General features: G+C 43.7%; 1 protein-coding gene across 1 annotated transcript; it reads left to right on the top strand.

Annotated features, from left to right (window-relative positions):
* Positions 1 to 17,821: 17,821 nt before the first annotated feature.
* LOC306750986 (uncharacterized protein) lies at positions 17,822 to 18,852 on the top strand (the record flags this gene model as incomplete). The annotated part of the gene is made up of 3 exons (XM_079234482.1): positions 17,822 to 17,926; positions 18,041 to 18,250; positions 18,733 to 18,852. The coding sequence occupies 3 exons, from the start codon at positions 17,822 to 17,824 to the stop codon at positions 18,850 to 18,852; spliced, it is 435 nt and encodes a 144-aa protein (XP_079090608.1).
* Positions 18,853 to 72,089: the final 53,237 nt, after the last annotated feature.

The following is a 72,089-nucleotide window of genomic DNA, read 5'->3' on the forward strand; positions in this document are numbered from 1 at the left end:
AATATGGGTCGAGTTTAAGTTTTTTTAACAGTATGAACAACAGACAAGAATTTATTGAAAAATGGTGTTACAATAAGATACTATGTTGTGTGGCTGGAGAAGAACTAGTGTTGAACGCTCCTTTTAATTCAATGTGAGGAGCGACTGTTGTGTCCTCTTTCTTTTTGTGTGGCGTTATTTGTTTTGTTTGTTTGTTGATGTTTTAAGTGTCGTAACTACAATGTTTTTTACGTTCATGTTTTAAGTAAAATAAAGGTTTTCTAAAAATCAATCTCTCTCTCTCTCTCTCTCCCACAGCTGGGACATGATGAGATTTAGTTCTTGAAAAGAACAGTAAAGTTTCGCACCAGGAAACCAAAACCAGGAGCTGAAAGATCCCAAAAGGCTTAGTAGAGCAGGAGCAGTGAGATTACAGATGCTAGAAAGCAACTTTGATAAACTGGTAACTGATTGGGAAAAGGGGTTGATCCCTGCACTGGCCTCTTTAAATGGTAAAATGGGGAATGTACTTGCGCTTGTATAGCACCTCTCTAGTCTTGTGACCCCCATGTCATCATTCACAACCATTCATACACGGAGGACAAGGTGCCGCCTGCCCTGACTCTATCTAACCTTTCACACAACAACATGTGTCTCAAATGTTAAGGGCCAACAACTTTCCTCTAAAGAGCAGTTCCCTCTGTTTCTGCTCCCACTCAGCATCTCTCAGTCTCCCCGACACAAACACAAATCAAAGGGTAGTCGCTCCTCACACAAATCACAAAGCAGCAGACACTGCCCATTCACTTTGTCTTCTAGAATGTGTTAGTTAAAGAATAAGCCACCAGGGCCAACCCGTTGAAGTGAGCTCCTGGTGATGTTCAGCACAGCGGTTTTGGACAGAACGCTTGCTGTCATGTTCCGTGTCCCGTAGTCTGGGGGTTCGGGAGAGCGACATCACATATATCAAATGTGAGGGGGTGAAATGTGGTCGGTGGGGAATTACAAAGCAAGCGCTCTCCATCAGAGTTATTCATTGTTATTCTAAACTCAATGAGAGGAGGTGGTGCCTGCTAAGCCTTGGTTCCTTCTGGCTGCACCAACGCCAGCTGATGATATGCCGGTTCAAATTGGGAGAAGCTGGTCGCACAGCTGGTATAGTGCAGTGCACAAGGGCGATACAAGAATGGTCACAACTGTGGATGTAGGGCTGGGCGGTATGGCCAAAAATTCATATCACGGTATTTTGTAAGATTCTGGCGGTTTCACAGTATTTTTTTTCGAGTAAACAAATGCATTCATTGACGCCAAAAAGGGCCACCGGCCAACTGAACAACTGTTTGTAAAGTATTGTGAGCAGCTGTTTGTATGTTGGTACTTAGAAAGTGTTAGGAAGCTAAACATGGAGGGACGTAGGACCTAGGGGAATGTAGGTGAAAAAAAGACAGGAAGAGACCTAGCCTTCCGGTCTGTCTCTTCCTGTGACGGAGTTTCTTCTTATTGTGATAGTGGGCGAGCTTTACCCAGCATGCAGTTCGGCAGTGTAATTTTATAAATGTACAATTATTAGTGTTACAAATTGTTTATGTGTCACAAACTGTTGTGTTGTGTTGTTTTACCTGTTAAAGAGCGTTAGTTGTGGGTTATTAATTGTAAAAAAGTGATCAAAACATGAGGATTTATTGCTGAATATTCTGAGCAAATATTGAAGAAATTCAACAGCTACTTTTCTGATATTTTGTGTTGTGTAAAGGTCAGTCCTAGGGAGCTTTTCTGCCAGTTAGTGCTCTTGACCCACGCATTGGATGAACAGAATAACCCACCAACAGCATCTCTTCACGCCGGAAAAAAGGTTCCAAGATTCACCAGGAATTTATTTCTTCATTACAATTTAAAATAAATTTGTCACAGTTCTAAAGAAAATGTGTATGAAGTGGAAAGATACAAACCCGTTAGAATATATAATACAGTGTACAAGTATGGTTGTCAGGTGGCTTTTTGGAGGACAGGAGGAATGTATGGCTTTGTTTGGAGTAGATGTAATCAGCATGCTGAGGCTCAGCAGATAAAAGTCGCTCCTTTGGGAACACAAACACCAGGGAGTCTGGAGGACGAGCCTCATCCTGAGGAGATGTTCATTCAAACTTCCGACGCTGGTTTCTGCTCTGCTGCTTCACAATATACAGAATCTCCTGTCGCTACCTCCTTGGTCACTGCTGATGTGATTATTTTGTTAAAAAGGTCCAGTGTGTATAATTTCAGGGGCTCTATTAGCAGATATGGAGTATAATATCCATAAAAGGTAAATGGAGTTGTATTTATAAAGTGCCTTGCCAGTCTCCTGAACAGTCAAAGCACTTTACATTACATGCCAACATTTACCCAGTCACACATCCATCACACACTGATGGCTACCATACAAGGCCAAGCTGCTCATCGGAAGGTACCCAGAGTCAGTCAGACACACACACACACACACACACACACACACACACACACACACACACACACACACACACACACTGCAGGTGTCACTGGGAGTGTTTTATCTGTCCTCATTTTCATCTTTTTCCATTCAGCAAGAACACTTCCAACTCGCCCACAGAAATACTAATAAGTAATAATAATCATGTCAATCAAGACTTTAAAGATCCGCCGGCACATCCCAAACTAAAATTATGCATCAATACCTAGGACTTTTTTTTATTATGGAATCAACATATTTCTTTTATGATCTGAAGTCCCCTTTGGCGTACAATCTGCTGAACATATCATAGTGCAAATGTGGCTTTAAAAATGTAGACTTTCAACGGCTGGATTTGAAATTATTATGCAGTACACAGTATGGTTGGATTATTCTGTTGTAAGTGTAGTTTGTAGAGGTTGTACTCTTTAACATTACAGCACAAGCCTGATTCCTCCTTTCTGTGTTCTGGATGAAAACCTTGAAGACATCAAATATTGGGGAATCCGTGATTATCTGAGGATATCCATGTGCTTTCCTACGCAGTGTGTAGTTGAAGCATTGAGCTATTTACATTTTCTTATCTAGCTAGTTACCCTGCTAATGTTAGCTTGATAATTCTACCATGTTTCCATGGTAACGTTACACTGGTTACTAAACCTGTTGTCTGTGATTTACATATTCCATGCCAACTTGCTGTGGAAGACTTGCAATACTATTATTCCTGTACAAAGTGTTTCCCCTACCATTATATTAGGCCCCGCCTAATAAGCTCTTTAGTAGTAACTAAATATTAGGTTTTTTTTGCACAAATAGAACTTTACTTGCATTGTTCTAACAAAGGGACTGCACATTGTATTTGTTTTTGTCTCATGGAGCGATCTGGTTTACTTTAAAGTGATTGCAAATTTTCTTTATTCTATGATTTATGAAAGCAAAGATGGAGGAGTCAAACATTTTGTTATTGCAATCAAAATTCAGCATGGACCATTTTGTTACAGCTTAGTTGGGGTGGTGGGGCGTGAACATTGTTCTTCCTCCAAAGTGAGCCTGACAGAAAAGGTTTGAGAACCACTGGGTTAAGTGTTTGTGTGAGTTCCCCTACAGCTGTAAACCATGGGGAAACACCGCTGTACATATACACAATAATAAACCACTCAATAAATCAGTCGTAAAGCTTGAATGGGATGAAACTCCATGGATGAAGAGATTATGGTCCCACCTGTTCAGATGGTTTCTGTCTGTAGTGCAGCAGGGTCATGTTCAACGAGAAGAATACGGAGCATAAAAAATGCAGGAATGGAAACAAGAACCACGAAAAAGAAAATGTATACGTATATTAATTTTTTTTATACGGTGAAAGAGGAACTGCTCGGGCGAGTAGTAAAACTTTAGCAAAACAAACACAATGAAGTTCCACTAATAATTAAAAAGTATGCCAAAAAATGTGTTGATGGGCAGTGTTGGCGGTAACGAGTTACAAAGTAACGGATTACAGTAACAATATTACTATTCTAGGTAACAAAGTAAAGTAACGCATTACACTCAAAATATTGGTAACTACACTACTTTACTAGACCTCAGTAACGCACTTTCCTGCGTTACCCAAGCCATTTTTACCAGTCCGGAAAGTTCTCTTTTATTGGCGCGTGAGTCACACGACACTTCCTGCATGAACAATAGCAACAAGCTGCTAGCTAGCGCTGCTGCTGCTACTGCCCGCGACCCCTCTGCCCAAGTCGGGTGTCGAGCCTGGTCCCGCTATCTTCGGTGGTTTTCGGGGAGCTAGCGGAAGTTAACAGAGAGCTAGCGGAAGTTAGCGGGGAAGTGACGGAGCGCTAGCAGGAGCCCCAGCCGGCTACAGCGGGGAGCTAACGGGGACTCTGACCGAAGGTAGTAACGGCTCGTAACCCGACGTTTACGGTAGATTGTTCATGCAGGAAGTGTCGTGTGACTCGCGCGATTATTATTATTGGAAATTATATTAATTAATAATAATAAATTATTATTGAAAATAAAGTGATGAAAGGGCCATGATGTTTGTCGATGTATCTTTGCAGTTAATTTGGACATTTGCTTAAAAAAATGGAAAGTAAAGTAACTAGTAGTGAAGTTACTTTTCAAATGCAGTAACTAGTAAAGTAATCTAGTTACAATTTTCAGAGGTAACTAGTAACGTGTATCTAGTTACTTTTTCTGAGTAACTACCCCAACACTGTTGATGGGGCCTCTCCCAAGGTTTAACTCTTGGAACACTGAGGTCATTTTCAGTCGTTTTTTGCGATTTGACATAATTTCCTAAATTCACCTTTTAAGGCACTTGCATATAAGATACATACCCATGTTTTACATCATAAATTGCAGAACAATCTCAGCTCTCTATATAATGAAGCACCATTGTCATAAGGCAAAAGTGTAAAGAGAAAATATAACTCTAAAGCTGAAAAATGGAATCTCGATTTTTGGAAATTCTTCATATCTTGTGAAAACATAACTTTACTCAGGTGGTATATAGGTTTAGGTGATGGAAATTGGTTTACCAAAGGCTTTAGGTTCACAAAAGCAGTGAAATACATTAATAAAATGGTAGATACATGTAAATAAATGTCTAAAACTAAAAAAGATATTATCGTTTTTTTAGTAGAAATGTGGTCTTTCACACCTTTCACCAAAATGATAAAATGTTACTGAGAAATTATTTCATACTGCAGATAAAGCTTCATGGGGTGTGTGCAAATCAAAAATGACCATCACAACATTTTTTTTCTTTAAATAAAAATATGTATTATAAATTAAAAATATATTTACACAATATACATGTTCAGAAATAGAAAACAGACCCGGGCTGGTGGGGATGCCTGTGCTAGAGGGGCTGGTGGTGGTGAATCCTCTCTGTAAAGTAAATGACTACTAGTCAGTACTAACTACACACAGTTTGAACAGTTCACAGGTGTACATGTGCAGCTGAGCTGTGCACCTACGTTACCTGGTGAACAGTGAGCTGTGTATCTACGTTACCTGGTAAACAGTGAGCTGTGTACCTACGTTACCTGGTGAACAGTGAGCTGTGTATCTACGTTACCTGGTAAACAGTGAGCTGTGTACCTACGTTACCTGGTAAACAGTGAGCTGAGTACCTACGTTACCTGGTAAACAGTGAGCTGTGTACCTACGTTACCTGGTAAACAGTGAGCTGTGTATCTACGTTACCTGGTAAACAGTGAGCTGTGTACCTACGTTACCTGGTAAACAGTGAGCTGAGTACCTACGTTACCTGGTAAACAGTGAGCTGTGTACCTACGTTACCTGGTAAACAGTGAGCTGTGTACCTACGTTACCTGGTAAACATTGAGCTGTGTACCTACGTTACCTGGTAAACAGTGAGCTGTGTACCTACGTTACCTGGTAAACAGTGAGCTGTGTACCTATGTTACCTGGTAAACAGTGAGCTGAGTACCTACGTTACCTGGTAAACAGTGTCCGGGTCGTCGTCTGTCTTCTACAACAGCGTAGTGCTGGTGGCTGGCCTCTGTGGTCATGAAGTCCTTTGGTCCTGTCCCACCTCAAAACCCTGACTGACCCACTCCTGGACCCTCTGCAGTTCGCCTACAGGGCCAACAGGTCTGTAGACGATGCTGTCAACATGGCCCTCCACCACATCCTCCAGCATCTGGACTCCCCAGGAACCTACGCCAGGATCCTGTTCGTGGACTTCAGCTCTGCCTTCAACACCATCATCCCGTCTCTGCTGCAGGACAAGCTCTCCCAGCTGCATGTGCCCGACTCCACCTGCAGGTGGATCACAGACTTCCTGACTGACAGGAAGCAGCACGTGAAGCTGGGGAAACACGTCTCAGGCTCTCGGACCATCAGCACCGGTTCCCCCCAAGGCTGCGTTCTTTCCCCGCTGCTCTTCTCCCTTTACACCAACAACTGCACCTCCAGTCACCAGTCCGTCAAGCTCCTGAAGTTCGCGGATGACACCACCCTCATCGGACTCATCGCTGGTGGGGACGAGTCTGCCTACAGATGGGAGACTGACCACCTGGAGACCTGGTGCAGCCAGAACAACCTGGAGTTCAACGCTCTGAAGACAGTGGAGATGGTTGTGGACTTCAGAAAGAATGCAGCCCCACACACCCCTCTCATCCTGTGTGACTCCCCCGTCGACGCTGTGGAGTCCTTCCGCTTCCTGGGCTCCATCATTTCCCAGGACCTCAAGTGGGAGCTGAACATCAGCTCCATCACAAAGAAGGCCCAGCAGAGGATGTTCTTCCTGAGGCAGCTGAGGAAATTCAACCTGCCAAAGAAAATGATGGTGCAATTCTACACTGCCATCGTTGAGTCCATCCTCTGCTCCTCCATCACCGTCTGGCATGCCGCAGTCACTGCCAAGGACAAGGCCAGGCTGCAGCACATCATCCGCTCTGCGGAGAGGGTGATTGGCTGCAATTTGCCATCCCTCCAGGTCCTGTCCACTTCCATGTCACTGAAGCGGGCAAGAAAGATCGCAGCTGACCCCTCTCACCCTGGACACAACCTGTTCGTGTCCCTCCCCTCTGGCAGGAGGTTGACCTCACGCCACACTAATGGTGTGTTCACACCAGACGAATTGACGATTTATTCGCGCCACGGCGAGATAGACGCGTTTGAGGCGGCGCGAACAGAACGTTTGACCTGGGCGAACAAAGCGAAGGACGCGGCGCGAATTCGCGTGAGTTGAATTCTTCCAACTCTGGCGGAGAAATCGTGTGACGCAAAGTTGTGGCAGCCAATCAGCGTTGAGATGTTCCACTCGTTTAAATTTATAAAGTCATTTACGAAGCAAAGAATTTGGAACATTTGAAATAGAGCTCTGGGGGACAATCTCTCCATGGAAGGAACCAGTGTTTATATATTTTTGTACTTAATACTTTGTAAATAGTTATATATTTTTTTATTATTATATTATATATTTACTACTGTATATATTATTATTATATATACTACTGTATACATTATATACTACTGTATATATTATTATATTTATTATATTATTATTATTATATACTACTGTATATATTATATTATTATTATATATAGTATATTAATATTATTATATATATATATATATATTATATATATATATATCTCCTCCAATGAATCGCCACCTTAACGTGGTGGAGGAGTTTGAGTGGCTCAGTGATCCTGGGAGCTATGTTGTCCGGGGCGTCAGCCCCTGGTAGGGTCTCCCAAGGCAAACAGGTCTCGGGGGAGAGCCCAGACTAAGAGCGGTTCAAAAAACCCTGATGAATAGCAGCCCACGGTCTGAAGTAACCTCGCCCGGACAAGGGAAAGGGACCTGGGCGAGCCGATCGCCGGCAGCATAGACTAGCTCTAGGGACGTGGAACGTCACCTCGCTAGCGGGGAAAGAGCCGGAGCTGGTGCAGGAGGTGGAGCGGTACCAGCTAGATTTAGTTGGGCTCACCTCCACGCACAGTATGGGCTCTGGAACCAAGCTCCTGGAGAAGGGTTGGACTTTGTCCTTTTCTGGAGTTGCCCAGGGTGAGAGGCGCCGGGCGGGAGTGGGGATACTCACGAGCCCCCGGCTGAGCGCTGCTATGTTGGAGTTTTCCCCGGAGAACGAGAGGGTCGCCTCCCTGCGCCTACGGGTTGCAGGGAGTAAAGCTCTGACTGTTGTTTGTGCTTATGCACCGAACAGCAGTTCAGAGTATCCGGCCTTCTTGGAGTCGGTGGGAGGGGTCCTGGAAAGGGCGCCGCCTGCCGACTCCATAGTTCTCCTGGGAGACTTCAACGCTCACGTGGGCAATGACAGAGAAACCTGGCGGGGCGTGATTGGGAGGAACGGCTTGCCCGATCTGAACCCGAATGGTGTTTTGTTGTTGGACTTCTGTGCTAGCCACAGTTTGTCCATAACGAACACCATGTTCGAGCATAAGGTGGCTCATAAGTGTACCTGGTACCAGAACACCTTAGGCCGGAGATCAATGATCGACTTTGTAGTCGTATCATCTAATTTGCGGCCGTATGTCTTGGACACTCGGGTGAAGAGAGGAGCAGAGCTGTCAACTGATCACCACCTGGTGGTGAGTTGGATCAGATGGCGGGGGAGTCAGCTAGAAAGACCTGGCAAGCCCAAACGTGTAGTGAGGGTGAACTGGGAACGTCTGGCGGAGGATCCTGTCCGGGAGGTCTTCAACTCCCACCTCCGGAAGAACTTCTCACAAATCCCGAGGGAGGCTGGGGACATGGAATACGAGTGGACCATGTTCAAAGCCTCTATTGTGGACGCGGCTGCTCGGAGCTGTGGCCGGAAGGTCATCGGTGCCTGTCGTGGCGGCAACCCGAGAACCCGGTGGTGGACACCGGGGATGAGGGAAGCCGTCAAACTGAAGAAGGAGGCCTTTCGGGCCTGGCTGGTCCAGGGGTCTCCTGAAGCAGCTGACGGGTACCGGAAGGCCAGAAGGGCTGCAGCTGCGATGGTCGCGGATGCTAAAACTCGGGCATGGGAGGAGTTCGGGGAGGCCATGGAGAAGGACTTTCGGTTGGCCTCAGGAACATGTCCCCCGGAGAGGGGGCAGCGCCGGAAGACTTTGGGGTGGTTTCTCCCATATCCCTGGCAGAGGTCGCTAAGGTAGTCAAAAAGCTCCTTGGTGGCAAGGCGCCAGGGGTGGACGAGATCCGCCCTGAGATGCTGAAAGCGCTGGACATTGTTGGGCTGTCTTGGTTGACACGCCTTTTCAGTGTCGCATGGGGGTCGGGAACAGTGCCCATGGACTGGCAGACCGGGGTGGTGGTTCCCATCTTCAAGAAGGGGGACCGGAGAGTGTGCTCAAACTATCGTGGCATCACACTGCTCAGCCTCCCGGGAAAAGCTTATGCCAGGGTGCTGGATTCAAGACGAGCAGTGCGGATTCCGTCCCGGTCGTGGAACAGTGGACCAGCTCTTTACCCTTGCAAGACTACTGGAGGGGTCCTGGGAGTTTGCCCAACCAGTCTACATGTGCTTTGTGGACTTGGAGAAGACTTTCGACTGGGTCCCTCGGGGGTTTTTGTGGGGGGTGCTGCGGGAGTATAGGGTGCCGGACCCGTTGGCACGGGCTATCCGGTCTCTGTACGCCTGCAGTAGGAGCTGTGTCCGTATCCTCGGTAGTAAGTCAGACACGTTCCCGGTGGGTGTTGGCCTCCGCCAGGGCTGCCCTTTATCACCGGTCCTGTTCGTGACCTTCATGGACAGGATATCTAGGCGCAGCCAGGGGGCGGAGAGGATCCGGTTCGGGAGTCTTGGGATCGCCTCTCTGCTGTTCGCGGATGATGTGGTCCTGTTTGCCTCCTCGGACTGTGACCTCCAGCATTCACTGGGGTGTTTTTCAGCCGAGTGTGAAGCGGCAGGGATGAGAGTTAGCGCCTCCAAATCTGAGGCCATGGTGCTCTGCCGGAAACCGGTGGATTGCTCCCTCAAGGTGGGGACAAACTGCCTACCCCAAGCGAAGGAGTTCAAGTATCTCGGGGTCTTGTTCACGAGTGAGGGTAAGGTGGAGCGGGAGATCGACAGACGGATCGGTGCGGCTGCAGCAATAAAACAGGCGCTGTACCGGTCCGTCCTGGTGAAGAGGAGCTGAGCCGGAAGGCGAAGCTCTCCATTTACTGGTCGGTCTATGTTCCAACCCTCACCTATGGTCACGAACTCTGGGTCGTGACCGAAAGAACGAGATCTCGGATACAAGCGGCCGAAATGAGCTTCCTTCGCAGGGTGGCCGGGCTCATCCTTAGAGATAGGGTAAGGAGCTCGGACATCAGGGGGGAGCTTGGAGTCGAGTCGCTGCTCCTTCGTGTCGAAAGGAGTCAGCTGAGGTGGTTCGGGCATCTAGTCAGGATGCCTCCTGGACGCCTCCCATTAGAGGTTTTCCAGGCACGCCCAACTGGTAGGAGACCCCGGGGAAGACCGAGGACACGCTGGAGGGATTATATCTCCCGGCTGGCCTTGGAACGCCTCGGGATCCCCCAGAATGAGCTGGAAAGTGTTGCGGGTGAGAGGGAAGCCTGGGTCGGCCTTCTGAACCTGCTGCCACCGCGAGTCGACCCCGGATAAGCGGCTGATAATGGATGGATGGATGGATATATATTATTGTATATATTATTATATATATATGAATATTGTTATTATGTGTTCAAATAAATGTATACATTTATTCAATGTTACCTCTTCCATGTTCCTTATTTAATTTACAAAGAAAACTCTCAAAGGAACGTTTCTTTAGTAATGTGTGGTTGGCTCTTAAAAGAGCCGTTTAGGGTGTGCTTGGGCACGGTGTTACACGGAGTCTTGCAATGGGACGGTTCCTTCAGCAGAGAAAAAGGACGTGAAGGCCTCCCTCACCCTGATGGCCTCTCTTGCTGAGTTATTGGCAGCAATTCTTTCCAGATCTGGCAGTGGCGCCAACCGGTACGCTTGCTGCAGTTCGGGCTGTCCTCTGCAGGAAGTTATGCAGGACACATGTAGCCTTCACACACTTCTCCGCAACTTGTGGTTGGAGCTCAATGGCACGCCGGCACATCCTCCACTGAGAGGAAAGCATCCAAAAGGCATTCTCCACAACCAGCCGAGCACGGGAGAGACTGTAGTTGAAGATCCAGGGCTCCCTCAGAAGGTTGCGGCCGGTGTAGGGCCTCATGAGGTTCTTCCTCAGCGGAAATGCTTCATCAGCAACCAAGACGTGTGGCTGAAGTCCTCGGTGATCAGCTCCTGGTAGGGCCATGTCAGCAGGCAGGTGGAGGGTGCCAGATTGCAGTGCTCGGCCAAAAGCTGAGTTGGCAAGAATCCCACCATCACTGGTTCTGCCGTAGCCCCCAACATCGATCAGCCGGAAACAATATTTCGCATCAACAACTGCCAGGAGGACCATGGAGAAGGCTCCCTCGTAAATGAAGAACTGGGATCCTGAATTGGCAGGGGCTTTGAGGACCACGTGCTTTTCATCCAATGCTCCACAGCAGAGAGGAAAATTCCATCGCTCCTCAAACCCCACAGTGATTGACCTCCAGTCCTCCGTGGTGGGCACAGCCATGAACTCCTCCACAAGGCAGTCCCAAATAGCTGTGGCAACATCTGGGACAATGCTAGAGACCGTGGAGACCCCAACATGGAAGCTGTAGGCGATGGTCCTAAATGAGTCCCCAGTAGCAAGATATCTGCAGCACAGAAAACATTACATTTAATGTTATTCATCATTCTGTTAATGTTATTAATTATTATGTTATAATGTTATTAATGATATTAATGATACTACAGGTGCTAATAGTAGTAGTTTTTGATTGATATGGCTTCAGATGCTATCATGAATGATAAACATAAATGCTGGTGAGTTTACATAAGTTATATAGTATGTAGATACATATGTACATAAACAAACACATGGCTGCCGTATCTGTGTATAATATGGATTACGTTAATTTGAGTATTGTTGGAGACCAGATTGATGGATCCAAACTTCATTAAGAAATCACAAAATGTAAAAGTGCTTTCTTGACGTCTTGTGGACGGACCAGACAAAGCATGAATACATTTTATGAAACTGCCATTCACCGGAGACAGATGGACAGGCGCTCCACAGCCAAGATTGAGAAAAGATGGCTCCTTTTCTCGGAGAGAAGGAACGATGACGGAGATAACCCACGCCCCTTTGGTCGCGCCGCGAATTTGCGTTTGGTGTGAACACCCTCTTTCTACTCGCACGAGTAAACTTCCGCGGTGAACACACCATAACAGTTTCTTCCCGTCGGCAGTCGGGCTCATCAATAGAGCCCGGGTTCCCCACTGACTGACTATCACAGGACTATTCTCGGACCATTCTTTCGGAGCATATATTTTAATTTTTATTCCTTTCTCTCCTCCTACTGGTCACTCCACTGCACAATTTATATTTAAACACTCATGCCACATACACTTAACTTTAACTTAAACACACACGTCACTTTAACATGCAACATACACTTAACTTTAATACACTTAATACATACACTTAACTTTAACTTTAACTTAAACACACGTCACTTTAACATACATGTTAACATGTTTGTGCTCAGACATGTTTAACATGTCTGAGCACTTTATCCTTATCTGATTTAGACATCATTGCACTGTTGCTGTTGTTGATTGTTGTTTGTCTCGTCTAATGTCTAATGTATGCACTTTCCGCCTAACTAAATACCTCGTTTGTGCAAACATTCCTGGCAATAAACGGTTTCTGATTCTGATTCTGAATATTTATAAATCGTTCAAGTGCCTTCATAATGAAAAACTACCTTCTCAATAGTAATAAAAAAATGCCTCTTTAATAATAACACAATGCTGCTCTTTCTTAATTAGGAGCCAGTCCCCGCTCCCCACACAGCAGGTGGTCTAAATAACCCTGCAATCCACTCACGGGAAATGTGCCATTCAGCTGAAATTAATTGGAAAGTAGCAAAGAATAAGGGTACGCTGAATGTGGATTTACTTATTCTCTTTTTCTAGTCTGCAGTGACTACGCACCAGGATTTGTTTGAATGGGTTCATGTACTTATTTTAAGCCCAACCCTCGTTTTGCGGCTTCACTACGGCTGCAGTAAACGCATAGTTAATGGTGGCCTCCTCGTATAGACCTTACAGTCTGAGATGTATAGCAGGAGGCCAGGGAGCAGGTGTGGAAGTGGAGCAAGTGGAAGATGGAATGGAGAAGTGAAAGGATAACAATGCAGCAGCATATGCTCCAACAGATGGAGGTCCCAAGGTTACTTTGACTCCAAGATATTCCCACTTGCCTCTGGCTTTCTTAGCATTTTGGATTACCTGTTGCGCAGCAGAGATTTTTAAATGTGTCGACGGATGAAGTGAGTTCCAGATCCAGCTCTGCCTCTCCGCTTCCAGGGAGAGGTGGCGGCTTGCCCTGAGCGCTTTTCTGCAAAATACCAGACATTCTGCAGCGGTAAATTAAACAGGAGCCATTTAAAATGCATGCTGCTGTGGAGGGAGAAGTGAAAGGATGCATCCATTAAGACATGAAGACATGTGTTGCAGTGTGCCACAGGGGGTGAGAGGAGAGAAAGAACCGTGTGGCTGTTAAACAAGAGGATGCCAAGCGCTCTGTGAGATTGAGGTAACCGTTTAAGAATGACAGATGAATGATGTCTGCAGGATGCGTCTGCTCGGCTGCTGGAGGAATCTAACTGAAAGAGTTCCTGGACGAGGGAAAGCATTGTTGAAGAGCTCTGCTGTTAAACGACAAGCGCGCAGTGCTTTTGTTTTAACTTTCACGATAGACGGGTCACAGGAAAGCTTAAAGTGGAATGTCATTAAGAAATCCCTGAGAAGCTGGAGTGGAAAGAGAGTGAAGCATGAGGTGAGATGAAAGGTGCACACACACACTTTCTTCTCTCTGACAGGAAATCCTTTGCCTGGCTCACCGTGTGGTTCCTGAGTGCCGGCTGTGAGCAGCGTGCAGACAGCACTGTACGTCTCCGCCTGATCGGCCAGAGCAACGTAGTGCACTGTTCCCTGAGTTAGGGGTTTTCCGCCAGAGCCAATTATTTTACAAAGTGGGCCGGGGCCTGCAGTCCGCCTCGGCCGACCTGCGTCAGGAGCGGCTGCCGCCATACAATCTGGTGCTGGAGCGCTGTGTGTATACTGTGCGTTTATGAATATGTCAGTCCTGTAGTCAGAAAGCATTAAAAGCATGAAGGGAGAGAGAGAAAAGAACAGGTCGAGATATGAGTTGAGAAACACAGATGCAGAAAGTTTGTTCAAGGGTTTTGTGTTTCTCAGGTAAAATTACAATCTTTCCTAAATGCGTTCAAGTAAAACATAGCCTGCCTTCTTATGTGTATTATACATAGTGAAATATGTGGCAACAAAACCACTTTGTTAGGTTTATGAATGAATCATTATTTGGGTCAAAATGAGTGTTGTGACAGAAGTATGCAAGTTACTGCCGTCTGAAAGAAGGCTGTGAGTTCTATTTTTCAGTTTTTTGAGTCTTACTAAAGTGACACAGATGGACAAGAGTTAATAATATGAGCACCATAATTCACCCCTTGGACATTATGAGCCGTAGTTATGTGTTTTGTACGTTTCTGCAAACCACAAGTCCCAAAAAAGGTTTCATTAGGATTCATATGTGCCTCGTTTACACTTACCAAAATATGTAATGCCACGTGGTTAACACTCTTGGGTCATTTTCTTGATTTTACATAATTTTTAAATTTCCCTTTTTAAAGTCACTTGCATATGATACATAGATGTGTTGTATATCAAAAATTTCAGAAGAATCTCAGCTATCTATATAATGAGGTACCATTGTCTCAAGGCACAAGTGTAAAGAGAAAATATGACTAAAGCTGAAAAATGTAATCTTGATTTTGGAAATGTTTCATATTTGTTGTGAAAACATAACTTTACTCATGTGGTATATCGGTTTTGTTGATGGAAATTGGTTTACCAAAGGTCTTAGGTTCACAAAAGCAGTGGCATATATGAATACAATGGTAGACACATGTAAATAAATGTCAAAAACCAAATGTATTATTATTATATGGTGGGGAATATGAGCTGTGGCTGGCTTTGAGGCCTGCTATGGTGATGTGTTGGCAGGCAGACGGACTGGAGGCTGCTGCAGCTGCATGTTGTCCTCTGGACCAGTGGCGGTGCGTCAATAGAGGGCGCTAGGGCGCCGCCCCTCTCAAAATGTTGTGATGAAAAAAAAATATATATATATATAATATATACTGTCAAAAAACATTATATACCAAATAATTTAAATAAGAAATATACCGTGTTGGGAGACCGTAAGCCCCTGTCAACAACCACTTAAGTTAAATGTGACCAAATATAATATATCGCCGTTCATCATCACTGAGAAAAGCCCCTCCCCTCTCGGGGCGCCGGCCAAATGGAAGTCTATGGAAGCGAGCAAACGTTTCACGGTCGTTACGGCAAGAACAGCTTCTCATTGGCAAATGAAACAAGAATCTTCGGGCGCACAAAAGTGCGCCATAGCCAATGACATCGTTTCTTATTGCAACGTGGTTGGACTATTCGTCGAATCAGAGACCTTTATCATTCCCTCACAGCCCATACAGCTCCCACGCAGCTACAAGCAACACTAGCAGAGGCTTTGATTGTGTCAGCATGGCGACTGAAAACTCTGTGGCATCTCTACGCGAAACACTTTTCAACCGACGGTCAGGTGTTGACAAGAAGAGGCTGAAAGAGTTGGGACCCGAACGTCCGGATTTAAACATCCAACAGCAAAGCACTGACTGAGGACGTACACCTGAGCTTCTCCTCAAGCTATATGCTAACCGGAGCTGGTTAGCTGGATGCTAAGTGTGGAGCAAAGCAGTGGCTCTGAGCAGCGAGGAAGCGCCGGGCTATGAAGGAAGATGAGCTTGAAGGATCGCTGCAGAGGTGAGTGTCAACATCAGCAGATGCCTGTGTTAGAGTTTAATGTTGTATCTTTCCCACAGCAGAACGCATGCTGGACATTGTTAGATTTGGGTAGATATCATATCAGACTATAACTTCATCTAAAATACCAATTCAACTGTGTGTGTGTGTGTGTGTGTGTGTGTGTGTGTGTGTGTGTGTGTGTGTGTTAGCTCCAGGCTAGAGCATCGAGGTGGCTCCTGGCCTTTTGTCTATGTTGATGAGCCATCAAGACACACAAAACATAGTTTTTTGTCGTAGATATTTCCCCACAACGTATCTCTGTGTCTCTCTCTATATATTTATCTGTAGGTTGGTGACATCATACTTGGACACACCAGGGAACGCTTTGCCTTCAAAGACCACCTCACCAGTGCCACCTGACTGCAGGGCCCCCAGTTTAAATGTCTTTACAAGTAGTGGGGCCTACTCTGTCAAACACCCAATGTAAAATGTGATGTCTCTCTTTTTAAATCTATAAACCTCTTTCATGTGAGGGTGTGGGCACCTCTTTTATTCTGTAAACCTCTGAAACCCAACCCAATGTTTCTTAAACCTGCTCTGAACCTCTCATGCCCAAAGTTACAGTTTGTTGATAGTAGTTATTGGACAGTGTTGAGCACTGTGTTTTCTTGAAATAAAGCTTTGTTTTTTAGAATATTCTACTCAAAACCTCTTTTCTTCTCATTGTGGAGTGCTATTTAAACCACGCCGCCCAACTGTGCCCCCCCCCCAAAAAAAGAATCACCAGCCGCCACTGCTCTGGACCCTCGCAGCTCTGAATCCACTCTGTAAAATACATTAATACAAGTCAGTATGAGTTCACTGAAATAAAGTTAACGGTGATAGACAACAGTTGATTACCCACCGTTCATAGCTGTAGTCAACTATCTCCGTTAGCTCTCGTTAGCACGCGCCGTGTTAGCAGCACCTAACGTGACATAAACACTACTGTAGTAACGATTAACGGAGGTCCAACACTACTAGGCTTACTAAGTTCACTGTGAGAAAGTTAACGGTGATAGAGACAACAGTTGAGTATGCACCGTTCAGTCGTAGACACGGAAGAGACATCCAACACGGCACTATGTAGTGACGTGCTAACGCTACGAAGCTATCGTCAACAAACACACGTTAGTTACGGTCTTACAAACACATAATGGAGGTCCAACACTACTGGTCGTACTAAGTTCACTGTAAGAAAGTTAACGGTGATAAGGTCAACTATAAAGTATGCACCGTTCAGTCTCATAGAAACGCTGTAGCCAGCTATCTGGCCCGTTAGCTCCGGCTAGCTCCTTGGTCTGTGTACTTTGCGGCCAATGGATTTTCGTTTTGAAATGAGAAAACCAAAAACGGAAAATGACCCATTTTCCGTTTTTTGTTTTGATAATAGAAAACAGAAAACGAAAAACGACCCATTATCTGATTTTCTTTGATGTCCTTAAACATGGACATCGAGAATTAAAAAACTGCGTGGAAATCTTCTTTCTCAATTTTGCGTAGGTTTTTGTGTTGTGACCCGGAAGCTATCAGTAGTTGGCGGTGTTGGAGTCAGACATCCATGAGACGCACCTCAACAGGATGGCATTGCACGAATATGCAGGTTTTATTTCAGAACACAGAAAGAATGGCACGTGTGGTGATATCGCCACTGCGTTATGTATCCAGTTTGGGACGAGACGGGGTTTTTCAGAGAGGAATGTGCGGAGGTGGTGTGCTGAGCAGGGGCTTGTCAGGGACTTGTCAGGGACTTCTGCCCTGATAGTGAACTTGAAGTTGAAATCACTGAAGGTATTCTCGAGGTAGTTGTATATGTGTATATATATATATATATGTATATATATATATATATATATTATTTATGCCAAACATCATTATTCCCCCCCAGACTGGATCGTCTTTTGCTCAAAAAATGATGACTGGATATCTATGCGCAAAAGGGGTTAAAGCTACTGAAGGCAGAGTGGGCAATGTGTTGAGAACTATTCATCAACCCTACCACATTGCAAGACAGCAGGTAAAGTCAAATAGCATTGTGTTTTCTGCATTTCAATAGAACATAGGTGTTGATTCTAATCATACGAATTAAAGATTATTGAGTTTTTATAATAATGTAATTCTTATATTTTAGGGTGCCCGGAATCTGAACCCCATACCCTACAATGCAGAATACATGGGTCACAAGCTGCATGTAGATCAAAATGAGAAGCTTGTGATGTTTGGAGTGACCCATGTAATGGCTATCGATGGTTTCAGCAAGAAGGTTGTCGGTCACTCAGAGGTGAATGTCAACTACCCTTTGAAGACAGCTTTGATACAGCTGGTGGACCAGGAGGAACTGGTATTGTGTGTCAAACCTGACATGCCAGATGGCTAGGATTGGCATCACAAATGTCGTAAAGGCATGGAATGCACACAGGATCCCAGGTATGATTAATTACTGGCTGTTACGAGCATGACTTGCTAATAAAGCAGTGTAAATTCAATTAGTAAAACATGTTATTAGTTAGACCCAAGTCTTTTGGGCGTTGACCACGTTCTTGCTATTTTAGGCGACTACTACAGGATTGGAGTTGAATGTAAATAATGAATATATGCTCAAAGCGCAGACATTCATCTTTAATTCGAGGGTATTTACATTTAGATCGGGTGCATTTCGTAGGAATGACCCCCATCTGAATGAAGCTCATAGTCATTATTGTCAACTTCAATATGCTGTGATAGACAACTAAAATAACAAGTCAAAACATCATTGGCAAAGTTATTGTTATCACCCAACTGTAACCCCTTTAATCTCACTACTCACTCACTACTGTCTTGCAGGAAGGGGAATACCAAATGAACTGGCTAAAGAAGGGTGTTCTGCAAAACTTCCTGAGGACCTTCTGCCTGTTGGTGCTGTTGCAGCTGACCTCTATCAGCAGGAAATGGGATCAGCCTTGAAAAGGGAATCCATTTTTGGATGTGGTCCTTTCCCCTCTGAAGAAGCCCAACAATTGACTGAAACGAAGTTTGGTTCTCTCTTTGACTTGCTATTACTATACCAAAATGTGGTTAACCATAACTATGGCCCTTTTAAAAATGCAGTTAGGTCTCTGATTGATATCACCAAAAGACATGTGTGACCTGTTACACAGTGACCTGCAATGGTCAATAAAGAAGCAGTATACCAAAAATAACATTTATTACAACAATTTGGATAAAGTGCACTTGCAATCTTGTAACTCGAGTCGTCTTTTTTTTTCTTAAACTGTCATGTAAACATTATAACATCCTGAGGTCATTCCAACCTAACACTAGCCAAATGTGCAGCCTCTGTAGCTTCCTGGAACATGTTTGCCCATCCTTACTGAAACAATGATTGAGTTACTCCGTTTTTGTCTCTGCTTTAAAAAAGACAAGTCAGCAGAGAGACCTTAACCTGGTGTACTTTGCTGTTGAAGTCTTCTCCTCTGCATTTCAGCCACTGCTCCACACATGTTCGGCATCCAACGAGAGACTCGCAGCATGTGGAAAACATGGGCTCTGCCATTACAGCTGCAAGGTTTAAAAAAAGAAAAGAAAAGAACATTTAACAGTTAGTTTCAATATAGAAGGAAATTAACTATAGGCTATCAGAATCAGAATTGTGTTTATTTGCCAAGTGAGTGTTGAAGATGGCGGTGAACACCGTTGACAGCTGGTCAGCGCGGTGCTTGAGGGTGGCAGGTGGCTATTTTGTACTCTAGAATTACCTACCGTTACATATCTTACACGTACCTCTACAAACGAGACAGGCGAACGCGTCCTTTATAGGGAGCAGACCGGCATCTGCCATTACTGCTGTGCCTTTTGTCTTTGCCAGCTCAGACAGCTGGTTTATGGTTGAGGTGATGTCTTGGAGGCTCCCGGTGGTCAATTTTACCAATGACCTCTTGTAGGCTCGAACTGTCTTCGTCCCTTCGACTTAAATGTATGAACAGAAAAGAAAGTATTCAATATTTTTTCAAATGGTGCATATGAACAAATGTCTAAATATCTTTCTGAATATTTTAGAAATGTTTATTTTACTCTGTAAGCGTCAACCTATGAGACATTATTTATTTTTCTATTTTTACAATTCTGTTGGGTAAGTTGTCATAATTAAATCATTATGGCTTCAATTATGATCATCACTCAAAAAAGCAAACCAAATTAAGTTCAAATAATAATTATTCTTCCACTCTTCTTTTTTTTCTTCTTCCTTTCTTAACTTTTGCATTTCATGCACTGGTATTTCCTTCAGGAACTGCATTTTCTAGTTCATATGAGTTTGCCTACACATCAAATGTTGTATTACCTTGCTTTATTTCTTCTTCCATTTTGGAACTCCACAAAGTCACATTCAGGGATGGCATAGATTTTTCTGGAGTTCTGTTTCCAGAATTGGGAACCTAAGAAGTCAGAAAACATTAACTTCACTTCTCTTTTTAAAAGTGGTCATTGACTGGGTTTTGGGGGTATTTCCCACTGTTCCTTACGTTCTCCGAATAGGGTATGTAACATTGGTTGGGCTGAAAACAAACACGGGTTATTTATTTGAATGAAACAGTCAGGAACATGACATAACGTTAGCAACATTGGCTATAAACTAAATAATCACACATTCTAACGATGCTAGATACAGGCAGGATACGTTAGCATTGCTAATAACTGTTAGCGACAACATCATACTACAGCTTGCGGTTGTAATGAACATACGGTCGAACAGCACTTCTTTTCAGCAACAGCTTCTTAGCAAATCCTGCTTTACATTGTCCCAGGTTTTCAAAACTGTCCTCGAAAACTATCCTTGAAAAACATTCTTCTTTGTAATTTGGTGAAAGTACACAGAACAGCGCGCAGCAGACCAGAGCGTCAATGGACTTTGAGGTTCACTGTATGTCCATTTTACCCACTGAACTGTCGTTATTCAACTGTGACAAGGTAAATTCAGTTTTGCAATCAATGACCCCTTTAAAATCAACATTAATGTTTATTAGAAACCACAAATTAGAAGCAAGTTTCTGATCATACAACTTACTTCTTGTGCCCTCCGAGTCCACCATTTCATTTCCTTGGCTGTCCGTCAGGGTAAGTGGCTCATCACAGCTTAAGGCATCTTTCACCGTTGCTGTTATTCCTTCAACAGATGCATCAGCTTCCAAAAAGCGAATGACCACTGTCCTGGAAGGACTGAGCTTGTCATTTACTATTTCGGCAATATGGATTGATCTGGGGATACATCTTAAAGTCTTAAAATCACACCTATGGGCCTAACATGATATTTATATATTATAGGATGAGATTTGAGCAGCAGAGATCAGTTACATATTTAACAAGTAACCTTTGGAACGATCTTGCTTGGAACAGGCCGCTAGCTCGTGGAGTTCCAGCTCGTGGTGTTGTTTCGGTGGAAGCAAAAGCAAAAGCAGAGGGTCGGCGCGTGAAGGCAAAACGAACACCAGCAGTGGGTGGGAGCTGATCTGGATCTCCGTGGACCTCGTAATGACCGCGATGAAAAACATTCATTGTGGAAAAACGTCCGGTTGGCTCAGGAAATATTGCGGTGTTTGCGTCATCTGTGATGTACAGACTACTGCAATTGACCTGTTTTATTGGATTGAATGAAAAATACCATAGAAGATTAAAAAACAGTGTAATTAAATAGTAAAAAGACTAATGCTAGGGGGTTTCCATAAAAATATATATCATAGGTCAACATATAATTAACTAGCACACATAATGTGCATGCATTAGCAGGGCAGCGTATATGGGTGCCAGTTCTGGTGGGCTGATCTGTATCAGAGTCCAGGGCTTATTTTTACTCCCAGTCCGTACCTGCCGCCCCGCAACATTAAACCCCCCAGACCCAAACCCCCCTGATGAAATATGTTCCCGCGGCTATGGTTGTAGAATGCTGTGAACGCGCTGTGAACTATGTGAGTTTTTTTTTTGCAATGCATAAAAGTGTCAATTATAAGTTGAACAATGACAGCACCTGAAAAATCCTGTCTGCTGACATGTCCTCTTCTTTCATTGTCACCCGTTTGGGTCCTCGAAACAACACAAAACCTTCCATTGGGGACAAATAGCAGCGCACCCTCTGCTGACATGAATGTGACTGTCAAGCTCGTGGGAGCAACTTTCGAGTCACAACACAAAAACCTACGCAAAATTGAGAAAGAAGATTTCCACGCAGTATTTTAATTCTCGATGTCCATGTTTAAGCACATCAAAGAAAATCAGATAACGGGTCGTTTTTTGTTTTCCGTTTTCTATTATCAAAACAAAAAACGGAAAATGGGTCATTTTGCGTTTTTTGTTTTCCTATTTCTAAACGGAAATCCGTTGGCCGCAAAGTACACGGACCCTCCTTGTTAGCGAATCCTTCAGGCACTGAAGCTGTGCCGTCTGTCCCCTCCAATATAGTTTTGCTCAGGACTCTTTGCTTGGCATCTTCTGACTCACACTGAAGCTTTGCACGCGTCGTAAGACACGTCCATGTTTAGATGCTCAGACGCGGAAGTGGAAACCATATCCGCCAGATTTGAAACCATATCTCTGACGTATTATTGCTAAGATATAATTTTATTAAAAACTTAAACACCTAGTTTAACGCATCGACGCATGCCTCGGCCCCAAAGGGTTAAAGTTGTGGAACAATTGCTTAGGCATCAAAACTACTTAGTTAGGATTATAAAAACATCATGGCTGGAGTTAGAATAATAACGTAACAAAACAACCATAAAACCATAACTTACAAGAACAGGCCTTAGACTAAATGTTGGGTAACAAGCCTAACAATCCTCTGCAAGAAGGCCTTAAACCAAAGTCTGCTTTAGGTTTCACACAGGACACTAACCGCGGTCTCCTGGGTGAAAGTCCAGTATGTCTGGTTTAAAATAATAATAGAGAAATGTAACTTAACAATGTAACTAGTGTAACAAGCTAAACGTTGCAGACCTTGTTGTTACAACGTAACGTAACAAGCGTAGTCCACATGGGTGGAATTCTACGTTGGGTTGACACGTTCACCAGAATTGGACTTTATTGCTATTCTTGTTCATATAACTTTCTCACCACGTTTCCTTCAACAAAGGTCGCTCCTTAAGCTTCGTAACTTTATCCAATTGGTTTCCATAACAATTACGGTGACATAAGAAGGAAGTATAATGTTGTCATGGGGTTAAGATATATGGTGTCGGGTACAACTTGAGTTATTTTATTGAATCTGTATTTTTTTATAAAGGGGCTCCATATTTGACTCATTCACCTCACACAGCATATTTTCCTCCCGTCTCACCCGAGCCGTCTTGGGAAGGATTTCTTTTCCTTTCTTTGTCTTTCTCTGACGGAATGTTTATTTCTCGTACAGATCAGTCATTTTCACGACGGTTAAAATGTTGTTAGGAATGAAGAGATAAATTATAGAGGACTTCCTCCCTGTGTAAAGCTAATCCCGTCAAAATGGGTTTAACATGTGTCCTTTGGCAGAAACTGAAAAATCACCATTGTCTAAAATGCATTGATTTGTTATTTAAAGGAGCTGCATACAAAACAGGTATATACTGGGTTATCTTAATTGTGTCTCTTTTTAAACAAAGGCTTAACTTGTCTTATTTAATTGGACGCTTCAGGAATCTGTGAGTTTCACATTTAACAAATTAATACGTTTTTAAAATAAAACTTTTTAACTAACTATCTGGTTTTGTATATAAACCATCAGAAAATGCTTTCACCTTCCATTTTCAATGCTCTATAGAAGACTGCGGCGCATGTGACGTGTGTGGTGGAATGGGTCAATGGTGAAAGGAGCCAGTCTCAGATACTCTTCACCCTGCTGGCCTAACTCGTCGATAGGATTGTACAAGTCCTTTCACCTCCTGGGAATCCCTAACCCCTTTTTACGAGTCTCACAAGTAACCAAAAAGAACACAATTCTATGAACCTCAATAACAAAAATACTTTGATTAATGAACTTTCCTTATGTTCAACAAAGAAATACCAGTTTTTCATTTATTGTAAATTATTTATTTTAAGGGGGAATTCCACTAATTCTACATGTCATCGTGTTTCCGGGTTTTGGGGCGTAGAATGCATTCGTGAAAAGTTGTGTAAAGCCTTTTGTCTCTTGAAGCGTCGCCTCCTCCGTATGTTCAACGCTCACGGTTTGGTTTCAGCCGTCCAGTCACACAATGCAACCTTGCTATTCCAGAGCACAGATGTATACAACTTCTGTGTAATGCAAAGGTACAAACATGACCCGTCCAGTATCACATAGCTGAGGGGGATGAGTGGTCGTCACTTGTCTCATGTCCCTGAACCCCTAGCTGCTCCCCGGCGCCCCTCAGGGCAGCCCACTGCTCCCTAACCAAGGATGGTCAAATGCAGAGAAGAATTTCCCCAAGGGGATTAATAAAGGATCATTTTTTCTTGTAATTGTCAAAAAAGGACAGGAAGTCCTGTTAATATTTAAGTGAGGCGTGTCCACACGTTTGTGTAACAGGAGAAGATCTATAGTGTATCTGTTCATGGCAAACTGAGTGGGAACAAAGCCACGTGGAAGTGTCCCTGAGCAAGACACTGAATCCTACATTGCTCCCCGGGCGCTTCACTAGGGGCTGCCCACTGCTCCTTGAAATACTAAGGATACTAAGGATGGGTCAAATGCAGAGAATCCATTTCCCCACTGTGGGACTAATAAGGGATTATTCTATGCTATGTTTGCAGTCTGAAAATGAACACACACACACAAACACGCACAGCTTTACAGAGCTTTACAAAGAGGTTGTGCGCTCTCTCCGTCTTTGTGCTTCCCACTTCTACATAAACTTGTACGGTGTAAAATGTGTTTCCTTCCTGCCTGACTGGCCAAAGCTCACATTTTATAAAACAGGCCCTGCATGACTCAGGGTTTAAAGTGACAGTGAAATTTATATTCTTTGATTACCAACTAATTATAAGCATTAAAAGTATTATTAAACTGTATCTTTACATTACAGTTAGTTGTGTATTGCTATAGTTGTGGTCTACATCCTGTATACAGAACATTTAAGGATGTGCCATCCATCGTAGCTTTGGAAGTTGTGGCACCTCTTTTCCTTTTTAGGAGACAGAGTTCTCAAATGGACATAATTATGTTTTTCCTTGAATAAACTGAGTGGTTATTAAATATGTGTAGTGTTACCCTCATTATAGCAAAGGAGGTCACACTGAGGGCCCGGATGGGGAAGAACCACCCGACCTATTCTGAGTGGTTCACAGTCCTGGAATGAAGTGCCTCTTACAAACAAGTGATATTCAGAATAAAGTGTAAAGGAAAGCCTCTGCAGACATAGAGGAACCATTTCTAAACACAGAGACATTACCTAAACATAAATAGGTTGGGGATCTATATATATATATATATATATATATATATATATATATATATATATATATATATATATATATATATGTATACGTCCCCATCCTAGTCCAGCATGGTGCCTGTAGGATTGGTTTTAACTCATGAATACATCCCATTTATTGGATAAATGTATGCATATATACACTACCGTTCAAAAGTTTGGGGTCACTTAGAAATGTCCTTAATTTTCAAAGAAAAGTTTTTTTCAATGAAGATAACATTAAATGAATCAGAAATACACTCTACATTGTTAATGTGGTAAATGACTATTCTCGGTGGAAACGTCTGGTTTTTAATGAAATATCTACATAGGTGTATAGAGGCCCATTTCTAGCAACAATCACTGCAGTGTTCTAATGGTACATTGTGTTTGCTCATCACATAGAAGACTAATGGATGATTAGAAAACCCTTGTGCAATTATGTTAGCACAGCTGAAAACAGTGATGCTGGTGAAAGAAGCTATACAACTGGCCTTCCTTTGAGCTAGTTGAGTGTCTGATGCATCACATTTGTGAGTTCATTATACTCTCAAAATGGCCAGAAAAAGAGAACTTTCATGTGAAACTCGCCAGTCTGTTCTTGTTCTTAGAAATGAAGGCTATTCCATGCAGGAAATTAAGAATAAACTGAAAATGTCCTACAACGGTGTGTACTACTCCCTTCAGAGAACAAACGGGCAGAAAGAGAAGTGGGAGACTCCGGAGCACAACTCAGCAAGAAGACAAGTAGATTAGAGTCTCTAGTTTGAGAAATAGACGCCTCACAGGTCTTCAACTGGCAGCTTCTTTAAATGGTACCCGCAAAGCGCCAGTGTCAACATCTACAGTTAAGAGGCGAGTCCGGAATGCTGGCCTTCTAGGCAGAGTGGCAAAGAAAAAGCCATATCCGAGACTTGCCAATACAAAGAAAAGATTGATATGGGCAAAAGAACACAGACATTGGACAGAGGAAGATTGGAGAAAAGTGTTATGGACAGACGAATCAAAGTTTGAGGTGTTTGGATCACACAGAAGAACATTTGCGAGACGCAGAACAGGTGAAAAGATGCTGGAATAGTGCCTGACGCCATCTGTCAAGCATGGTGAAGGTAATGTGATGGTCTAGGGCTGCTTTGGTGCTGGTAAAGTGGGAGATTTGTACAAGGTACAAGGGATTTTAAATAAGGAAGGCTATCACTCCATTTTGCAACACCGTGCCATACCCTGTGGACAGCGCTTGATTGGAGCCAGTTTCCTCCTACAACAGGACAATGGCCCAAAGCACACCTCCAAATGATGCAAGAACTCTTTAGGGAAGAAGCAGGCAGCTGGTATGCTGTCTGTAATGGAGTGGCCAGCAGTCACCAGATCTCAACCCCATTGAGCTGTGTGGGAGCAGCTTGACCGTATGGTACGCAAGAAGTGCCCATCAAGCCCATCCAACTTGTGGGAGGAGCTTCAGGAAGCGTGGGGTGAAGTTTCTACAGATCACCTCAACAAATTAACAGCTAGAATGCCAAAGGTCTGCAATGCTGGAATTGCTGCAAAAGGAGCATTCTTTGACGAAAGCAAAGTTTGAAGAACAAAATTAATATTTCAAATAAAAATAATTATTTCTAACCTTGCAGTGTCTTGACTATATTTTCTATATATGATATATATATATATATATGACGGGCAGATGGCTCCTCCCATCAGTTTGTGAATGGGTGAACGAAGTAGTGTTAAAGTGCTTTGAGTGGTCGGAAGACTAGAAAAGAGATATAGTACGGTCCATTTGCCATTTAACATTTGACCGTGAGGCGAGGAAGCCTCAACAACAGCTGTCCTGTCTCTCGAGTCTGCACACCCGGCTGAGTTGTGTTATCGACCTTGGGTGAGTGGAGCCTCGACCACACACTGTCGTCTAAATTATTCCTCATGTGGCCGAGCATCCGCACACAGGGTTTCATTCTTTTCATTTAGCACCTACTCTGCATGGCATTCTGGTATAGCAGCCTAAAAAAAAAAAAAAAGATTTCCATCTTTCTCAACAATAGCTCTGATTGTCTCACAGGGAGGAAGCATAAACATGGCGGAGTGAGCATGCATTCATTCACTAGGTGATTTTGGATTTGCTGGAGTGAAGATAATCAGCGTTTATTCCTCCCATTTCCTCTTCCACAGTTTGAGGATGGGAAATTGTGAGGCAACAGGTAGGCACTCTTATTATTTGCCTCACTGTCAAACACATCAACCATGGCTGAGAAAACAATGCCGCTCAGAATAGGAAGCAGTGATTTAGTCACACACTCATTTGCAGTTCAAATCGTCAGCATTACTCCGCAGCTCCACTGAGCTGATTAGAGGAATGAGTCAGGAGCGACTGCTGCGATGACGCTAAAGCCCCATTCAGCTTGACTTTGTAGTTAGTACCTGTACACTGGAAGGAAACAGATATTTGCATTATTTAATATTTTTGTCAAATATGGATCAATCCATACTTCCCATGTACTACCATGTAGAAAGTAAAAAGGGGCCAGTCGGGACAAACCTTCAGTCAACTTGTCAGATTGCTTTAAAATTATGAGGTTCATTTATTGTAATTGTACAAAAATGCAGTTTTTAGTTCCATTTTGCCACAAAAACTAAATTATTATTAAAACATTACAGTCCTACAGTCTTATAAGGGACTTATATTAACGGTATTTTTTTTCCTTAATGCCATAACCTTCAGCCTTTCCTTCCGCTCGACTGCAAATAAATCGAATGAGGTGCTTCATAATTCATTCATTTATGAGAATAATAAGAAAGATACTTTCAAAATCGATTATGTAATCTGGCTTCCTGTCAGGTTATGGTCTAACGGTAAATAGACTGTACCTTTCTAGTCTCCTCAAAGCTCTTTCACACTACAGTGTTACACTCTTCTGGGTAGTTCTGTGTTCACTGTCTGTTTCTCATACCTGCAAACTCATAAGGGGTGAAAAAGGTGATATATATATATATATATATATATATATATATATATATATATATATATATATATATATAAAGTATTTTTGGAGACTTAATACTACAATATGCAATACTGCTGTACTATACTATACGGAATATTGTTTTGCTACTAGTACATTTCATGTACCAGCCTTTTTATTTTATTTTGACCATATTATGTCATATTGTTATCCATTGTCTTTCCACCAGGTGAACATGAACACCTCTCTCTGTGTGACAGTGATTATAACCGCATAACTATATAGATTATAATTAACTGGAGGATACACTCTTTTCTACACGTAGATCTTAAACCCTTAAATATAAACAGGAGCCGGCCACCCTACGGAGGAAACTCATTTCGAACAAATGTTTTTTAATTAAAATACAAGTTGGATAAAATCTCCACTTGTCCTCTCCTTATATGTAGTCAGGTGTCGGTAGGTAGAACTGCAGAGCCGCTGACTCGCCGCTGACTCGCCGCTCTCCTGCACCTTGACGCCTCCCACACGCTGCCACGGACTCGCCACTGCCAGTAATCTCACTCGCTGTTTCTCCAACAACGTTAACTAACGTGTTAGCAAGCTGACTAGCTTGCTATTAAAAAACAAGTTTGAGGGAAATGAAGCCGCTGTAGACATCTTAACGCTGATTGGCCAAGAATCGACACATCAAAGATCTTCTATCTGCGAAGATCACAACATCAGTGTTTCTTCATGTCTCACTCCAATCTCAGAAACACCGGTCAGTTGACCCCCCTCCCTAAAACAAAAACTCTTCGGATTTACATGATTCACGTGGATGACATATTTTCATTTAAAAACGTCGATTTTCGCCGAAAGATGACAAGTTTGCAGGTTTGGTTTCTGTTGTGTTGTCTGTCACTCACCTTGTCCCTCGTTCCAGACTCCTCCCTCCTCGTGTGTCGCCCTCCTGTGTGATTGCAAGCCCCGCCCTCATTGTTTCAGAGCTACCAACTCTCACGGTTTCGCCGTGTGACACACGCATTTGCATGTTTTCACACGCACTCACGCCACACAACCAATTTCTCATGGCAAAAAAAATAATCAGATTTTGGGCCGAGGCGCGTTCATTCCTTTTCAAACTCCTCGACGATAGATGGCGCTGAGGAGCACATCTGTAAACCTATTCGCTGCATAGACATCCTATTTGCCCCAAGGTGGGGGCGGACTGGCCACGGGGGACACCGGGGAAATCCCCGGTAGGCCGACGGCGTTGGGCCGGCCCACCTCCGTCATCAAGCGGCCTCTGAGATCGCCGGCCACGACTATATTCTATGGCTCAGAGAAAATGTTACATTTCCTCTAATACATGATGATCACTGACTGACATTTATAGTAGTCCTCCCGTCCCTACTTGCACTCATGGTTTGAACATCTAGCAGCATGCAACACTACTGATCGCGATCTGTATTCACATTCATGGTTTGGATGTTGCTTGCAGGTTTTCAGGATATTCTGCCATTAATTTAATCCAGAATACCGGCACTTGAAACGTACATTTAAGTTTCATTTTGGGGGTAATGTTATCACGTAGCCTCTTGACATGTGTCAAGACTAGACGCTCAGACGCACAGACGGATGTATCCGGTCATTCTTCAAAATAAAACATCTTTTTTTTTTTTCTGTGCGGCCTGGTACTCAGACGAAGCCGCTTTTGAGTGTGATTCGACAGCAAGGCACCAACACGTAATCCTTTAAAAGGACTATACTGATATTGTTTTTATTACCATGTGACTGCACCTGGGCCGGCAGAGTTAGTTTAGGTTCTGTTACTTAACTTATTGTTTTGTTATGCACCTTCAACATCCCTACACACACACACACACACACACACACACACACAAACACACACACTCTTTTTGATTTTGGATAATTTCTCCCCAACGGAGCAGTGCCAGACCGAACTTCCAGACCTCAAATGTTGTGGGCGGGGCTAGGTTTGGCTGGTACCAGGCTACATCTTTAGCATACCACCCAAAAATCCACTAGAATGCATGAAATAACATCTACTTAAACCAAAATGTCCTGGGGTGGACCATCAGCTACGTATTTGCTTCACAGAATGTAACCAATGTTGTCCATCTCCAGTAGGCCGCCCCTATCAACGACTTTGGGCCCCACAAACCACCAGAATGCAGGGTACAACATGGGTTGGAAAAATGTTGGTCAACCAACGGAAAAATGTTGGTCACCCCCGACAAAATCTCACTGCAAGGTTTTTTGAAAAGTTGGCAGCTCTGTTGTTTCCACCTGTGCCTCGTTCCCCTGGGTATTTAGTCTGTGTCAACCCCTTGTTCGGTGCCAGTTTGTCTCTAAATGTTTTGTGAGCTTACCAGCGGTTTTCCCCGTGTTTGATCCTTTTCTGTTCTCGTGAGTTTTCCCGACGATTTCGATACCTCTGCCTCCCTGGATGGATTATCTGTGTACCGAACCTTGACAACATGTCATCATTCACACCCATTCATACACTGATGGGAGGAGCTACCATGCAAGGTGCCACCTACTCACCACGAGTAACTTCCTACATATTCATAAACTGAAGGCACAGCGTACAGGAGTGCTTTGGGGGTAAGTATCTTGCCCAAGACACATCGACATGACTGGAGCCCGAGATCGAACCCTCTCCGATTGAAGGATCACATGTTCTATCACTATTACTCCAGTGATCGGCAACACAGGGTCCCACAATACCAGAAATTCAGTGGGAGGAATTCCAACAAGTCTATCTGGTCTCTAGACTACGTGTAGTCAACAAAACACATGCTAGAGGTGATCAGGACTCAATGCAGTCAGGAGTTCTTTCCTCCAGAAATAGATGTCCAGCAGCTAGCACTCAACTGGTTTGGAGCAGAATCAATACTAATGTTGCTCCATCTGCATTGCTTTATTAAGTTAGCAACAGATCATTCCTATAAGGTGATATGTCAAATCACAAAGTTCTTCTCAGGAGTTGGAGACCCAACCAGAGTTAAAAGGACAGTGAATATTTGACTGGCATGAAGTAAGTTAGCAGATCCAAACTCCATTTGGTTTGCATCATTCCCCTCATGCTTGTGGGTGATGCAATACACATTCCAGACTGGTCAGCTGATCAACAGCTTTGTTAGTGGCGCTAACATGCAAACGAGCACTGCACCAACTAAAGTGAGGAAAACTGCTCACTAGCAAACATGGATGTAAACTCTGCAGACTAAAGAATCTTTTAATTTTTTGGGAGGATTGAAATGCACTCATCATTGTTAGACCTGAAAGAGAGACACACATTGAGTTTTGGTTAGTGATAATTAAAGTAAATACAACTTTTGAAAGAAAACTTCACAGGGCACCTTTGACCATGAGATGGGAGATTCATTTGTCATTTAGTTTGGAGGACTCGTAACAAACCACTGCCTACTTACACGGAGCAGAAATGGGTTTAGAGCTACGACTGGTCAACATGCTACCTTTAATGTTTGGCTATGGTAATGCCTGGCGCAACACATAGTAAAGTGCCTGAGAAGTAAGGTTAAAGAATGATTGCGTACAGCACTTCAATGAAATTATTCTTTATGCATGGATGTTTCGTTCAACATCTTTCCTTAGTGCAAACTGGGGGGGTATAATCAAATTAATCATAATCACAATCATAGGAATACTGTCCAGGTCTAGACTTTCTCTTCTCTTTTTTTAGCACATTTGTTTCATAAGAATTATTAAGAAAAATCTTTACTGTTTTCACAACAACGACAGCATGCAGACAACATGCTTAAAGCACTGCTTTGCCCTTCAATGCCACTCCTCCCTTAGTGCTTATTTATGGATGTCGTGTTGATGGCAAAAAAAATGAATTGGGGTAATTACAAATAATACCAATTAAAGTGTGTGTTGCTATTACTATATTGCTATATAGACAGTTACATAAGTTGTATTTAAACAGTAGTAACTTTACAAATTGACTGTAAACAACATAATCACTGCTGCTCAAGATAATCTAACGTCTGAGTTGTGTCTGTAGCTACGCTGACCAACTTCCAATGGGCGGACTGATGCAGATGGTGAGGATTTAACAGTCCAGGGCAGACCCTCTAACGCAGGGATCCTTTAAAAGATGTAACATAATGCAAATTCAGCTAATTCACAAGTTTTGCCTAATTAGACATATAGTGCATATTTTACATGTTTAATGCTGTTGAGAAGCTGAGCAGGTCTGACTGGTGTCAGGTTGCTAATTTTATGAAGACTTATGACTTAAATGCTTCAAGCATTTAAGTATTTGCTTTCAGAATTACAACAACAACACTCAGTATTCGTGTTACAACAGTAAATGAAACTATTCTCCACACAGCTTTTAAAACTATTATGGCTGTTAAGCTACAAGCTCAACGACTGAAATCAACTCCTCGGCCATTCTGAACCAGACAAACAGTTATTCATTTGTGGAAAATGAATGATTGAAAGCCAAATCACTTAATGCAATCAAATTTGCACAACCTCTCTGTGGCAGCAGCGACAGTTAAGGACAGTGTTGATTGGGTGCCCATTTATGGGAGTCGTATCTGTAGAGCCAAAGAGAAAAACTATATCCTGCTTCTCCCACATGGTAGCTGCGCACATTATGTACACGTTCACATTTCCAAGGTCAATTATTGTGATGGATTCTTTGTGTTTCCTGTAGTGTGCATGCAAAGTTAATGAGGCCATATCTGATAGCCTGATGGCTAAGATGACACAGGAGGGAGTGGCATTGAAGGGCAAAGCAGTGCTTTAAGCTAACTGCTAATGTCATCAAGTTAACATACTCACAGTAGCAAAGCTAACATTCTGATGTTTATTGGGTATAATGTTTACACATTTCTTCAACTAAATTGTGCATGTTAGTATGCTAACATTCAATAATAAGCACTTGAACTCATTATGTGTAAGTATTGGGTGCAGCAGGGATGATGCATTTTTGGAAAAGCCAATGGGACTTTGATTGGAATTTGGATGATCCCAGAAAATATGCTCTATGGCAACCAAACATGTATGGTACTTACATATTTTGTTCAGCAAAATCATTTTCACTTTTTTTCAGCATAAACGTTGAAGGACATTACGTCAAAACCGCTTTGCTAAAGGTTAAGTGTTGATAATTTAGAAACTTTTTAGCAACTGCATTCTTTATGAATATGAATATATTAAGGGATGGAATATTTACAAATACATTTTATGTTGTAGAAAAAAACATTAAAATCTTAGCTTATGTTAACCACAGACTTGATTTCAGACATCTAATCAAATAGTCCTTGAAAAAAAGCATTGCCTTTGAGACAAGGAAACTGTAATTGCAAAAATATTCACTAATTTCCTGTTTTCAGGACTCATTCCTGCAGCACTCTATTGCAATGTTGAACTGCTGATGGTGTCAGGGGTGTCAGAACAAAAGGTTGGACCTAAATGCAGATGGGAAGCAGGCAGGTACAATTAAACAAAAAGCCAGTTTTAATAACAAAAGCTGGAACCAAAAACCCGACAGGAATAACAACTATGGGAGCTGGCAGCAACAACAGAAAAATAATTGAACTAATGACGGACCAGTTTGAGCATGGAGCACGATGTGTAGATGTCATAGATCCAAGGGAGACGACCCTGACACTGAGACGAGGAGAAAACACAAAACACTCTGGAAGGAAACAGGTGAAAACCAGGGACGGGTGAAACTGATCAGGGAAGGCACACAATCAAAAAGACAGGGAAACACACAAAGACAGGAAATACAACCAAAACATGTATCAAGAGGAGAGGACTTTTGAAATAAACCAGTAAACAGACTATAAACAGCAAGATCATGACAGATGGTGCAAGAGGAAAGGTCAGGTGATCACCAAAAGTATAGTAATTGGTCCTTACTGTGTATACATCCAGTAGTTGGAAAGCCACATCCGACGAGACCTAGTCTAGTATAATTGTGTTTATCCACCTTCATCAATCTGACAAAGCAGTAGAGTATCCTAAGCACCTCTCGCCCTCGAGAAATAACAAAAGGATGGTGCGGGGGTTTTCAACATGCTGTGGAGAATATCCCTCTCGGGAGCGGGGGCCGTGACTCAAGATGCAACTTGGCTCAGGGTCACCAGTCTCAGAGAAGAAATCATAGACTTATACAAGAAGTAGACTTAGTCGCCATGACATTACCCATCGCTTTGTGGCTGCCATTTTGAAGCCTTGAGTTTGATGATTTGCCTCCTATCATCTTGGATTAGCGTAGTCGCCATCTTGCCTTCTTGCAACCAGTGAACGGACTGCGGATGAGTGATGTCGAGAGACCTTATACGTTTCTGGTAGCAGTAGAAAGCTTTCAATCACAAGGTAGCGCGCCAACAAAATTGCCCTGCTTCATCGTCTATTTTACTATATATATAGGACGATGAAAATGTACTAAATGAACATCATGCTGTATTGAAGAAGACTTGAAACTAGAGATTGAGACATAAACTCATGTTTACAATGTTTACTGAAGGAATAAATCAAGAGAAGTAGAGTCATTTATATAGATTTCTATACAACCAGAGGAGTCGCCCCCTGGTGGTCAGGAGAGAGAATGAAGGTTTAAGACACTTCCGCATTGGCTTCACTCTACAGAGCCGTAGGTTGCCGCGTGGAAGAAATTCACACATTTGAACACTGGTGTTTGGCTGATACTAGCACCAGCTCCAATTCTGTCACATGTGCACCATCACCATCTGTAGTATTGTTCATGCTTAAAAAAAAAAACTTATTGTTTCATCTTTTGGATCCAAAATCACTTGATATGTTGTAATAAATGCATTCGGTAAGACCATCATGTGCTGTTGGCATTCAGTCTCAACAAAGTGTGCAAAAGTCTGGTGGAGGTGTGTTGCTATACATCCTTTACATTATATTTGAGGAATTAAGTCATTAAAACCTTCAAACACCTAGTTGCCTGAAGCATTGTTCTGTCTCGAACAACTGAGTGAATGAAGAACACTGTATTTTGTTCCTCCTAGTCTAGGGTCTGGATTGTGTTAGAGGCCCAGGAGGTAGATATTTAGTCAGTATGCTCAAATTCTGTCCAAAGACACTTTCTTTCTTTTTGTTATATAGAAAGATGCCTGTAAACCTCCACCTGTCTTCATCTACATTTGGCTCTGTAGTTTTTCTGCAGACACAACAGAATGTCAAAGCCATCAGCCACTGAGGAAGTGGAAAGAAGCAAATGCTTAAGGTAACAAAAATATATCCAACTTTCTATCTGTGTACTGCCTGAGTCTTTCTCCGAGTCTAGAATAAATAATGAATAAAACCACAGTATATTGCTGTTGGCTGTTCATCTGTCCTCATACCTCCGCCTGTTAAGGGATGTTCAGCCCAGCTAGTGCAATGGGATTGCAAAGCTATAGTTGACCCATTGAGTGGTTCACCATTTTGAAACTGAAGCATTCTAACAATATTGTCAATTGCTTGGATTGACATATTTTGAAGAGATAGCCAATTTACATCGAGTGCAGATATCACATTTTCAGTGAAATATCTCAATAACTATTGGATGAAACCACATAAAATGTGATACACACAAGATGAATTGCAATAACTTTAAACCAATTATTTGGTTTATGAAAAAATACATTACTAATACAATTCCCAGCAGCCTGAGCTGGACCTTGTGCTGGTAATGAGCAACTTTCAACATGCAAAGATGGTAAACATCGTCATTGTAAGCATGTTAGCAGATGTTAGCATGTAGCTTACACCACTACCTAAAAAAACGTCCATAGCATGTACATGTGCCGCCGTTGGAAATAAAAAAGAGCAACAAGCACTTTATTATTATTATCTGCATTCTCTATTTTCATGCTAACGTGGCAAGCCAAGGTCAGAAGACCAGAGCAGACCAGTGTGGAGGTGGTCTACCACCACAGCGAGTCTGCTAAAGTGGTTTAGATCAGTCCCTGAGCAACAGCAATCAAGTGTGTGGCAAGTTCCTCACTCCAGTGTGAATTGTTGCTCTTGATTTAGGTGTAGTGTCGCAGGCAGAGAGAAGAGAGCTGAAGAGAAGTGACCATTATCCAGTCTTATTTACTCCAGAGTTCAGGGCCCAATCACATTCACACAATCAAGTATCAGCTTCCCTCCATCTGGGGCCCAAACAAAGGAGCCGCTGCAGTTCTTCATCAGAATAAGTGCGGATACCATTTCCCTAAGAGAAAACAACACAATGAAGAGTCAAGAGGGTTAATGGTACTTTTGAATAACTCTCCATGTGGGCCATTTGGGGTTGACTTTTCAGAAAGAGTGAGAATAAAAGAGACGGAGAAAGAGAGATGAGCGTGCTCTGTGGCAGGGATCCATTTAGAATATAATCAGGCACTGCTGCTTTAGCTTTTAAAAATGAATTAAGCTCAAGCACAATTAGAAGACATTGTCATGCAAATGCTATGTGATGTTTTATTCTGTCAGAACACATGTAAAATCTAATTAAAGTGAACTCAAGGTTGTCTGCTCAGGTTGTTTGTCAGAGCAACACAGGAGGTATACACTTGATGTACAAACTAAAGAAAAGCCTCTTATCCCTGCTTTCAGTAAATATGATTAATGTTCTCATATGAGACCAATAATCATGAAAAAGACAGATTATGAGAGTCAGAATCCAAAACTGCTTGTGCTTCTCGACCTCTTGTGATAGAAAATAAGCATGGCTGTGAATAAGGATGTCTCCAAATATCTAAAATGCAAACCCCCATCCAATGGTGGAAAGGAACAATACTTAAAGTTACGACTGAACTTTTGGTGGTCCTTCAGGACAAAGGTTGTGTTGCCCAGCAACAGATTCCCTTCAGAAAATCTCTCATTTAGGAGAAGGGATAATCCTGGTCTTGGTTCTGGTTCCCTGTGGATCCTTTCCCTCCATGTGGTCCCATTAATATGCCCTGGGCCTCCAGCAGACTGGTGTTGGTGCTGGACCCCGGCGGGACCGACAGAGAGGCTCTGCTCTGCTCCTGGCCGGAGGACAAGAGGAGGAAACTTTCCTAATAAATGAAGAAAGTTGTTTCTGGTTATTTTAAGTATTTCTACATTCAGTTAACATTTTTTAATATTATCATTAGCATGTCCACGTGTCTCGTATAGGAAGTCATCCTCGTGCTGACACAGTGCTTTCACCCTGTTGGAGGGGCTCTGGGGAGTATTTACGTAACTTGCTCAAGCAGGATGGTTCTCTTGGGTAACCGGGAGAAGAAGGCATGAAATCCCTTTAAGTCCGAAAAAAGAGTCCACATCCTGGGGATTCAATGGAGGTTAGGAGCATTTTTGTAGATATCCATTATCTTACACTGCACTCCACTGATGGCTCCCCCATTACAGAAGCCCTGTTGTAAACATGGGGGATAAGTTTGGTATTTAGGAATGTGGTGCTTTGCTGTGTTTGACAAAGGCAACAACATGGCCAAGCATGGCCAGCTCGCCCTGAAGTGCTCAATCACACTTTGACGTAGTAAGCAGTTAAATAGCAGTGAAACTGGCAAACAGCATCATTGAGCAGTGAAGAAAGTCCAGTTCAACTTTGATTTGTAGCGCGTGTCGCCGGGTCAGTGTCGGGTGTCACATTGTTGATTCATGTCAGCGTTGAAAATGACTTTAAGCCCGTTCCTGTCTCGCTCTTAGTGTGAACGCCTCTCCAGAAGTGCTATCGCGATGGTGTCGGCGGAAGAGTTCTGGATAGTAATTACCAGGAAAACTATCCAGGATGCCACTGTTGGCATTGATGTAGCGTAGCACCAGAACCAGCTGCAGTGGGTGGAAATGTCCGTTGTCTCAAATGACTCGAAGGGCAACTTTTTCCTTAGTGTAATCCCTCTGCAATGACAGCATGCAGCCCAACAGCTGCTTTTGTCTTTGACGTGGCTTTTCAAATAACAGGTCTTAAGGTGATTCTGCAGCACATTGTCTTGGAGGCAACAAAATCCAATGATCTCATGAAAATGCCATATTTGAGGAAGGAATCACTCTGTTCATGCCCATGCAATGCCACCCAGAAGCCCTAAAAAACGTTACACAATCGATTATTGAGAATCAAATCATCCCACTGGCCGTTGTGTTTTTTTTTCTCACAACGAGCCTTCCACCTGCTTCCCTTTTTCATGATCCTGCTGTTTGATTTCAAGGCCAGGTTGATCTGGGCCCTGCTCGTTCAGCTGTAGTTTCTACAGCTCCTTCAAGGTTACTTCATTGTCTATTGGAGAACATTGTGTTGGAGAAGGGGTACTTACGACATCACAATAAAACACTTCATGAGAACACATCAGCAAACATGGCGATGGTGACACTCAGTTTGTCTGTCTGATATGAGAATATGAATGCATTCTTTGTTTTATTACTTACTTACATATACCTAACTGTCTATTTACTTTAAATGGCCTTACATGAAATTGCTATGTCTAATGTACTTCTACATCGGCCATCAAACAGCAGCAGGTCTGGTCAAGAGGGAAAAGACCATCTCACTGTTGACGTGTTTGATAGGTGGTCAAATAATTGTGTTTGTGCTGACACACTTTATTTAATCTTTCTAGTTGTTGTCATTGATGTAATTGTGAGTCTTAGGACAGCATATGCATATTAGGCACAGACATTGGCTGTGAGAGGAATTAGTCAATTGACCTTTTGCTGAGGCCTGACCCCCGCTGCTACTCAGTCAAGCTGTCAGATCAACCATAGAGCCCACACTGGGTAAATGCAATGTTTACAGAAGGATCTACATCAGTGGTGTCCAATACGTCGATTGCAGAGGTAGTGCGGGTAGATCGCGTGCTATTAAAAATGTTTTTTAAAAAAACGTTATCGACAAAACCCACCTCCCAGTGTGCAAATTAATGTCAATCACCACGGAGGTGCAGGGAGGACGATGTTTTCCCCGACTTCCTTAATTACCACTGCATAATACACCAACAAGCATGTGCTAAATGCTAAACATGAAAGAGATCATGGATGTGGCAACAAATATCGTTTATTCGAATGAGAGCTCTTCAAAGACGGATGTTCTGTGCGCATCTGGACAAGCACTGCGGCCACTCTGACTTCTACACACTGATGTGAGATTATTGTGTCATAAGGGTTCATGCAGTTATGCAAGGTACGCCAATATTGTAAATATAAAGTATACTCAGTATATTTATACATTAATAATGCTAAATATATATATATAGTGTGTGAGCTCTGACCAAGAACTGAGGTGTTGATGCTCAATGTGCAGTTCGTTGCATTATTCTCCGACACGCCAGAGGCCGTACGAACCACATGAACCGTGAGGAATTAAAAAAGATGAGTGCAACCGTCACAAAGCCATGAACTACGATGAGGGATTGTAATTCTCTGTAAACTCATATCTCATATTCATGGACTACTTTATTGCATTTATTTTTTGCCGTTTTCTTCCCATCTACAATTGGGTCCATCAATAAAGCGCAGGACCCCCACGGACCCACACACGTACATCCCCAGGACAATTTGTTATAGTTACACACCTTTGTACATCTTTTCTCTTTTAATATACACAGGACACTTTTTAACATTATACGTGTTTTAACATACTCTTTGTTTACCGGATTGTAAATGTTCATATTTCCTATTGTTTTATTATGTCTCATACTATTGCACTGTGTTTATTGTTATAAACCATTCGCCTAGACATTCCTTGTATGTGTAGCGTACTTGGCAATAAACAGTTCTGATTGTGATTGTTTTATTCAAATTAAGATTTTTAAGACCTCCTGTTTCTAAGGCATTTCACCTTAGTAAAATCCCTAGACATGTATATAAGGCTTTTATCAATGAACTGTCAGTCATGTCATCGCGCATGGCAAGTTACAAAAGTGAGGTGGAAGACAAAGCTCTTGTGCCCAACGTACAGGCTGATATTGCGTAATTTTGCGTAAACTGTCAACAAGTATTAACAAAGCGTGATTCAGCCGTGAAAACTGGTTATAAAGATAAAGACAGAAGCTGAAGGGAAACATCACATGATCAGCGAGACAGAAGACAACTTTCCAGGTAGCGAGTATCACTATTACACAATGTTTAACCATGACGAGTTCCAAATCCATCAAACTAGACTGATAATCAAATAAATAAATCCGGCTTGGCCGAAGAGTTGTCAACAAGCTGGTAACCACGATATGATTGGTCAGTCTGTGTGCAAGAGTGGGATGAATGGTCAATTAGTTACGGATGTATACGTCACCTCTGACCCCTGAGAGTTTCCAGTTGACTAAACGTAAAGCAGAAACTCTTTTACATATGTGGTGGATTACAACAACCTTCTGCAGTCGGCACAGGAGCAACTATCAGGGAACAGTACGGTAGCATAACCTTTGTGTGTGTCTTCTTTACTGTCACTGCAAAGACAGATGCTAAAAGCAAATCATTCAAAGTGAGAATCCCATCAGAACGAGGCTTTGCACACAAGCAGCATCACATCAAAGAGGTCTCAGCTTAAGTGATACTTTTCAGACATCCCCGTGTTGATGACAGTATTTCTCACAGTGAAGACTCGCCAGCGGCGTGGTCTTGGTAACTGATACAATGTGTTTGCTTGGCTAATTGGATCCTGAAGTAACCATTGTTTATTCGAGAGCCCTTAATAAATTCACCGTCAGCGTGATTACAAAATAATCACCTCACTTGAAAATGAGGTGCAAAAGAGAGGGCAAGGACAGACATGTCTACACATCATACACAGAAACACAATGAAGGAAAAATCCTGCTTTCAAAAAATATCTCCGACTAAGGATTTCCATAGTTGAATAATAGTCGACAATAATTAAGTCTTGCTTATAGAGTATATTGCTTATAGAGTTACGTCGTTTTCTTTTTGCCCATTGAACCTCCTACACCTATATCTCTAGAAAAGTAGTAAAAACTAAATTATTGTCTGAGATAAATATTGTTTCAGAATAATGTTGTGTGTGTGTGTGTGTGTGTGTGTGTGTGTGTTGGATGGACACGGAGCAGAGATTGTTAGACATAGAGCCACAATTGTATTTTTCCTCTTCATGGTTTTAAAATAAACATAAAAACATTCAGCATGTGCCATCAAATGCATTGAGACTCGAGGCCCTGAGAGGTGTAAACACACACGGCTATAAACTCAATGCTGTCAGTGGAAGCTTTGTCTATATGGGAGTATCAGGCGGTGTCATCAAGCTCTGCTCTGATTAGTTCAGTCTGAAAATAGATCGACTCTCAATCATGCAGATCACAGGCGCTGAGTGATGAACGTGATTGTGTATCTTTTACTTGTCCTGCTTTGTGATGATCACTTGGCTGGAAGATCTCTGTTGTATCAGACTGTCGAACAAAATCCAGTATGTTGAAGTTTATGTGCAAAATAAAGGAGTCCTACCGGTATCACATATCTACTTGTTCCTGGTAGCCACCGGTATGGTTAGCTGGGTGGTAACATGTTGAAGGCAACGTCTCCCTCTAGCCTCATATAACGAACACATTCAGGGTCAGAAACCTTGATAATTTGTAGTCCTTTGACAACTATGAAAGAGCAATTGATTTTAGGAGCAGGCTGTTGCTGAAATAGAAAATAAAGGAAAGGCCCAGACTACATGAAGCACCACGGCATCACTGTCGTAGAAGTAACAGTGATTCTCTGACACCATTTTTACCTGAATGCAGTTCTCAAGCTCTTGCATTAATGCCAACATAAACAAAGGCTTTTGTCAGTGAACATTCCCTATTTCATAAGAGACATGACAATAAAAAGCATTGATTCTGGGCCAACATGCTCAAACCACCTCAAGTGAAAGCTTGGAAATGTGTCCTGTGGCACGTTCTAATACAACATCATTGTATGGTGTTGGATGGGTCCAGTATTCCTAGAGGGCAAATCCCTTCATGATGCATTCATTTCAAAAGCACGGGAAGTATCATTTTGGCATTTTAGAAAATATGGGGAAACATAAGGTAATCTTTAATGTCGAAATTTATCTTTCCGTCCGCTCAGCAGAAGGACAAAAAAAACACAAAACTAATGTAGGACTGCAACGTTCATCTTTCTTTTTCAGCCAATTTATTCAGAGTATTTACCTTTCATGCACTGAACTGATTGATGAGCAATGCTTCCTTTAGGTGATCTTTACAGTTGCATGTTAAGAGCACATGGACTAACCTGTGTATGGAGGTTTGTCCAGTGAAGATTAAACAAGACATGTCATTATATTCAATAACGATGCATAAATCCTCCCTGCAGCTGCATCAAGCAGAAGGATGTTTACCCCTTACGTCCAATACTCACACCCCAGCACGACGACACTGCTCAAACCCAGTTGCACGCCATCAATAGGAGACCAACGTATCAACAAAGGGACACACAGGAGCGTCCCACAGATGTGTTTCAACGAAGGAATTATGATCAGCGCAGTTCTCCCCTCAAAGTCATCACAACACTGCATTAGCTGATCTTGCCAGGTTTCTCTAAAACCAGCTGGTGTGCTCAGGATTGACAGAGTTTGATGACCTACCCGAACACTACCAAGCTTGGAGAGAGACCTTCATCAACACAATTGAAAACCTTGAGCTGTCGACAAGTGAAGAGATGGATTTGCTGATCAGATGGCTGGGTAAGGATTCAAGTGAGCAGGCACTTATGATTAGGTCTGTACATGGCAGAGAACCCTCCCTCGGTCTAAAAACATTCTGGGAGAAATTAAGGGCCCATAAGGTTCGTTATGGGCAGATGCTTCTTAGAGGAGATGCATAGAGGGAGGGGAGGAGCCACCTGGACTAGGGGGGGACCGCAGATGTGTTTAAAGGTGGCAACACCTCTTTGATCAGAACCAAAATCACACATTTGCCTCAGAAGGCTTCATAATCTGCACAAATACGACATCCTCTGTCTCAGGACCTCACATTGGTACAGGGGGAACATATATAACGAGATATATCTACACAGTATATATTTAAAAAAAATTGAGAATAGTTAATAATAATGCATGCTAGCTGGTGAACAAAGTGGAGTTAGAGAGAATTGTTTTTCTCAGGAGGCCAAAAAGCGAGCTAATGGAGAATCATTCCCTCACATCTCATCCCACTCGTGTTGCCTTTATTGCAAAGTCGGATCACACTGGTTTTCCATGTAGCTTCATTTAAGATGCACATCCGTTGTATAACGACAATCAAAGAACCAAGCTAGCTGGATCAGGGTTCATTAAAACATGTTAGAAGTTTATACGTTTTGTGACTTCAGATCTTGTGCGGTGTTTAATTTATCTGTTTTTAGTTCCCCTCATTACTTCCACACAAACTGGATCAAACTCACGTTCTCCGACCAGCCGGTAGCTTTACTGTAATGTCTATAGTGCTAATATGCACGGTCTAATATCTAATATCTATACTACTAATGTCTGTAGTACTAATATCTATACTACTAATATCTATAGTACTGATTATTAATGCAGTAGACAGACGAGCTGGTGTAACCGGACTGACAGCACCAGGTGGCTCAATGGTCATTCATGTCTTAAAATAAACACATATTACATAGAAGCTAAATTAATAAAACACTTTTGCAACATGGTTTATTTTCTTTCACAACATAAAGGCTTGTATTCATTTTTCCTCTTTTTTCTGTTCCAAAATACATAGCTATAGAGTTGCATATTATTATCACTAAAAAAGAACATTAGACTGACTTCACCTGTGGATCCCCACACACTAGTGATTCTCAGCTTATACGCTATACAGAGTTTTCATGTCTTCCCGCTGATAAAGCACATCCTAAAGCAACGGCCACAGTAACCAGTGAGTGATTGCTTAATACATCACTGCCAGGACATGACCACACCACCTGCAGACAAGTGAGCATGCTGTGTGAAGGTCAGTCAGGATGCTGACATGAAACATTTTGAAAGTGAGAAGAGAATTCTTCACTTACAACAGATGTGTTAAAAAAAGATCCGTTTTGGTTCAATGTGCACCAAACACCTCCACCTTAAAATTAACACAAAAAAATGAACAATATCGATAATTGTGTTGACGCAGCAAATGAGCTCTAGTGGGGCCGCAGACACTGAGCGGTCCAGATAGCAGAGGGATGGAGGACAGGAGACAGGAAATGTACTTGATTCTGTTCCCAAAAATTATAATTAACGTATATATGTAACACTGTTGTCCCTGTAAATATATTCAAGGAATGTGCAATAATGTCTATTAGTAGAAACCTCAGTTGAATCATTACATGCTGGAACCTGCTTCGTGTGTGTGTGTGTGTGTGTGTGTGTGTGTGTGTGTGTGTGTGTGTGTGTGTGTGTGTGTGTGTGTGTGTGTGTTAGTTATAATTCACATCTAAAGACTCCCCCCTCCCCGACTTTGGCCATGGCCTTTTATTTCTAACGTCCTCTTACCGGTTTTTAATTGTACGTTGTATTTTTATTTCATTGTTTTAAGACTGCGTTATGAATTACTGTACTTTTTGTATACCTGTATTGAAGCAGATCTGATTGTTGTTTATTGTACTTGAAGTGTTCACTGGAAGGCTTTTTGGGTCAATTGTTGTTTTTTAAATGTGCTAAGTGAACTGACTTGACGAGCATGGCAGGAAGCACCAGAAGGGAAGGAGCAGGACGGTGGTACCAATATGCAGTTATTAAAACCAGACCAGTGGATTTCGGGTCCTCATTCTTGCCCTTTTTGAAAAGGTGAGTCATGTTTTTTGTTTAGTGAAAAATTCTGCATTAGTCAGATTCACAAAAGATTCTGAGGCTAAAATGAACTCCTACCTTAACTGGTCAAATTTAGAAAAAGCAGAAATAATCTGCGACTCAGTTCTTACTTTAGGCCTCCAAGGAGTTTGGTCTAAGAGTAATTCACAAAGCAGAACCACCGGGCCAAATAAGTGAGAAAAAACTATGTGAAAAGAAAGCAGTAAAAATAAACTGGGCTGTAAATATATCCTGCGTGCCCTCAGTGAGGCGCAGGGAGAGGGGCAGTGTGTGAAGGAGCTGCCCCGGGCCGGATGAGCTGCTCTGTGAAGGCGTTCTGGCTACGAGCTACACGAGCAGCAACCGTTAAGCTAGCTATTGACTGAGTTGTTAATGTTGTGATTGCTTTCTGTCGTGACTGAGGGAAATGTTATTTTGGCTTCTGCACACATCCCGGGTGCTTTGTCTTTCAGTGCTTCTGGAGCTTCTGTGGTTTGAGCGTCTCACTGGACAGGTTTTTACAACATTCAACACCATGTGCTTTCAGCCCGGCATCACTGCCTCCATTAGGAACCTGAATGTAATGGATTCTCAGTCACATTTCTTCACCACATGGTTTTAAAGCTTCTACTGGAGAAAGCTTCTCTCCCACATATAATATAATGATAGCTTCAATTGATACATGTTGTCCTCAGATCTAGGAAAGCAATGATCATTGATGTGTTGTAGCGTGCGCTTGGGCCACTGCCTGCACGGCTCTGAACCCGTCTGACCTCAGAGAGCTGACGGTGCTGGCGCTAACAAAGGCAACCGTTCTAACCATGGGGCAAACCAAAAGGGTCCACTTTGTGCCTCAGCCCTGGGACGGCGTATAGCTGTATGAGGGGCATTTAAGTACTACTATGGTTTATAGTATTTCAGAGTACTGTTACTGCCACTGGCATATGATACCTGGCCCTGGTGATTGGTGTGGTGATATTCAAACGCAACTCGTCGTTGAAATCATGTTTTGATTTTTTTATATGTATGTGAATTCTTGAGCCCATTTTGACAACAACAAAAAAAGCGTTGTAAATTACCCCAAACAATATATTTACCCATTAATCTAAGCATTTGACAGTAACTCCACTAGATGTTTCTCTGAGGCCGCATAGCTGGTCTATAGGACTGCTGATATGGTATGTTTTAGCTTCAGAGTTTGGAAAAAAATTAACTTGTGAAAGTATATTCTGAATGCAGGCATGTTGTTACTGATCACCAACAAACAGTCCAGTGACGCAGACCGTGGTGGTTTGAGCAGCTCTCTACTTGGAAAAATGCAGCACAGATGAGTTTGGGATATGCCAGATTATTGAAACCAAAAATGTATATACTGTATGGAGAGACAAAATAACAGGACAAAATACACGTTATGAGGAATATGTATGTTAAGCATTTTGCCTTTGGTTTGTGTTTTGTGTGTTTTGTGTCATACATTTGAAAGAACTGGCAGACCATATATGATGTATTAATTATGAGAAGGTTTTTTTCTGTGCTCTATTTTGACCATAATTATGCATTATGTACAGCTTATGTGTACTTTTTAGCTCAATATGTGAACATTCTCTCTGCAAAAGTTGACTTTGATAAAGTGAAGCAGAACAATGTTAGAGAGGGTTGAGAACAGAGAACAATCAGGCAAGGACTCCACAATTGGAATTTTGTTTCATGTACTATGTGTATGTCCATATATTCCACTTGTATATTACTCATGGTGTTCAATACATTCAAATACAGCAGTTTGAGGCTTTTTTTTCTTCATAAAACAAGCTATGATTTGCAGTTTTATATAACAATCGCTCAGTCTGCCCCCCAAGGGGTGGATTGGTTTACAGGAGCCATAGAGTGCAGGATTATTGCTAAAAATAAGATCTGTAGAAAACAAACGTTTATGATACTTATGTTTTGTTTGAAAACAGTCTAAATTAAATACTGATGCCTCTATATGATCGTGTCATCGGTCAGATTCCTCACAAAATCAGAAAGTCCTTCAGTTCAGTCTACAGTGGACAGACTCCGGCGTCGCCGCTCCGGCCTCGCCGCTCCGGCCTCGCCGCCCCGCCTTCGCCGCCCCGCCCTCTCGCCGCTCCGCCCTCTCGCCGCTCCGCCCTCTCGCCGCTCCGCCCTCTCCGCCCCCTTGCCGCCCCGCCCTCGCCGCCCCGCCCTCGCCGCCCCGCCCTCGCCGCTCCACCCTCTCGCCGCCCCGCCCTCGCCGCCCCGCCCTCTCGCCGCTCCGCCCTCTCGCCGCTCCGCCCTCGCCGCTCCGCCCTCTCGCCGCTCCGGCCCCTTGCCGCTCCGCCCTCTCGCCGCTCCGCCCTCTCGCCGCTCCGCCCTCTTGCCGCTCCGCCCTCTCGCAGCTCCGCCCTCTCGCCGCTCCGCCCTCTCGCCGCTCCGGCCCCTCGCCGCTCCGCCCTCTCGCCGCTCCGGCCTCTCGCCGCTCCGCCCTCTTGCGGCTTCGGCCCCACCGCTGCCTTCCACCTGCTCGTCCATTTACCGTTAGGCTATAACCTGACAGGAAGCCAGGTCACACACCTGATTTTAAAAATAAAGATTATTCTTAAACACGGCAATTAATGAATTATGAAGCACCTCGGTCGATTTCTCTACAGCCGAGCGGGAGGAGAGGCTGAAGGTTAGGAAAAAATGAAAAAAAGCCAAACTGATTATGAGTTATATAAAAAGAGAAACAGTATCATTATCTCTCCCTTGTTCTTTGATGCATTCACAGGGGAGCTTATTAGTCTCATCACGTCAATAACAAATACAGCCCCCCTCCTTCCCTTCACTGACAGGGTATTATGTGATTGTTTTTTTCTTACTTTATCTAGCCATCAGGTGAAGCATACTGAACTGCATTTATATCATAAAAAGCCCTCTGATTATATCATGTCAACAATCCTGGAGGTGTGTGCGTTTTTGAAGGCCACCCACGGGCATGTCTGTGGGTGGGAGCGCTGGCAGAGAGAAGCAGGCTAATTGACTGTCACTGCAGTCTGTACCAGCGCTCAGGGCCTGCTGAACAGACAGCTCCCTGTTTATGAGAGGGGTTACATGTGGCAGTAGTTGGATCGCTCTTAAAATAGGTTCGCCATGGAAAAGTTTCCTGTGACCCTTTCTGAGGAGTTAACCATTGTCCGCTTGAATGTTGAACTACAGCTGCTGATATAAACTGTTATCGCTGCCGTAGTGCAGGCTGCTCTCATTCACTGGTCATGAATATATCTATGAATATATAGTCCACGTAATCGTGACCCAGGATGTGCAATGCCTCTAGTAACACCCGGTTAATTGTGTGTGTGTGTGTTTGTGTCTCCTGATTGGGTCATTGCCTTCACCTGCCCTCAGCCACTCACATGGGTGTCCCCTGATTGTCATTCCCTTCACCTGTGTTTCCCCTCCCCTATATATACTCCACCACCTTCCCTTGTCCCCTGTCGGATTGTCTTTGTTTCTGTGTGTTCATGTGCTCCACGTCCTGTGCCACCTTTTCCTAGTTTTGTTTTGAGTTTTTGAAGTAACTTTAAAAAAAAGTACGTTTTGGATTTTTCCCTCCCTCAAACCTGCCTCTGGTCTCTTCCCTTTGCACCTGAGTCTCCGCGCACCACACACCCGGGTCGTGACAGGACAATCCGACCATGACTGACTCAGCAGAGGAGAGCCCCATGCATTTAGCTCTCCGGAAGCAAGGAGAACAATTGTTCAACCACGAACAATTGCTCTCTGGTTTGGAGGGCGGGCTCCAGGAACTTCACACTCGCCAAGGTTCGTTTCAAGACGACATGACAGGCCAGCTGCAGGCTCTAAGCCTCCAGATGCAGCAGGTGCTCTCCAGCCTCGGTGCTCAACCTCCAGCGGTACCAGCCCCGTCTGGTCCACCGGTCCCGCTGGCCCCGGGGCCCTCATCCAACTCGCACCCGGAGCCCAGAGTCCCACAAATTGAGAGGTGCAACGCTGCAACATGTCGCTCCTTTCTCTCACTATGCTCCCTCACCTTTGACCTCCAACCCTCGTCCTACCCCACGGAACGGTCCAGAGTGGCGTTTATCATTACCAACCTCACAGGGAGGGCACGGGAGTGGGCCACAGCTGAGTGGGATCATCAGTTGGTTATTTGCCACTCTGTTTTGGACTTTTCCGGGGCCCTAAGAAGGGTGTTCGACCACCGGACTCCGGGCAGAGAGGCGGCCCGGGAACTTCTGACTCTACGGCAGGAAAGCAGTCGGGTGGCTGATTATGCAATCCACTTCCGCACCCTAGCAGTGGACAGTCAGTGGAAGGACCCCTCTCTCTCAGATGCCTTTTTTGGTGGGCTTTCTGAGGAGATTAAGGACCAGGTTGCACCTCTCGACCAACCCACAGACCTCGAGGCTTTGGTTGCTTTGGCGACCAAGATTGATCACCGGCTGCACGAGAGAAGGAGGGAGAGACGCCAGGCAGAGGGGGTACCTCCCAGTTCCTGGAGGCAGTTTTCTCCACCACATCAGCCAGACCTACACCCGAGCTCGGGTTGGAACCGCCACGCCAGCTCCTCAGCACCCCATAGTGGAGGGGAGGAGCCCATGCAGTTAGGCCGCACTCACCTCTCTCCAGAGGAGCGCCAGCGCCGATTAGTGGAGGGGAGGTGCTTCTTCTGCGGGAGGTCGGGACACCTCCTGGCTAAGTGTCCAGCAAAAGGCCGGGCTCACCAGTAGGAGGGTTACTGGTGAGCCAAATCCCTTCCTCCCCACGTACCTCCAGACCCCTGACCCATGCTCTCCTGTCGTCTTCTGCTGTTTCCCTGGAACTGGCGGTATTCATTGATTCCGGCGCAGACGAGAGTTTCATCGATCGGGGGCTGGCAGAACAACTCCAGCTACGGTTCGAACCCCTTGAGGCTCCCCTGCATGCCAACGCCTTGGACGGCAGTCTGCTTTGCCGTGTGACTCACCGTACTCCACCCCTAGGCCTCCTCATGTCATGAAAGATGTGCTGTTCAGAGTGGTTACCTGTCATTGACTCGCCTATGTCACCCATCATTCTTGGTTACCCCTGGTTAGTGGAACATAACCCAAACATTGACTGGCTTACAGGGTCCATAGTGGGGTGGAGCACCCATTGTCACTCATCTTGTCTCCGATCTGCCTCTCCTAGTACTTCTTCCAAGCCTTCGGGCCCCGTTACAGCGGGAGACGTCTCTGGGGTTCCCTCCATATACCAAGACCTCAGGGAGGTGTTTGACAAGACCCATGCCACCCACCTTCCCCCTCACCGCCCCTACGACTGCGCCATCGACCTTCTCGCAGGGGCCTTCCCCCCCAAGGGACGCCTCTACTCTCTATCTGCCCCGGAGACGGAGGCGATGAGCCAGTACATCAAGAGCTCCATGGCTGCGGGTATCATTCGTCCATCCTCTTCCCCAGCAGGAGCTGGTTTCTTCTTCATCACTGTCAAGAATAGGTACCCCCTCCCACTCATTTCCTCTGCTTTTGAACTGTTGCAAGGAGCTACCATCTTCACAAAGCTCGATTTAAGAAACGCCTATCACCTTGTCAGAATCAGGGAGGGGGATGAGTGGAAGACAGCGTTCAATACCCCCAGCGGCCATTATGAGTACCTTGTCATGCCTTTTGGTCTCACTAACGCCCCAGCCGTGTTTCAGGCCCTGGTCAATGATGTCCTTAGGGACATGTTGAATGTGTTTGTTTGTGTACCTGGATGACATTTTGATTTTTTTTTTTTTTTTTTTTTTTTTCCAAGGATGAGAAGGAACATGAGCAGCATGTCCGGAGGGTTCTACAGCGGCTGCTAGAGAATAAGTTGTTTGTCAAGGCGGAGAAGTGCGAGTTCCACCAACGCTTCGTCCCCTTCCTAGGCTTCATTGTGGCACCAGGGAGTATCCAGATGGAGAGGGCCAAGGTTAGTGCAGTTTCTGACTGGCCGGTCCCATCTGACCGAAAGCAGCTACAGAGGTTTTTGGGATTTGCTAACTTCTACAGACGCTTTATTAGGAGCTATAGTTCTGTGGCAGCCCCCCTCCATGCTCTCACCTCTCCAGACACCAGGTTCCTGTGGAACCCTCAAGCTGGAGAGGCGTTCCAAGCCCTCAAGAAGCGGTTCACCTCTGCCCCCATCCTCGCACTGCCTGACCCTGAATTTCAGTTGATCGTCGAGGTTGACGCCTCCGATGTGGGGGTAGGAGGGGTCCTCTCGCAGCGCTCCCCCAAGGACAACAAGGTCCACCCATGTGCCTTCTTCTCAAGGAGGTTGTCCCCAGCAGAGAGGAACTACGATGTGGGCAACCGGGAGCAGTTGGCCCTCTCTCCCGCCAGTTCGAGCCTGAGGATAACCCCAGGGACCCTACTTCCATCTTGCCTTCTTTCTGTGCGGTGACCTGGGGCGTTAAGAGCGAGATAAGACGAGCCGCCAACGGGGCACAGCCTCCTAACGGCTGCCCTCCGAACCGCCTCTTTGTCCCTGCAAACCTCCGCTCTAAGGTCCTGCAGTGGGGACATTCCTCCAGACTCAGCTGCCACCCTGGTGTGAGGCGGACGGTCAGCTTCCTCAGGCAACGGTTCTGGTGGCCATCACTGGTGGAGGATACCGGGGAGTTTGTGGCCGCCTGTCAGGTCTGCGCCCAGAATAAGACCTCCCGCCAGCACCCATCGGGGCTCCTACACCCTCTTCCTGTGCCACGGCGACCTTGGTCCCACGTATCTCTGGACTTCGTCACCGACCTGCCCCCTTCCGAAGGTAACTCTGTCATTCTCACCATTGTTGACCGGTTCTCCAAGATGGCTCACTTTGTTCCCCTGCCCAAGCTCCCCTCTGCCAAACAAACAGCAGAGATCATGCTCTCCCAGGTTTTTCGCCTTCATGGTCTCCCACAGGATGTAGTCTCCGACCGTGGGTCCCAGTTCTCGGCCGGGTTCTGGAGGGAGTTCTGACGCCAGATGGAGGCTACTGCCAGCCTCTATTCCAGGTTCCATCCCCAGTCCAATGGACAGACTGAGCGGTACAACCAGGAGATGGAGACAGGGCTCCGTTGTATGGCCTCTCAGAATCCCACCTCCTGGAGCCAAAAACTAGGCTGGGTGGAGTACGCCCATAATTCTCTTCCAGTCTCTGCCACAGGTCTCTCCCCATTCCAATGTGTTTATGGGTACTTACCCCCTTTGTTTCCAGACCTCGAGGGAGAGATTGCGGTTCCAGCCGCACTGGCGCTGGTGCGGAGACGTCATCTTACATGGAGGAGGGCGAGAGCGGCGCTGCTTCGGACGTCGGACAACTAGAAGAGGGCAGCCGATAGACACCGTACCCCAGCTCCTTGCTACCGGGTGGGACAGAGGGTCTGGCTGTCCACGAAGGATCTTCCCCTTCATGGGGAGTCTCGCAAGCTTATGCCCAGGTTCATCGGTCCCTTTCCTATCTCCAGGGTAATCAACCCTGCGGCAGTCCGGTTAAAACTCCCCAGAGCCATGCGGGCCCACCCTACCTTCCACGTCTCCAGGGTCAAGCCAGTAAGGACCAGCCCACTGGTTCCCGCCTCCAAACCCCCTCCACCTCCCCGGATCGTGGACAGCGGCCCGGTCTTCACTGTGAAACGGCTATTGGCAGTGAAGTAACTTTAAAGTAAAGTACGTTTTGGATTTTTCCCTCCCTCAAACCTGCCTCCGGTCTCTTCCCTTTGAACCTGAGTCTCCGCGCACCACACACCCGGGTCGTGACACCTCTAGTACAGGGGTGTCAAACATACGGCTCGCGGGCCGGATTCGGCCTGCAAGGGTGTCCAGTCCGGCCTGCGGGATCATTTTTAAACTTGCAGGGGAAAAAAAAGAACCACTAATCCTCTGATTGAAAGACGGGCTTGCTAACCATTGAGCCACAGTCACAATCAATTGGAGTACTGACATTACTAGAGATATTGCTCAACTGCGAGGGAATCTGCAGAGGAGAGCCCAGGCAGGTAGACAGTGGGCTGATGTCTGAATGTTTGCTCTTTATGTTTCTAGTTTATTGTAGAAAGACCTTAAAATAGGTTTTATCATCCAAAAACCTTCACCAGTGATTTAAACAGAGAAATATTGTCATTATGTATGCGATATTATGCTGTGATTTTACTGGTCCGGCCCACTTGAGATCAAAATGGGCAGCCTTGTGGGAGAGGAGTCGGATTCTCTGAGCACCACATTGTCTTTTCCTAACTCCTCATGAATTCTCCTCCTCATCTTTCCTTGACCTCAACATTTTCTATTGAGGTCAAGGAAAGGAAAAGTGTATAGGAATAGACATTAGGTCATTCTTTTACTTTTCGACCGCAGCCCATGACTCGTCCTTTTCCCCAGTAAAGTTTATTTTTTTATTTTTGTCAGGTCAGTAATTCATGTTGTGTTACTTGCCTCTCGCTTCAGATCACTTCACTTCCTGCCTTTGTGTGTTTTCCCGCCACTCTGATTGTTTGCCCCGCCCCTGAATTGATACCTCCACCTCCCGCTGTATTTAAACCCTGTCCTGTCGTGGTTCAGCGGAGGCCTAGTCTTCATCATCTGGGTTTGGATATCTCTGCCTGTTTTTCTTATCCCTTCCTGAATAGTTTGCCGGTACTGACTGTACCTGATCCGATAAAGTACAGACTGTTTTATCTACACCTTATCTTTGTGTCTGGTCATGTTATCGCGTGCTATTTTTCTGTGTTTCCAGGAGGCGTAATGTAATATTTTCCTGAACCTTAGTGTTGGTGCCCAGATAACAAGGTGCATTGAACATGCTGTAGAGAACGCATGGAGATGTCTTAGAATATCATACAAACTGATATGATGATGCGTTGGATGAGGATGGCCTCCCTTCTCTCCAGTATGCAACGAACCTCAACACCTTGCTTGACACTACCTTCCCAAATTGCTCAGTGATGGAAAAACAAAACAAAAAAAAAACACTAATAATTTTCTGCATATCTGGGGAAACAAGGAGTGTAAAGCCTTTATACAACAGTGGGACTGCGGTCGAATGTCGAACCCTAAGCACTATTCCTTGACCTCTCTGGAAAATGCCACAGGGTCAAGGAAAGATGGCAAGGAGAACTCATGAGGAGTTAGGAAAAGACAACCGCAGTGTTTTGCAAATCCAACTCCACTTTCACTAAGTGACGTGCTTATGACGCGACGGCAGGCGATGTTAGTGAGGTCGGAATGCAGCGGTGAAACTACAATGTTCACAAGGTGTACTACAAAGAAGCTCATCTTAAATACTGCGTCTGTGTGTTCTCACAGCGTTGTGTCATGCAGACGACATAAGCATTATCTCCTTTCCTTTCGTAAAGGCAGGTCCAGTGTTTCCTATGCTAAAGGAGATAAGTAAGGAAGCATTGAAGCTCCTTTCTTTTGTATTTAGAGAACTCGACCAGCACTTATCATGGCGGCCACTTAGGTACTTCTGGGTCATTTCACTCAGTTAGGAAGGTTCTATGCAAAAAGCACTATTCGACCGCAGCCTGTGTCATCCTTCCAACAAAAGGTTAGTAGTTCAATGCCTGTCATATTTTCCATATGTTGAAGTGTCCTTGCGCAAGACCCTGAACCCCAAGTTGGACCCCTGGCACTTTACTTTGCTTAGGATGGGTTGACTGCAAAGGCCTTCATGTATGTGTCTGACGGATGTAATAAAGTTTAAAGTCATTTTGAATGTCTCCAGAGGGAGCTGTGCGAACACTGATGAATCCTCAAGTGAAGGGTTGTGTTTTTTTTATTTGCATTTCTTTTGCAATTTCGTTTAATCTATTGTACTGTTTTATCTTTCATCACATATATTTTCTTTCTATTAATACACTGGAGGAGAAGAAGGAAAGCAGAGTTTAGGATCCTGAGGCTGCTCTAGGTTGTATGAGGTTGTGCAGCTCACATAAGTTAATAATATTCACCAGTCTGATTAAATATACTGAATATGTTTAAGCTTTTAAAATATTGAAGTGCCAACATGAATGTTACAGCTTCAGTATATGAATATATTTATGCCCTACCATATTAAATAACCTGCAAGCAATACAGATTACAGACAAGAACATTCAGTTTGCATATGAATGTAATATTTGTTATTTTGTGAGCTGTGCTTATGAATGATATGTGCCTATGATTAGTTTTAACATGGCCATTTGTAATAATCAGTCTCAGACAAAAACTCATTGCTCATACGAATGCATTACACTCCCTCACCCATAAACACAATTACTATGGGCTTAAGCACTCAGGACATGAGTAATGTCAATAATTTGTTCATGCTGCATGCTTAGTTTTATGCAGAGTAAGAGAAAAACAGCATGCCAGTGTGGGTGTTTGGTCTTATATGACCAGTGAAGAAGTAACAAGGACCCTCCTGCTTCTGTCACACGGACCAGTGAGCTTTTGACACTGCTATTACTGCTATGAAATGTGATCTACACAGGTTTGATAGATGGGTGACCAAAAGCTATTTTGCTATTGTGGTGGTGAAAGCTGAAAATCATCACAAGAAACATGGCCAGTGACTGGCTGAGGCAGCTGATATAAATTGGAAGTATACGTTGTTGTGGCAGAATTGGAAGCACAATGGAGTTTGTGATCCGTCAAAAGAGAAAATACATACTACAATTGAACAATTACACTTTTGTTGTTCCTCGCTCAGTCACACCTAAAATATGTTGATTACAAGTAGGGTCTTGCTCAGGGCCACCTTGGCAACATTCTCACTCCCAATTTATAAAATACCAACACTTGGACACAGAGGGGCACTGACAAAGCGTTGGTGGAGGGAGGTGAGAATTATGTGAACTGCTTCAACTGTGTATTACTGTAAGTTGTGCAAAAACGCTGCAGAATAGACTATCAGATACTGTTGCTGTTACTTTTGGTAGTTATAACTTTTTCATCATGCCTACTACTAATTATATAAATCATTTCTGTCATGTGCAATTCTCTGTTGCCGACGAGTTGCCATTTGACGACGAGTGACTAAAGAACCGTAGTCAATAAACTACATGAAGCTTGATTGAAGTCAAGTGTTGCTAATGAGCGGTACTGGAAGCCAGGAGAGGAGCGCCACCCCAAACATACACAGCCAGGTATACATAGGTGAAGGAGAAAAACACGGAGAAGCACAGGCAAAACCTCTGACTGACGAAGGAAATTGCCAAAACCCAAGAAGCGCTGGAGCTGTTTCCCTGGGCCACTCTGCCACTGTCAGAATCATCTCTGGATCCGTCTTCACCTGCGATGATGAAACCTGAGAAGCTCACAGACCTGCCATGAAGAAACAGATCATGGTCCAGGAGTCTCTGCAGAACCTGGTGGATATACTGGACATGTCCTTAATGTTGTTACGAGAGGAGCTCAGAATGTCATCTAAGTACCACAAAACTGATCTCCTTCCCGAACCATGATGATAGACATTTCTCAGGTCTACCGTGAAGAGGCTCAAAGGCCAAGCTGGTGAGTGGGAGAGGTCACTTGTTTTTAATGGTAATGTTGATCAAACCTCGGAGGTCAATGCATGGTTGCATGGATTTTTCTTTCATAACCAAAAAGAAACCAGAACTAACAGGGGAAGAAGATGGCCCAAAAATGCCAGCAGCGAGGAAATCATAGCGCTTGTCTAGTCTTCTGACCACTCAAAGCTCTTTAACACTACATGACATCATTCACCCATTCATACACTGATGGCAGGAGCTACCATGCAAGGTGCCACCTGCCCATCAGGACTCCATCAGACATTCATGCTCATTCATACGCCACAGGCACAGTTTACGGGAGCAATTTGGGGTTAAATGTCTTGCCCAAGGAATCATTGACATGCTCCAGCCCCCTGGCAGGTTCTTCCTGATGGATGAAAACATTAAGGACGAGGAACATACCAGTGGCTACAGTATCTTTTGTAGTTCTGATAATATGCAGTATGTTACATTTATCAAATGTCAACGTATGTGCTTTAGGACAGTTACAGTATTTCATGTATATATGAAGTATGCTCTAATGTGTGCTTTTTCATTCATTTTGTGACACCATTTTAGAATGCGTTATATCTGATGCTGCTTTTGTGTGTTTTTTCCACCCAGTATAAATTACCTCATCTTTCACCTTTTGGCTGCTATCTTGCAGTCTCAAGCTTTGTGGCAGCGTTGGGTTAAACTCCAGACCTCTGCTGATGACCTTTTCATGTTCGGGCCTTCCCTTTGCCAATTTCTAACACAGTGGTCCGAGAACACGGCATGATAGCATTGCTGACAATGTCCTCGTCAGCAGCTGCACCATAGGATGTTGTCATTTGTGATGGTGACACTGACCTGGGGTTTGATAGATGGATGCAATTATTACCAACTCTCCCCCACCAGTCACCATGGCAGGTCTTACTGCAGGTCAGACAGCCGTGTATGTTGTTTAGGTCAAAAACCTGTAATGCCTATGTGATAGTGTGGTAGTTAAAAGTTCTCTTTACAATATCTGGAGCATTCATGAACCAGCAATCAACTATTTATTTTCTAATATAGATATAGTGGAGTGATTACTTCCCAAGTAGAAAATGACGTCTCTCTCCCTTTGTGTGTTTGGATCCAACTCTGTGCTTCTCTGTGCTTTGTTGCTGTGCATGCCTTTTAGTGCATGTGTGTGCATGTGAGCATGCCCCACTAGCTGCTGCTGCTGCTCATACAGCGGTTACAGCTGATAACACCATCGTGACAGGCAGCATAGCGTCCACCTTGTGGTTTCTTCCCAGGTAACCACCATAAGGTCTCTGAGGCAATATTGTATTGTCTTTTTTGGACGGCTAGCACACATAGCTGCTCGTCACCAATTGCCATATTGCCGTTGCCATTTTGAGAGCCATGTGGAGGCAGTCATTCCCCCATCCACAACCCCATTGGAAATGACACCCTTATATTCGCTCTTCACAGATCCCAATCCCTTGACTTCTTTTGTCTGCATGGCGCATCTGATGTGTGCTACTGTATGTGAATCAAATGACGCAACGCGGTGCAAAGCGGCTCGTGTGTGTTGCACAATGGCTTCACTGCCAGCCATCCTCAAAAGCAGCAGAGACAGGCAGCAGTTTTTAAATAGAGGTGCATGGCTAAGCAGCAACAATGATTGAGTTTGAAATCCTGGTTCAGGACAGACAGGAGAAGTTTTTTGTTGTGTTTTTTTCTCTGCCTTTTGTGGCCGTGTATCTTTTCATTCTGTGTTGGAAAATCGTTGTGCTGGGCAGCATTCTGTGGATTTCAATGGCTAGTCTCTCTGTGATTTGCAAGATGGTCACATCCATTTAAGGCAAGCCTACTACTCTACAGCAAGAAGGTTATCTGTCATGCCTCAGGAAATACAGGATTGGGCCCAAACACAGACAAAAGCAGGGAGACAGGTCTGTTCAGTGATTTAATGGGGAACTGCGAACTAACATCATCAGTGGAAATGTGGGAAAACAACTTAAGAAAAAATACATTTTATTAGGCTACTAAAAGTACTGGCCATCTTGCTATCTTGCTTTTATATGAAAAACTTCTTCACCTTAGTATTCCTTTAAACTCCATATTAATTTAACACTGTGAAAATGAATTGGCCTCACATAACACATCCCCCACTCTGTGGGTTCCAAACTTGAAGCAGAAATCGCGAATTAAATTATTCCATCTGTGACTCCTTAATGTGGTAGGGAGCTTCCCAAACTTAAGTACTCTTGCCAGTAGGCTTGGCCAGTGATTAGGATGCATCACATGGCATGTATCTACCTCCTATATTAATCCTCTGACATTCTACAAATTTCTGCAAAACCTGAAATCTGGAAATACCAGCGCAGCAGGGCGTGCAGGCATTGACTCCTACCACCCACGCTCCGCTGACTGAAATCGTCAGGTGTAATGTTTCTGTTGGTTGGTTTCACAACAGATGACCAGCAACTTGATGTACATTCCCGGGCCTTTATTCTCTGCTCGCTACCATGCATGTATACCTTATATGCTGTCTGCTCACTTGCCTATGTCATGCATATCTATGCTCGCCAGGTGGCGTCGTTCTCACCTTGAACATCACAGTAGGGAATCACTGTTTCTTTAAAAACAGCTTGATATATGTGTTGATACATGTTTTACTTCATAGAAAACAAGGGTGTGTTAAACCAGCAAAACAAAATTGTTTGTGTGAGGAGCACCGTCCAACAATTTTTGCAGCATTTGGATGAATCTAAGCAGATAGTAAAGCCCTAAACGCCTCAAAACTCATCACGCTACTTCTATCAGCTGTGACATCATCAATGAACACCAGTGACCAGTTCCATTGATCCATACAGCCCATGCACAGCACTGCTCCACCATATTAACCAGTTCCATTGATCCATACAGCCCATGCACAGCACAGCTCCACCATATTAACCAGTTCCATTGATCCATACAGCCCATGCACAGCACTGCTCCACCATGTTCACCAGTTCCATTGATCCATACAGCCCATGCACAGCACAGCTCCACCATATTAACCAGTTCCATTGATCCATACAGCCCATGCACAGCACTGCTCCACCATGTTCACCAGAGGATGTGGTTTGCTTCGGATCAGGAGCCGTTCCTTTCCTTCTCTACACATTTCTCTTCCCATCAGTCTGGAACAGGTTCATCTTGGTTTCATCTTCCAAAGAACCTTCATCTCAAACTGATCCGGATCATTCAGATGTTTTCTAAGTATAATCTGGCCTTCCTGTTCTCCAGTGTTCCCAGTGGTTTGCACCTAGTTGTTAACCTCTGTATTCAGACTCATGAAGGCCTCTCTTGACTGAAGACTTTAATAAAGACACAACTTTGAATTCTGCTACGTCTACTTTACATGTCTCCGTCCGGCCTTTTGGCATTTTCTCTTTTTAGGAATGTACCAAACTGTTGATCTGGTCGATCCTGATGTTTCTGCTATCTGCTGATAGGTTTGTGGAGTCTGAGTCTTTAAAATGCCTCCTTCACTTGCATTGACACCTCCTTGGCCCTCATGCTGAGAGTTCTCTGGACCAGCTACCAGGAGCAAACTCAACATGTTGAATCCTTTCCAGACCTTTTTATCTGTTAGTTTGTCATGAAATAATGAGGGAACAGAACCCAGCTGGCCATCAAACCATTTGTAAGAAAATTGTCCAATTACTTTTGAACCTCTGACAATGTGGGCGACTGTGTACAAATGGTTGTAAATCCTAAACAGTTAATGCGCTAGCTTTGTTATATCCATTGAATTAAAGCTGGACATCTACACATATTCAACCTCATATTGACTGCATCATTTCAAATCCTTGTAAAAAGGAAAATAACACAAATTGTGTCACAGTCCATGGGGAAGATTGTGTTGAAGGCTGAGCTGCAATCAACACACATTCTGCTGTAAGTGTTGTTATTTCTAAGAGTTGTTCAACTCATCTGGCAGCTTGGCCTCCCACATGATGGGGATGCTCCTGCTTTTATAGCCTGTGAAATTATGGATCTCCTGCCACATATCTTTAGTGTTGATGGTGTTGAGGTCTCATCAGTCTCTCTTGACGCCTTCAGTCTTGCTCTGTTGGTCATCCCCTCAACAGGCTTTCTGTTTGGAGAACGATTTTATTGTCTTTGTGATCACCAAATCATCAACATATTCACTGATTTATGATGTCACTGTTGATGTATATTCTTCCAGAGTGACGTTGTAATCCTGGGTGGCGTCTGTACATTCTAAAAATGATGAAAAATACCCCAATAAATACTTTATTTTAAAACAAAGCACCTGCTAGAGTCAGCTTCAGCTGTTTAGTACTAATGAGCAAATAATAAACATTATACCTGCTCAACTTCAGCATGTTTGCGTTGTCAGCGTGACTACTTTAAAATAGTGATGTTAGCATTTAGTGCTAAGCACTGCTGTGCCTTAGTACAACCTCACAGAGCTGCTGGCATTGCTGAAAACACTTAGTCGTATTCATATATGTGGCTCTTTCTGAGTAATTTTTTACCCATTAAATTAAAGCATTTTTTTCTCATCTTAATCAAGGGCCTTCGACTACAGCAGGGGTCAGCAACCTTTCATATCCAAAGAGCCATTTTGCCCTTTTTTCCACAAAAGAAAAATTGTCTGGAGCCGCAAAAGCTATTTGATATAACAGCTTATGAAGTTGTATATATAGTCCTATTATATATACAACAAAAAATATAGTTTGTTGTATTTATGAAATTATAGAACAAGAATAAAGACAATCATTGACATTGTATTGCTATTTTACCTGTTTATAACTATCAAGAGGAGAAAAATAGTCATGTATCGGCTACATTGAGGTCCATTAAGATCTCAACTATGCAAGCCTTGAGCCCTATCTATATTTGTGGCTCATGTGATAGAGTGTTTGTCCTTGAACCGCAAGGTAGTAGGTTCAATCCCCATGGGATTTTAAAACGCATATCTTTTGCTACGTTTACACTGAGCGTCCTCACTACGCCGAGTTTTAGAGCACCGCAAACGAGGACAGATCCGTTTTTCTTGAGCTGCCACAGAACCAGCAGCAGTAGTGGAGTTTGGAGACTTGATCCACTTCCTGAAAGTAGATCTATTTTGCTCAGTTTGCTGCAGCAGTTGAGAAATCGCTCTTCTTTGCTCTTCTGCAGCTTGATACTGTTCATCAGATGTTGTGTGTTTGTTCTGGAAGAGTCTTTCAACATGAAATGTTTTGGTGTTTGATAATTTCTCGCCACATATCAAGCAGACGGGTCAGACAGCATCGTTGGCAGTGAAAGCAAATGAATACGTCCACGCAGAATTAAACTCTTAAAGAATACTTTTCTCCGTGACTTTTAATTTGTTAATCCGTTGATAGTTTACCGAGGGCGGGGCTCTGAAAATCACGATGACCACCTGCAGGGGAAGAGTTCCCTTTGGAAGATTTTCGACTTTGCAAAAAAGAAAGAGGCTTTTTTTCAAAGCCTCAGGGAGCCGCAACAGAGAGGCGAAAGAGCCGCATGCGGCTCCGGAGCCGTTGGTTGCCACTTCATCCAGATTGTTAAACCCTCTGGATGAAGATGGGGCTGCCTTGTTGTGCAACACTGCCAGGATTATTATCATGACTATACCTTTCACCTATTCACATGTTTTCACTATTCTTTTGAAATCATTATATTTTCTAATTATTTCTTTTTTGGATGTTAAATATTTCTTATGTATTGCCTCAATATGATGTACTTACAATATAGTAACAACAAATTTGAATAAACAGGGTTTAACAATTGAATAAAAACAGAACATTACACGCTTAACAAAGGTAGGAATGGCTGATGGTCTATTGAATTACATTTCATTCTATATATATATATATATATATATATATATATATATATATATATATATATATACTTGATAAAGCCAGGTCCATCATCCGATATAAATATTTATAATCTAAATTTTTATTTAGAACTTTTAAAGCATTCACATCGATCCATACCCATCTGTTCTCTTTGTGTGCTCATCGTCTACTTATCTTATTCCCATGCTGCACCTTATCCCTTTTTTTTCTGCTGCAATGATCCAATTTCCCCACAGGGATCAATAAAGTTTCATCTCTTTTATCGAGGTATCAAGTGGTTTCAGTCATTTTTGTGGCTGTCTCATCAGTGCCGGACACACATTCTCAAAAGTGAACTGTAATATCTGTTCGATCACTTCATTTGGGAAGGATAAACGCACCGCTGTCGACACACTTTTCCATTGAGATGATATGTGAAAGATCTATTATTCCCCCCTTTCAGGAGATTGGTTCTGCAATGAGAATCCTCTTCACTTGCTTTTTATTGAGGCAGTTTGTCACTGTGGGCAAGATGCACAGCATGTCAGTTACATGAGGCTCATACTCACCGGTACAGAACCCGATCATCTATTCCTATCTCATCACTCATCTTGTCTTTCCATAGATGTGTCTGATTTCTTCTGGACAGATATTGGATGCATGCTTAGCTGTTGTGAAATGTTGCTGTCAAAGGAGGAATGCATTTTTTGAGACTCAAAACCACCCTGAAATTATATAATTTCAGAGTTAACCTGACCCATTTTCTTTACAAATGATGTTCAAGTTTTGATTAGGCCTACTTGACATGGTGCTTGAAGTTCTTCTTAATGAAAATACAGTTTGATTTCAGTAGTTCATTACACATTCACTGCACTTGGCTCGCCAAATGCTCCATCCTGAGAAGAGTAGCCCAGAGAAGGTGGTGCTCTGAATAACTGTATTGGTATATTCTAACAGCATATTTACGAACGGTCCAGTTAGTCTGAGGAAAACCCACGGTAACATGGGAAGAACATGCAAACTCCACACAGTAGGTCTGTGCAGCCCAGGTATCCAACCCTAACCCTCTTGCTGTGAGGCGACAGTGCTAGCCACCACACCAGAGAGCGGTATGCAGCTCTCCTAATACATCCATGGTCAAACTCCTAAAGAATATTACTAGAGATTGTTTTGAGAAAAGACAGCATGAATTGAAATGAAGGTTGAGTTATCTTTTCAGTAACACACATACAGCAAATCAATCTCCACTGCAAATCTCCTGCTCACCTTATCACAATAATTCAAAGAGGTAGGATGATCACACAGCTTGAATCGGGTGGTTACAGGTACCATCGGAAGCTGCCTCTTCAACGTAAAAAACAATGTTTTGGGATTGTACTTTGTGGATCATGTGGAAAAGAAAGAGATACCGAACAGTCCACCCTGGATGTTTCTGGCCCTTTCAAATGCCCCTACTGAGCGAGCAAACTGGAAACCGTGTTTAACAGCTGTTAAAAGTAAAACTAATGTGATGTAATGTTTCTTTGATTGCCTTGAGGGAAACTTGAACAATGTGGCTCTACGGTAGTAATGTCAAACTCTCCAAATGAAAATAATTTAAACCGCACTGAACTACCATAAAAGCTGGGTTACAAGCCGCTACTACCTTCGGTGGTTGTCCCCGCTGTAGCAAGCTAACGCTGCTGCTAGCTCCCCGCTGTAGCAAGCTAGCTAACGCTGCTGCTAGCACTGCTGCTAGCTCCCCACTGCTGCTGCTACTGCCCGCGTCCCCTCTGCCCGAGTTGGGTGTCGAGACGGGGCTGGTCCCACTACCTTCGGTGGTTGTCGGGGAGCTAGCAGAGCGCTAGCAGGAGCGCTACAGCAGGGAGCGCTACAGCAGGGAGCTAACGGGGACTGACCTACGGTAGTAGCGGCTTGTAACCTGACTTTTACGGTAGATGTATTGTACACGGCACAATGCTGTTTCATCCTTTTGAATTATGGGACTTTGAATGCTGATATCATTTCTACACTCAACATCTCTGCGCTTCATCAAACAAGAATCAAAAAAGAGCATGAGCCCATCAGCAAATACAACACATTGTACTAGTTCAAGGAGTTTTGGGCTATTTGTTAACAAACGTTAACTATGAAGGTTCACATGCAGCTGGATTTGTTGGTTTAGAATACAAACACATGTTTCCATCTACTTTGACCATGGATGTTAATCAAAGTGCTTCTGACTCACACCTTGTTGACCCAATGAGCCAAAGCATTTCCTATCACATTTGATGACGAGTGGATAATCATCTGCAAAAGTGACATTGCAATTGGTATAATGAAAACGCATCACATCTTCTCTACAAGGATCTCTCGTCCCGTCTCATTACTAAGAAAGTCAAGCATCAATTATCTCAGTTGATCATTTGGGGATTTGCACAAATATCAAAGGGGACTTTTGGGGGTTATTTTCAGTTGTGGAGGTAATGTGCATTTTCATCCTGGAGGCAAGGATGCAGAACTAGAGAGCAGATGAATAGACAAGAGTGGACAACCGGGGGGGGGAACAGTGATAAATGAGCTGACAAATGGTGTTTGTGTAAGATTATGATGGCCGTGAGAGAGCTATAATCCACACTGGCGAGCTGAGCCAGAGGGACACATGCAAAGGCATGTGAAGAAAGCAGGGAGAAAACCGAGGTGTGTGTGTGTGTGTGTGTGTGTGTGTGTGTGTGTGTGTGTGTGTGTGTGTGTGTGTGTGTGTGTGTGTGTGTTTGTGTGTGTGTGTCAGGGAGAGTGAGTGTGTGAGAAAGATGGGACGAGAGAGACAGAGTTTGGCGAATCCATATCATCAGCAGTCTGGCTAAAAGACAACAGGCATTAATAGTTTTGCTAAAAGATCCTCGCAGGAGGCTGATGTATTTCTTCCAGGTTCAACAGTGCAATCATAGCTGAGGTAGAACTGTAGGTCCGTCAGGATGAGCGTGACGTGCATGAGGCTGTTGTTGTATTCCCAGTGTCACAATAACACAAGAGCAAAAGTATAAGAAACAGATTAGTCATTGCATTTGTTTGCGTTTTCGTCAGCTTCAAATATGTAATACGACAAGTATCTTTGCCAAACACATTGGTCTGTCCTCATTGTCAAAGCATGTTGTCTTCTAGTAATGCATATTGTTGAGTTTTATATATGTTCTTCACAGTGAAATCTCTCAGCTGTTGGATCAATTGATTGCATTGAACCAATATTCAAGGTCACCTGAGCATGAATTGTAATAACTTTAGTGATCCCTTGACTTCAATTCATGACCAAATACCAGCAAAGCTAATGAAATTCATCAGCTTCAGTTGAACTTTGGGTTTAATTTTAATTGTCAAATGTTTGCATGTTAACAGGCATTTTTATCTCAGCAAATGGGAGCAGAGATGTTTTTCTTCTTAGTTTTCCGACTTAATGAGAGAGTAAGCCAAAAGGCCAAGGCCAATTGTGATGAAGCAGTTTAGGTTCAAGGATAAGAGGGAATTCAAAAAAGAGATTTATTATTGTGGTATCTGACACGGTGCACATTCTGTATTTAGCAGTGCATGCAATAGAGGATAAAACTTGAAGAACATGCATGTAGCATCTGCAAAGATGGTTATCACCAAGATGTACACCTATGCCTTTTCCAAATGTAATGGGGTGTGTTAATTCACAGCGGACTCGGCCGTATTGCGGCTGAGTGTCTCTGACTCGGCTGTGTCCCGGCTCGATGCGGCCCAATGTGAGCCAGCTTTGGCCCAATTCATTGTTGCCATATCTGGCCCGGATGTAGCTGTTACGGACATGGGCCTATTCTGGCTAGGACATGACAACCGGGTTTATCGGCAACCAGCACTGAACCAGTTTTTAAAAAAAATAGTTGTAACGGCAACAGGCAACCATTAGGGACTCCCTCGTGGAATAAAAAGCATAAAAAGGACCGGACCTCATGCAGTCGCTCTTTCTTTTCTTTCTCCACCGACATCCGCTCTCATGGTACCCGCATTATTAAATTGTTCAAATATGGTGGGAGATGTCTATTTAACACATTTATAGACATTACTCATTTTTGAGAGAAGCTCAATTCCTCCACATGGCCCGTGTATATTCAATGCTAACCGCGCTTAAGCTAGCTAACCTTGTCAGGGGAGTTCAGCACGTTAGCTAGAAAACGTGTCCTGAGGACCCGAATAATGCTGTTAGCTGACTAGTCTGTAATGAAAGAACACTTTTGTATTTATAAGCCATGATGTTTGAGCACAGACATGTGTAACTACGCCTCCACTGCATCTAGAACTGTTTTAACCAGCCAGCTGGTTTACAGCAAGCAGGGTTGGAGTAACTTTAACGTTTATGTAATGGACACGTGGTGAAATTGTATTGCAATGTTTTATCTCCTGAAATCAAAATGTATAGTTACGATCTAGCAGACGTGGACGGTGTCAGATATTATTACATTATATACAGACACGATATTCAATACATAAGGAGTGAGAACGGTTTGCAATACTATTGATAGATTTACCATTTATGTTTTGTAAATTGTGAGATCTCACAACAGTTGTTTGTCTCCGTTTCTACCAGGCTGCCACCTACGGATTTTTTATTTTTGGACGGGAAGCCATGATGCCGGAGTGACGGTGGTCCTTTTGTCTTCAGTTAGAGTTCTATTTTTAATTTAATTTGACCCTGTGTGCATTCAGTTAATAAAAATGTACTGTAACATTTTGTCTTATTTTATCGTATTCATTCAACCGGACCTAAGCAGAGTCGGCAGCCAGACCCGGGCCGACGTGTTTCTTCTGGTGTGTCAACAATAACGGATCCTGATTCAAATGTATTTACCTTGGATAAACATTATGAAGGAAAATATCTTTAACAGTTGGGCCAAAGTTAACCACATCCTGCTTCACCCAGCTGGACGAGGCTGCAGCTGATGTTCAACATCATAGTGACCCCTCCCTCCATCTCCCTCCATCTCCCTCCCTCTTTCTCCCCCTCTCTCCATCTTCCTCCCTCTTCCTCCCCCTCTCTCCATCTTCCTCCCTCTTCCTCCCCCTCCCTCCATCTCCCTCCCATCATCCATCCAACCTCCCCCTTCCCCCAAAGACGCAGGGCTCAGAGGCTGCAGTGATTAAGTGGGTTAACACTGCAGCCTCACAGAGACACCTCCACCCTTCTCTCTGTCTGGAGTTTGAATATTCTCCCCGTGTCCGTGTGGGTTTACTCCCACATAATCCCAACATATTCACTAATTGGACACTCTTATCATCTCCAATTAGGCCTATTCATGTTGGGTTTCCTCCCAAAATAAATCAATGTTCTATGTTCCCGCCTCTATGATTAGAGTATTAATACAATTGTATGACATGATGGTGATTTTAAAGAAGTACTGTGATTTTAATGAACTAAAAATGAAAAAAAAGTATCAAAGTTATAAAAGAAGTATTTACGACAGGAGCTGGTTCTGTAATGAACGAGGATATTCGACAGTAAGAAACATGTGACGGGTTTATGAATATTTGTTATATTCATTGGTATTATAATTTAATTATTAACAGAACTTGTGAAATATGTTTTCTCTGTGAAAGTGAACCACTGGTTCATGTCTTTGGTCCGTGGGTGGAAGCTGGAGAACCCGGAGGGAACCCACGCTGACACGGGGAGAACATGCAGACTCCCCACAGAAGGACCGCCGAACGGGAACGGAACCGGGTCCTCTTGCAGTGAGGCGGCGGCGCTCGCCACTACAGCACCGTGCAGCCCGAAACGCATTCTCAGCATAATCCGGCTTTCGACTAATTTAGAACCAGTTCCTGTTTTAGAAACCGGTCCCAGGGGGCATCCGCATATTGAATAGGTATTCAAATCATGTTTCACTTTGGGTTAAATCATGTTTTGAGCACTGACGGCTATGTCACAGTTTGACTGTCAAATATTAAGAGCCGCCATCTTTGTTGTAAGTGTACCACACAATCCTTGTGGTCTCATTGTCCGTAGCTTTCTCACAGGTTCAGATATTTAGCATGCTAGATAGATATCTGGAGTTTATCTGCGATGCACTCAACAATTGATCCGCTTTTTATCAACAGATTATGGATTAAGAAAAGCATCCTGAGACTCAGCAGTCTTAATTATGACTTACAGGATCTTACATTTTTCATCAGTGGTGGAAAATGGGTTTCCGTAGTTATACTGACCAGCTGTTTGTCAAAGAGTCAGGAACACGCACCACATTTCCAGTCGTTTCCTACATACGGCCTTTTCAAAATAAACTTCCTTCTTCACAGAAAAGACCGTAGTTATGTTTCGGAAACAATAGTACTTTGTTTGGTTCAGATCGTTGTTTGGGTTAAAATAACTACGGAAAGCCGTTACTGAAGTACGTGACAAATAGATAATAAATAAGTTGCCTTCTGCGCCTCTAGCTGGCAGCCGTTAGTTCGAGCTGCTCGCCCAGCGGGAGCTTTTCAGGTCTTAATCCTTCCTTGTTAATGTCTGAGCAGTGCAGCGAAGAATTTAGATGATTTGTCTGTGAATAAATGAGACAACACCTCGAGAGCCACGGAAACCAGCAGAGGGCAGCAGAGAGGATTCAAACATGTGATGCAATTTGCTGCAGCAAAAATGTAGATTAGTGGACAGACAGAAGTGCAAAGTCACTCACAGAGATACCACATTATCACATCCACATGGCAGAGATCAGAATATGAGATGTGAATCTATAAATAATATGACACAGCAAGTTCTAGCAGAAATGATATTTATTCAGTTTGAACTGCAAAGGAATTTGATGTGGAAAAATCTGGAGCTGTAGACGGGTGACGTTTATTATTTTAGTATGTTATTCATGTAGTGATGTTGCATTATGACAGAATGCAGAATAAAAAAAAGGTTTTGAATGGATCCACAGATAATGTATTATTATTATTAGTCAAATGCTCTTCACAATGATCTGCTGTCAGCTTCTCCAGTGTGAGGTTTTCTCTATTTTCTATCACAGTAAACTGAATATCTTTTGACAAAACAATAAAACAGGAAGTCCATTGATTCTCAAAAGGAACAAACGCTAGATTTCAACCTTGAAGATGAGCTGAAGAGTGCAATGATGAAAATATTTTGTCATTTTGACGAGTGAGTGCAGATATATAAATAAACATTTATATTATTACCAGCATATTTATTTATCTTTTGTACCAATTCAAACAGGAACATTTCCTGTCGATCAAAGCATGAAACGTGAGTCAGGTGAGATTATCTAGAGGATAAATGAACGAGACGTCTACAAAGTTAGAGACTCTGTGATCAAGAGGCGTAGCCTTGGAGTCTTCCTCCATGAGTCTTCTTCCCTCCAGGAGTCTTCCTCCCTACAGGAGTCTTCCTCCCTACAGGAGTCTTCCTTCCTCCAGGAGTCTTCCTCCCTACAGGAGTCTTCCTTCCTCCAGGAGTCTTCCTCCCTACAGGAGTCTTCCTCCCTCCAGGAGTCTTCCTCCATGAGTCTTCCTCCAGGAGTCTTCCTCCAGCGTCTTCCTCCATGGTCTTCCTCCAGGAGTCTTCCTCCAGCGTCTTCTTTCAGGAGTCTTCCTCCCTCCAGGAGTCTTCCTCCAGGAGTCTTCCTCCCTACGGGAGTCTTCCTCCCTCCAGGAGTCTTCCTCCCTCCAGGAGTCTTCCTTCCTCCAGGAGTCTTCCTCCCTACAGGAGTCTTCCTGCAGGAGTCTTCCTCCAGGAGTCTTCCTCCCTACAGGAGTCTTCCTGCAGGAGTCTTCCTCCAGGAGTCTTCCTCCAGGAGTCTTCCTCCCTACAGGAGTCTTCCTGCAGGAGTCTTCCTCCAGCAGTCTTCCTCCAGGAGTCTTCCTCCAGCGTCTTCCTCCAGGAGTCCTCCTGCAGGAGTCTTCCTGCAGGAGTCTTCCTGCAGGAGTCTTCCTGCAGGAGTCTTCCTCCAGGAGTCTTCCTCCCTACAGGAGTCTTCTTCCCTACAGGAGAGTCTTCCTTCCTCCAGGAGTCTTCCTCCCTTCAGGAGTCTTCCTCCCTCCAGGAGTCTTCCTCCAGGACTAGTCCATGTCGATGTGTCCTTGAGACACTTAACCCTAATTGCTTCCCGTTGCTGTGTCTACGGTGTATAGATGTATAAAGCAAGAATGTAAGTCGCTTTGAATAAAAGCGTCAGCTAAATGAAACGTAATGTGAACTAACAGAGTACGCTTTGATTCATGCTACACATTAACACACACACACACACACACACACACGTACGTGCTTGAGGTGTGTTGAAGACGCTGGCTTGGGCGGACGGCGTGAAGGAGGTTCGATCAGGTGACCGGCGTTCGGGTCCGACAGGCCGGTCAGCAGCTGCATCGTCTCCTTCATCTGGACAGCAGGAAGGAAAACAAACTCCATCTCATATTTCTCAGATGATTTCATCCTCTTTTAAAATGTGCCCTCCTTGGCCCTTGCTGCCATGTCTTTAGAAAAGAGAGCGTGCTTCATGCGTCTCTGAGCTCATTTCACAGTGTCTTTGATCTGTGTGGATATTTATAAGATCAGCGAGAGGTCTTGTTTGGGCAACAGCTGAAGAGAAAGAAGACACATCATCTGGATCTTAATAAGGTTTCCTACCAATTACAGTGAGAGTACATCTTCATGGAAATTACTCATTTTGACTGTTTGCTGGAGGACATTGGGCTGTTAAATGGGGAAAGCAGAGGCAGTCTGCCTTATTGCAGAAATGGCTCAAGGGGCGCGCACACACACACACACACACACACACACACACACACACACACACACACACACACACACACTATGGAATCGGTATTGTGTATTTCTTCCCAGCACTCCTCTTGAGCCTTATCTACTTTGTCAGCTGAAACGGTTTTAGCAGTTCAACCTATCAGCTGCCTCTTTTTAACTCTAAATTGCAAGTCCTTGATAATCCCAAATCCTTTGATCAAAGGTTTGGTTTCATAATACTGATAGATATTCCACTGCTCTGGACAGGCTAAGTGGTAGCTGTGGGCTTCATGGTGCTAGTAAGACACAGAGCACAGAGACGCTTAGCAGCACATGCACACTGATGTGAAGAGGAGAAAGACGTGTGATTAAAGGTCACCGCTCAACTGCCACCATTGGATCAGCGCTGACGTAACAATGACATGTGTCTGTCGGCTTCACGGGAAGAAAGCTTTTAATAATACCGCTCTAAAATGCCATCTCTCCGTGAGTTTGTGTTTTTTAACAAGGTTACTGACACGCTGTCGCATACTCATCTCATGGGGAGCACAAAGTATATCTTCTCTCATTTGATATTACAGAAACTAGTTAAGGTCAAGTGTTGCTTTCAGAAGAGGTTATGTGCTGGGCTATTTTTACGTCTTGTCTTGTGTAACGTGTTTAATAAAAAAGAGCTATTTTAAATGTTCTTGTGAATCAGGCAAAAGAAAATCGAACTTCTGTAAATATCAGACAACTGCAAAAGGCTTTGAAAGAGTCATAATGATTTATAAGCAGCAAGATACTGCATGTAATTCTCGGCAAAAAACTAATTAGTTAAACATTAACCAAAATGTCTGAGGATGCAACATCTTCCTTTAGTTGAGGAGCATCCAGCAGCGTCGTGCAGGACAGACGGTCACTGCGACTTGCAGAGTAAAGAACCTCTTCTCCCAAACGGTTTATTGGACATCATGACCGATGTTGGACATGAAGAGAAAATGAAAAGGCATTGAAATGATTATGGGGCTCACTGATACCATCTTTTCCTTAAGCTGTCTAAGCCTCCTAGAGATGCCCTTAAGGC

This window comes from Taurulus bubalis, assembly GCF_910589615.1.
Source record: "Taurulus bubalis genome assembly, chromosome: 18".
NCBI classification, from domain to species: domain Eukaryota; kingdom Metazoa; phylum Chordata; class Actinopteri; order Perciformes; family Cottidae; genus Taurulus; species Taurulus bubalis.